Source organism: Cinclus cinclus, chromosome 2 (assembly GCF_963662255.1).
Source record: "Cinclus cinclus chromosome 2, bCinCin1.1, whole genome shotgun sequence".
In the NCBI taxonomy this organism is placed as follows: Eukaryota; Metazoa; Chordata; class Aves; order Passeriformes; family Cinclidae; genus Cinclus; species Cinclus cinclus.
Window position 1 is genome coordinate 99,988,423 of NC_085047.1, and position 72,089 is coordinate 100,060,511.

General features: G+C 40.7%; 1 protein-coding gene across 1 annotated transcript; it reads right to left on the minus strand.

The window, feature by feature from the left end:
• Nucleotides 1–11,234: 11,234 nt before the first annotated feature.
• On the minus strand, nt 11,235–45,092 carry GEMIN8 (gem nuclear organelle associated protein 8). Its single transcript, XM_062515120.1, has 5 exons — nt 45,048–45,092; nt 41,407–41,444; nt 38,151–38,616; nt 19,570–19,816; nt 11,235–11,265 (listed from the first exon to the last, which is right to left on the minus strand). The coding sequence occupies exons 2-5, from the start codon at nt 41,407–41,409 to the stop codon at nt 11,235–11,237; spliced, it is 747 nt and encodes a 248-aa protein (XP_062371104.1). The 5' UTR covers nt 41,410–41,444; nt 45,048–45,092.
• Between the last annotated feature and the right edge of the window lie 26,997 nt (nt 45,093–72,089).

The window sequence follows — 72,089 nt, forward strand, 5'->3', positions numbered from 1 at the left end:
ACAGTGAAAGAAGAAGGCTCTCAGCCTCCAGAAAGGAAAAAAAAAAAACCAGCCTGGGTAAGCCAGTCCTACAGAAATTTTTGTGTGAGCAAGGACAACTCAAACTACCTTAATGAGAAGCAGTCCAACACATCCCTGCCATCAGATCAGGAAGCTCCATAACAGAACTGGGGCTCCACACAAGGCCTCGCGAGACAATCACATCAGCCTCAGTCTACCTAATGCCAAGGCAACAGTTATGCAATGACAGAAACAAAACATCGTATTCATGGGGGACTGAATCGCCAGCTTGCAAAGACTTCTTTTTGAAGCATTTCATACGAAATTTCTGCTCCAAGTCCCCTCTTCTGACTGACCAAACTGCCATTAACTCAGGCACAGCTTGGTCATCCACTTCTAAGCAAGGAACTTGGTAGACCTTGGAATTTTATGTTGTTACTATCACCATTATGATCAAAATGTTCAAGAAAAGTTTTCTTGTCTTCACTCCTCTTTTCCCAACCGCTACATTCAGGACAACACATTCCATATGGACATAAATTATATACTTCACACACTGTTGCAGACCCACATTGTGCAAGACTAACTTTAGTGTTTTTCTAAGATTTTAGGACTGAAATAAAGATGGGCTTCTCCTTAAGGTGAATCACTCACAAAGATTTAAAACAGCGTTTCGATTTCAAACTGCTAGCAACTTAATTCACTGAAGAAAAATCAAACTTCGCAGCAGTGACATTTAAGAACAGTTTTACATGGAAATCAATATTCTTCTCTTAATAAGACAGTAAAAACATTCCTTTGTTTCTATCCCTCTTCCTTCCCCATTCCAAGATTTATTGGACATCAACCCATGCCAGTAAAAGTGTAAGTTAAGAGGAATATAGTAAGATATATACAAGAGGAGAGGCTGCCCACTTTGTAGTTTCATTTAATATCAAAACTTCATACAGGAAAATAATAGTCTAAAAAATGAGTATCAGAATATGGAAACAAAAAATAAGCTTTCTGATGCTGCTAAGACAGCTGGTTGGTTTGTTTCAACCATCAGAGCTGCTGAGGCTACAGGAATCAGTACTTTACTGTGCACTAAAAGGGGTGTAGAAAACTTATAAAAAGCTTAGTAAAAAGACATTAATACTAGAGGAGTCTGATCTTCACTAAGCTGGGGAACAAACCACTTAATAAGCATTTAGAAATTAGGGAATTAGGTGATGCGAATTAATTTAACAAAGTAGTAACCATAGGAATTCTGTCAGCTTCCTTTAGCTTTGGCTGAGTAATTAATTTTTTTCCTCCTTAATTAAAACCAGAGACAGTGCCAGCATCAGCATGTGCATATTAACACTCGGGCACGCACTGATAGCTCTGCTTTAGCACTTGCAACCTCTAAGGAATAATACGCCAGTATTGTAATTTGTATTTTTCTATCTTTTCTTTTTCCAAATCTCCTAACCTTCATTACTGCTTAATTAATTTTGATGTACTGTTGGTTGAAAGAGAGCTCGAGGGAAACAGCCCATATACCAAAAGTCCCATGCTGAAAGAAGGGGAATGCTGAAGGTGAGTGCCGACTGCCGACGGATCCATGTGCACTACGAATCTTTCCCTCCCCAGGGCCCCATTTCTGCTCCTGTTAACACACTCACGCAAGCGCTAACCTCCCCGTAAGTTTGGGAACAGAAGTCGCCACTCTCCACCCACACCCAGCTCCCCCCGCCGCTGCAGAGGGAACAGCGCACCCCGTTATCCCAACTACCCGCAGGATTCCCTAATGCTCTCACCGGAACGCACCGCGCCTGGCACACGGGAGCGCTCAGCACAGCCCAGCTCCACTCTCCTCCCTGTGTCCCGAGGCTATCCCCCCTCTCCCGACAAACCTCACACCCCGGCAAAAACTGTCCCGCACCTCTGGGGACGCGGGTCTGGCGGAGCGGGGCTGCGCACCCCCTCCTCTGCCGTATCCCGAGGGGAAGCCGGGCCAGACCGAGCCAGTCCGAGCGCCGGGCGGCGGCACCGAGACCGCGGAGAGACCCGGGGCCGCTCCGACCGCCCCTGCCCCGCCGTGTGCGCCTCTTCCTCGGCTTCGGAGGGACGGACCGCGGGATGGAGGAGCTCCGGGCCGGCTGCGTACAGCCGCCTCCGAAACTACAGATCCCGCATTCTGCATTATTATCATCGTCATCATCATCATCATCCACATCAACGATTCATTTTCAGATGAAGAGAGCGCTCTGTAGCTGGCGAGCAAGGCAGGTCCCGTTGTCCCGCCGGACAGGGTGTCCCTCCCCGCGCCCGTCCCGCTCCCGCTCCCTGCGCGGAGTTTCTGTGGCAGCGGCGCCGAGCAAGGCGGGCGGAGGGGCGGCCGCTCCCCTCCCCTCCCCTGCTGCCGGGGCGCCCAACAGGCGGCTGCCCTGCTCCCCTGCCGCCCTGCTCCCCTGCCGCCCTGCTCCCCTGCCGCCCTGCTCCCCTGCCGCCCTGCTCCCCTGCCGCCCTGCTCCCCTGCTCCCCTGCTCCCCTGCTCCCCTGCCGCCCGCCGGGGCTGCCCCGCACCTGCCCCTCTCCCACCCTGCCCGCGGCCGGGCTGCCCTGCGGCCCCAAGGCGCGGGCTCTGCCGCAGCCGCGCTCGCTTACCCATGGCTGGCTCGCGTGGTCCGGGCGGTACGGGGGGCGCAGGGCAGGGGTTCGCTGTGCCGTGCCGTGCCGGGCTCTGCTGTGCCGTGCCGTGCCGTGCCGGGTGAGCGGGCTGGCGGAGAGCAGCGGTCGCAGCTCTCGCACTGGCGGGCTCGGCGGCGGCGGGAGCGGCGGGAGGGGCGGGACGGGAGGGGCGGCCCCGCCTGCACCGCCCCTGGGGCCCGGCCCGGCCCGGCCGTGCGGGGCAGGCGGCACAGCGACCCCCCGCGGCCGCCCGCCGCCCTCGGGACATCCATCGCTCACCGCAAGGACATCCATCCATCGCTCACCCTCAGGACATCCACCGCTCACCGCAAGGACATCCATCGCTCGCCCTCGGGGACATCCTTTGCTCGCCCTCAGGGGCTCCAGGGACAAGCGGCCGTGCACCCCTGACCCTTCTGCCTGGGAAACCTGAGCTGCGGGCACCTCTGACCTTCAGAGACACCTGTCCCTGAATGTTCCTCTGTGGCAATGGCAAGGGCACTGTGTGCTCAAACACAGCATCGTTTCATTACTGCCGATCCCCGTGCTCAGCAGTGTGGTTCTTGTCTCCACAGCCCCTTCTGAAGCGCCTCACGCCGTTTTCCAGCATCACGCAGCGCTGCGGGAACTGCCACTTGAGCTGTGCATCACCGTGCTCGCAGGGACTTTGTCATTCTTTAAGCACTGTGAGGAATGTCTCTTGGCTTGGGAAAATTCGGTGAATGGGACCCTGGAAGTAACAAACTGGGTAGTTCGGGAGCACACGGGTAGCTTCTCCCTTAGGAGATTACCAGTAGCCCCTTCCCCATACCTAGATGCGTTGGAGGTAAAAATGATGGTGTCACACAGGAGTGATCCTTCACAGACACTGAAGATAGGTATGGAAGAGAGTGGCAAAGTCAGCTTTTTCAGTTTAGTTATTTCCGGAATTGGACTTTTACCATTAGAACAATTTGACTGCTTCAGTTGCAAAGGCCAGTGCTTTAGACAGAATAAGTGCATCTACAGTGACTAATATCAATCAGATTGTGCTGATTTACATTAACTGGGTACTTGGCAAGCATTTCCCTTTTCTTTGCCACAATAATAATACACTAATTTTCTGTTATTTATGTGCAGTCTAAGGATATGTCATTTCCTCCTATGATCATTAACAATTGAATAGATCATTCATCTATTCAATTATGTAACTATATTTTTCACCTCAAATTGAGATCGATTACTTAAGAATATATTAATAAAATTCAAAGGCAAAAGAGTGACAGAACTATGAACACTAATCTTCAGGGAAATTATTTTGTACTTTGGAAATTCAGGCCCCTGCTCCCAAAATATTGTGTGCACTCATTATAAAGTTGCAATGTTAATGGTTGGTTTCTTTTCCATTAACATAAAAAATCACAGTCTCCTGGGCCAAAATGGTCTAAGGCTTTTGCATTAATTAATGAACATATATGTTTTTCCAGTAAGGTCTGTGGGCTTAACACCATACAAGCACTGTGGGATCAGGGAGTTAGTGCCTCTCCTCTAACAGGCAATAGTGGGTTGATGGAGTAAGCCATTTTGTAAAGATAGAAAAAAAAATCATAGCTAAGCTGGTCACTAGCAAGCTGCTTCCAGACCCCACTGGGATTTAAAGTAGATTAGCTATGCACCTTTGAAAAAATAGATTAATTATGGAAATAGCACATGACCCTTAACTAGAGTGGCACTAAATAACACTGAAATATGGCAGGAACAAGAGACAAATGGTAAGACCATCCCACTGTGTGTGGCACTATGTGCTGGTGAAGGTATAAGTTAATTTTCCTTTTTTAAAGAAAATTTAGTTTTAATTTATATTATTTGAAGTTCCTACAGTATACTGCTTGATTTATAATGGAATCAGAAAAATGTCCCTTAATTCTGACTGTACTTGCACCTATGGGGAACTTAGCATCACTGAAATCCATAGGATGAGTTCCTCAAGGGAAGTTGATCAGTGCTGTCCAGACTAGGTTTACGCACTTACACTGAAGTATGAGGCAGATATTTGTAAGGGATTGCAGAAGAAGTTTTCCATATCAATACATTTACAGTGAGAGGAGGGACTCACTTTCTGCCATTCTCAGAAATGTTGGTCATTTTTCTCTCTAAAGGGTAAAGTGAAGAACAGCTGTCCAAATATTGGTTATGGCTCAGCAGTCAGTGGGCATTTCCACTCACAGAGGTACCAAGTGTCTGATAAGTGAAGAGGGAAGTTGACAGAAGTTTTGATTCCTTAAGCAAAACTACATTGTAATATTCAATTCAGGTCAAGGAGACAGGAATACATGAAGTTTCTGCAAGGAATAGAAACTAATGGATTTAATTTCAGAACCAAGATGTCTGGAGAAACAGATATTTCTCTGTTTGGGAAAGGTTTATGACTGGATTCTGGTCCATGCTCTTGCTCTTGCATCTAGTGCATAATGTAGAGGAGAAAGGTTGAAGTGTGCAGCATTTCAGCAAGTGGCTCCTTGGGTGCTATAGCTGGTAGCTGTAAGGAAGGGCTAAAGGCCTGCTGTAAATGATGCTGGAAGCCAGACTGATCCAAACAATCTCTTCATCAAGGGATTATAAAATGTCTGTTGCAGGTTTGATCCACAAAAGAGAAAGAGAAGGTTAGAATTCCATATTGATTAATGCCATTGTCTACATTGGGTGCTTAAAACCTTTTCCAGAGTTTAGGTGACAACCTGCAAACATTCTTCTATATGCGGAGTTTCCCTAATACAAACATCATGATAACCAGGTGATTCAAGAGTCACCTTTACTCCCTGTAGCAATATGCTTGGATTACCTTCTAAGCTATTCTGGAGCAGTGTGCTCCTCTCTGGAGATGTTTTAAAGAGGCCATTTGATGTTCAGAAGAAAATTTAACTTCAGAAGAGGCAAGATGGAATGTGGGGGTTTCACTACTTGTAACCAAGGGCATGGCATCAGTATGAAACTTGTATTTGACCATTTCCAGCAATTGGTGGTGAAACTGATTTCTAGATTAATGCTCATTGCATATAATTAATTTTTTGTTGTTTTAGTTTACCAGACTCCATCTGTTTCTCCACTTCTCCTCTGCAGAACTAGCTGTAAAACAAATCTTTTTTTTTTTTTCTTTGTGGATGGAATGGTGTGATTGCTGCTGCTATCTGTTTGTTTGTCTCTGTTTTCCACTCTCACTCTTTCCTCAGGCTGTCTAACTAGACAGATTGCCCTAGGCAGGAAACTTTCCCAATTAAAAACAGAATCAAAGGCAGTGTGTTTCCACTTAATGTTTTAGCTTTGACTAAACATTCTGGTGTATTAAAGACAGTGGTTTAATAAAAATATATGCTGATGGTTGTGTGTTTCAGTGGGTTCTCAGCTCCCACATCAGCTGTATGTGAGGCCCTATCCCATGGCTCCCTCTGCTAACAGTGAAGCTAATGGTTAATGATGATATTCCTTCATGAATGTATTTTAGCTTTAAGGAAATCAGAAGTGATAAAAACCGGCTTTAGTTGCAGTGAGTGCTCTCTGAGGCCTTTCTCAAGGGGGGTTCAGCCATCCTCTCTGTACTGAGCTTCTGTGGTTCCATGTACAGTTGAGGCATACTCTGGTTTTTCTCTCCCATGTGATCTGCTGTTCACAGAGGCCGTGGATGTTAAAGAGAACTAAGGTGACAATTGGATCCCTTTGTACACTTTGTGCACTTTTTATCTGTGTGTAAAGAAGAGGTGACCTGTGTGGTCACCTCTCAGCATCTCAAGGTGGATCAAGTAGAATGACTCATGCTCTCCTATGTCTTTTGTACTTTTTATGTGAAGCTGATCCACTTTAGACTCCAACTGCTGCTACCAAAACCACTTTTTAATGCTCACTGCAGAGAGCTGTTTGCAAAGCTTGTCCAACAAAAAGCTGAACAAAATGGTTCAGATCTTCAGCACTGTTTAGTCTGGGGGAAGGGAGAGAAAGGGAAAGATAAAAAACGAGAAGCAATTTGATACAGTTTAGCCAACGTGTAGATACTCCTCCCAGAATTTAACATTCAGGTATGATAAGTATAAGAAAGAAATAGTCTTCAAAATGAAAACTGCTTCTTATTACCAAGTAGGTCACATTTCCAACAACTGTTTCTCAATATGTAAATATAAGCAGTGACAGCTTTGAAAAAATATATAATTATATATTCAACAAAATTAATATTTTTTCCCAATGCAGCACAGTTAATTTTATCTGAAAATTAGTGATTACCATTTTGGTGTTAATTATGGAGTACTAAATACATCTTCAGTGTTAAAAGATAGACTCATCTCTATTTCATATAGCCGTTGTGGAATTAACAATGTTGCTGTGTGATTTTAGAGGCACAAAAAATGTAGGAGATACATTGGAAACAAAGGATTAATATACTGATTAGGACCTCTGATTTACTTAGGCCTACATAAAGGACCTTACCCTAAGCACAGAATTTTTCACTTATGTGCATGGATATTCTGTGAGTGTCCCTAGGAGATCCAGGACTGGGTGGCACCAGAGGGAAGATCACGGTATAATCTGTTCTTACTCCAGACACACGCACTTGCTTCTGTTCCTTTCTCTGTGTGCAAGCCACAGATATAGCTCACACCTGGTAGGGAACCATGTAGAAAATAATATGTGGTCTGAGAGAGCATGAGTGGTTTCAGTAAAGCACTATATAAAGCAGAAAGCTTGCAAGTCAAAGAATGCACCAACAATCTGAAAACAGAGGAGTGTTATACAGAAAAAACCACAAGTGGATACAACCTTTCCTTTCATGTGCAGCCCATCTCATTTCATCCTCCTGAATGGATCTGTGAAATGTAGAAATGCTGACAACCCTTTCTCCAAGTGAGAGAAAAGTCTTACCTCCTGCTATGTGAATCATGATACAATAATCCTATGAAGGCATTCTTCCACATACCTCATTCTAAAACACTTGGGCTCAAAAATTCGTTTGAGATTGATCAGAGATGATGAGCTCAGTCTAGAAGGCTTGGATATAAACACTTACTGAAGTGATTTGCTAAGTTCCTATTGTGAGGTATGATCACGTTAGCTGGAGAGGCCAGCCTAGGGTTTTGAGGAGGAGCTGACTCAAATGTATGGATTATCCAACATTTTCATTAGTGCCACTGGGGAGATTTGAATGTGGAATAATTTGCGAACGAAGAAACCAGAGAGGGGCAAAATACATACCCAAGGAACATTAATATTCAACTTCAGAGCAACCTCTGTGTGAGCATATTTGCACTCATTGCAATATTCTGAAAATAATTGCATACATATGTATGTTAGCCCCACCCTCCAGTGGTATCAATAGGTTTAACCTCAGTTTTCTGTTGCACTGCAAATTAAGGGGAAAGACTTTATTTTGAGAGTGTTGAACACATGGCTGTCATCCAACAACTTCAGAATGGCAACCTCCCAAGAAAACGCTCCAAGGCAGCCTAATCAGGACAGAATTCCTGGCAAAGTACATTTTGAGACGAGGCTCTCTCTCTTTTTCCAGAGTAGAAAACTCCTTTGATGGCAGGCACAGAGAGCATTTAAGAACATTCTCAGGTGCCTTTTTTGCAAACTGAAAAATCAAACTAAAAAAACTGGGGAGGAAAATTGCAGGAGTCATTTTAACACTTTTCCTGATCTAGCTGGGCAGTGGAGACTGAGAAACAGCCAGCTGATTTCACTTTAGTTCTCATTTTTTTCACTTCTGTCATTAGGTACAAGCTCATAACTGATTACAGAAGGTTTTAATGCTCCTCTGTAAACATGAATGGTGCCTTAAACTGTATCACAAAGCTGAGTTGAATTCTCTCCTAAATGGCCACTCAGCTTTAGTTTTCTACTCGCACACATTCCAAAATGCTGGTTTGGGTTTTGAGTAGAGATTTTCCCTCCCCACACACAGTATGTTTTATTGTTTCTTCACTGCTCTTCCTGCTTTGCAAAGTCCAGTTCTGTGCAAGTGGCTATACGCAGAGCTGTGGTTTGTGGCAAAATTGTGATGTGTTGGAGGAAAGATGGGAAAGACTCCATTAGCCAGCAATAATGTAACATCCTTGGTGCACCCACAGTGCCAAGAGGCTGCAGAGGATGGGTGTCCTGGGCTGTGGGAGCTACAGGAGCTGGCACAGCCCTAAAGGTTTTTCACTGGGAGGTAACAGAAATGGCTCTAAGACACAACATCCTCCATCAGCTCTGTGAGATGTGGTTTTGTGAGGAAGGTGTGGCTTCAGATCTGCTGACATCATTGAAATGCTTCACCTCCTTCTGACTTCACAGGAAGCCAAATACACTAAACCTGCCAGGAGTGTGACACTCAGGAGTAAAAAAGCTCAAGCCACTCCGGCCAGATGAGTGAGAGCCCTCCCAAAAAGCCCAACCTGATAAATGCAAGTCAGGAACTTGAAAAATAACAAGATAAAATTTTGATATTAAATGTTGAGTTTGGAAGATTAATGTAACTTCACATTAAAAAAAAAAATCCAAACAGCTGTTCTAAACAAGAGCATTTCCCTCCTACTTTCTATACAGACAGCTAATTTTATTGCAAATTCACAAGTCCATGATTAAAATATAAAAGCAGAACACACTAGTCACCTACACATATCCATTCTTCAATTACGAGAGATAAAAAAGTAAATGAAAATGTCAAGTATCTTACACTGGTAATAATTTTATCCTTTATTTATAGCATACATAAGATAGATAGGAGTGCCTGTGGTTTTTAAATAAAGAACACTTTTTCAAGACTCTTCTTATTTGATTCTTGTTGTCCTGGATATTATGTTCAGCAAATAGAAAAAAAAATATATTCCAAGTAAGGAATGTAATAAAACTTTTTATTAAAACTATATTAAGCACGTTATACTGTCATAGGTGAATCAGGATTCTTACTTTTTGTACTTCTTTTTTTTTTTTCTTTTTTAAAATAAAGTCCAGGCTGAACATGAGTGTTTTTAACTGCCAGATAGCCTAGAACATTAATTCTGCCATCCAATATTCCAAGGAAATAGCTTCTTTGTGTTTAAAGGATGAAAGGGCCACAGGCAAAGCAAACATCACAAGAACCTGGCGAACAAAATGACTCAAGGCCGTTAAAGAAGCTACAGAAACTGCAGCTTGTAAAATTATTCCCAGAAGACAACATTACTTCTAATACCCATTGGGCTGTTAGAAGTGACCCTGTTTGAAGTCCACCTTGGAAAGGAAGCAGAAGTGCATGCCCAGGCCTTGAAACAGTGGGTAAGAGCTCATGCATATGAATTTTCAACAATGATGCTGTGATGAGCTCGGAGGTGACTGCCCAGAGCCCTGGTGGTAGATGATGTGCAGGAGGAATTGGAGATAACACCTACCAGGGGTTATCAGAGCATTTCCTTCAGTTCTGTAGGAGAACAGAGGTTGAGGCAGAGGTAAATGAGCCTGGCAGGTTGGCAGTTAAGGGAACAAGCCAAAGAGGAGCCAGGGAAAGGTACAGAGTGAGGCAAAGCTCTGCAGGCAAGCCCACTGAAGGAAATAGGAAGTGATGAGCAAAACAGGAGACAATGTATTTCAAAAAGGGGAAAAAAAGTCCCACTACAGCTATTTTCTATGGCACCAGGTGTTGCTCTATCTGCAGTTAAATCTAGACACATCTCTGAGGCAACTGGGTAGTTTGGCTCATGTCCTTCCTTTCCTATGACTCCCACAGGTTTTGAACCCTACTGTTACAGACTTTCAGGCTTAAAAATTCCAGTGATTAAGTTAGAAATCTGTAGTCATTAGAATAATGAGAGATCTCTAGAGAGAGCCAACGCTGCTATGCAGAAAATTTATTAGCAGCAGGAACAGAGGCCTGTATCAGCACTTTACTGGTGGATAAATCAGTGGGTTTGCTAATGATGTTTCGGTTCTCCTGATTGAATTGGATTTGTAAGAGAAATGCAGCTGCAGACTGAATTGCTTTATATGACGAGAGAATAATGAATAGCCAATCCTGAACACCCAGGGTTTCTGTATGTATGGGATAATTTAGCTTCCGTTCTTGTTGTTATTATTTTATATGCAAATGAAATTATCAATGCCTTTATATAATAACTTCCTGGATCACATTTATTATAGAGCTTTTGCCTGTTTGTGTGCAAGATAAATTTCTTTCCCTCATTTTAGCCAGGGTTTAATACTAAAATCCAGCTCCTGCTGGAGCCTGTGAGAGTTTTATTGTGTTATAGGTATCACCCACCCAGAGGACATTGAAAGTGAACAGAAAATATTGAAACTGCCTGCAGTTATGAGGGCACTATTATTTATTTGGAGACAGGGCCCATTACCTTATGCTATTATCTGCAAGTTACGTGTACTGGGTTTTGCATATTTGATGTTTACTTAACATGCATATCAGGTTCTTTCAACAATAGTGTTTCAGAGATGGTCTGGCTAAGTGCCCTTGTCAGCCTCTTGCTAGGTTGTTCTCTGGGGTTCCAGCCAGTCAGTCTTTATGTGTTTGAAGCTCTAAATAGGCTACTGCTCCCACTCTGAAGGACCACGCCAAACTGAACCAATGCCCGCTGGAAAAGTTAAAAACGGAATGCCAGCTGGCCAAGAGGGCTGAAAAGAGATAAAAAAGAGATAGAAGCATTCTTACATCGAGAAACTGCCTTAGCAACATCCTCATCTGCTGGGTGGTAATAGATCACAGTTGCCTGGTTGGTCTTCCAAATGGCTGAGCTCCCAAGTTACAGTTACTCTTTGCCCTTGGAGGTGCAGTTGACTAAGATGTACTGTTGAGACACATAAATTTAACAGATGGATTGTGCAGGCCAGGCACTGTATCCAGCAATTGTTTCTCCCACTAGGGGAAAGTCTTAGAAAAGCTTTCCCTGGTTTTCAACAGGATCATGTTGGTTCATTGCACCGCAGCTTTAGAAAGGTTTTGGGTGATTGGCTGCAGTGGGGAGAAACAAACTGGCAGTGACACAATTCCCACCATTTGCACAGCAGGGAGGAAATTTTCTTTTAGGTAGGAAAAGAGGAGAGAAAAATCTTCCCTTACCCACTGACAGGTAAAGGGCAATGCTGTGGGAAGGGTCTTGGTACTTTCTACATTCGGCGTTTATGGTGCCAAAGGCACTGACCAGAAAATCTGGTCATCTCCATTAGTCCTTCTCATGTGCTCTGCTGGCAACTGAGTGTCCAGACAACAGTTTTTGCCCTCCCTGTGTGAGGCAGACAGGAGTGTAGGAGCTGAGAGAGCATCATCAGGCTGCAGAGCATCATGTGCTGGGGTGGAGGGACACAATCAGGAAGGAGTCTGTGAAAAAGAACATGAGGGAGCAAGAAGAGAGGTGTGCTGAAAAGAACTGTGGTAACAAGAAGCCCAAGAAACTGCTCAGCTGGATTCTTGGAGATATAAAGTGTCATGGATGTGGCCAGAAAAATGCATCACAGTGCACAGTCATTTAATTACAGGTAGCTTCAGGGGGTGGCAGTGGTGGGAGAGGCAGTGTAGGCATTTTTCCTACATTTAGTGTACATGCAGATGGTATTTCAGGCCTTGAAAGTGTGGCTGCTAAGCCACTCAACGTTTTAAAGGTTGCTCGGCTAAGAAATATATATTAAAAAAGCCTCAAATTTTAATCCTGTAAACCAGGAAATAAACATAACGTTGGAAAATGAAGAAACACAACACAATTTTGGGACACATTTTCTTTACAATTATAATACTAATTTTGGGCACCCTACTAGAATGAAAAAAATCTGTCTTGTACTTGAGAATCTGCCAAATTTTTTTAGCATTTTAATGGTTTTACATAAATTCAGACTTCAAACGCCTGTCATAAAGGAAGTTAAACTAGCAAAACAAAATTGTTTAACTACTGTTTTTTAGTAAGGTATTAAAAAAACATTTTCAACAATATAAGGAGTTGGTATGCTTTATTCCAGTAGGACGTGTTATCTTCTTGGATTGAGGTGAACAATTTTGTCATGCTGATGGGGACTATCATACTGCAAGCTGTGCCTAGAATGAGAGTTTCCAAAAGTAACACAAATCACTAGTGCTGCTAATTATTATCAATGCATTTACCATGAAAAAGCTCTAGCTCTAACCATGCCAGAGAAACAGATTTTATTTTGTTAGACTTGAAAATGCAAGTAACACAGCTAGACTAAAAGAGCTATTGAAGGGAAGAGAGAGTAAGGCAGCTCTTTTTCTGCTTTTAAACAAGATTTAACTGCTGTTGACAGAGAAAGTACAGGACATCTTTCCAAAGCAGGTCTGCATAGTAAAACACACTCAGGAAGGGCAAATAACTAATCTTGTTAAACGTTCTCTATAAAGCACTTTTGCACTCTGGAGATACATGTTTATGCTCTCACACTGGAGCTGTAGGTGACCTGAAGATGGATCTGCTAAACAGAAAAAGCAAAGGAGGGAAAATTTTATCTGTAGTTTTCTCTATTTTCTGTGGTGATAGAGAAGAGCAGTTCTGGAGTAAGGATTTTCTACAGCACAACACAGCTGTTCTTTCTGATGTGTCTCTGAAAGAATTCACCATCTGGCATTGATGATATCACAGCCTGTTGCCATGGGACCATCATGTCATCACACATACCCCACATTCAGCATCCTTTCAGAACAAGACAGTACAGTTGGCACATCCAAGTCCAGCAGCCAGCAGAAAAAGGTGGCAAGGACCACAGGGCTAGGATATAATGACAAAAACAGCTGCCATGAGCATGCTCAGCTACAGGGCTTCTCTAAGGAGTGCCACGGCAGGACTTCCTATGTGCCCCCAACACCCAGGGCAGTGACACAAAAACAGGACCACAAAGCAGCTGTAGCACTGCTGACACAATTCTGCAGAGCAGTATCAATGAAAATGCCATGTTTTGCTCAACAAATATTTTCTTGTCTCTAGTGCAGTGTGGTCTGGCATTACTGGAAATCCTAAATTCATCAACACATGTAGAAAAAATTGATAAAAAGTAGCGAATACTACTACCTTCCCATTACACAGTCTATTATTTGACTACTCTTGGTTTACAGTCCATTTCAGATTTATATTCTGCAGTCATGTAAGAATTATTCTGTTTGGAGAAGCTGACAAAACTCATGTGTTTCAACTGCATTGCAGCATAACTGGCAGAAGTTTTAGCTCAACCTCACCACTTTTTCATGAAAGGACAGCGGAAGGGGAGCCTTCAGCTATTACTCAGCCACTTCACGGAATATGCTACAGACCAGAAACATGGCTTTTGATGAGTTATTGCTTAAGTAAAAATGTACTTCAAGCATTTATTTCTGTTACAACAGTAAGTCCCTGCCTTCTGTCCACAGGGAAGATATTACAGGATCTTAATTTTTAAAAAGCCCAAGATACATGATCTGCAAACACATTTACATTTTTTGCAACCCTGACAAAGGACAACTTAAATTTGTGATGTTCCCGGTATTTTATTACACTTTGCAAGTGATAAGCTGGCCCTGCAGTCTTAACAAGTAGTCACAGAGGTGACAGGAAATGGAATTTCCTAAGTAGCTTCCGAAATGTATGAGATTAGGTTGGTTGCCAGAGGTAGCAGAAACCAGACATGATGACCGAGATCTTTTCCTGTCCAATGCAAAGGATGGGAGTAACACAGCTATGTGAGTATCAAAACTGCTGAAATACAATGCAGATACTTTTTCCTGATGGCAGCTTGTACAAGCCTAGACCAAAAGGGTTTACTGAATCTCAGCCAAATAACAAGGAAACAGGATTACATTTAACAATTTAGTACTAGGTGTCTTCCAACTTGACTCCTTTTGACCTCAATGCCAGTAAACTTCAGTGGAGCAGAATCACAGAGGGGTTGCTGTAACTAGAAAAGAAGAATGCATGAGACAGCTGAAAGCTGAACCTCAGGACAGGTATATCAATCTTCATCTTCACTAGAAGCATATGTAAAGATTCTAAACATCCCTATAAACAGATCAGAAATCTGGTTATCTTCCTACCAACACCTGATGGCAGCTGTCTAGTGGACATGAATATAATAATATCTTTTTACCCCTTCCCAGCTATCAGTAAGGTCCAGATTACGGATATCTGAAGACAATGGTGTAATTTATTTTTAATAGCTCCTCATAGACTTTTGTCTCACTTCCTACTGAGTCAAGAAATTGTTGCTTTTATTTAAAACAAACTCTAAAAGTTAAGGAGGACCACTTGTAACTCTTTTAGAAAAGATTCCACCAATCCTTCCTCCCCAAAAATGTATGTCTTTGGGATGGCTGAAAACAACAGTCATGGGTATAGCAGTATGTGTATTTTGGTTTTTCAAAAGGCTTTGTAGGCAAAAGATCCCAGTGTAGTTTAGGGAACCAGCAGTGGTATTGGCATCATTAGGCTGAAAAGTATTTTCTTTTCAAAAACTATGTATGTTCACATTTACTCTGCTTGCCTTCTTCAAAAAGGATTCATGATTAAAGACGAAAACATTTCTTCTGTGACTGTGTAATGAAATCCATACACAGAGAATCTCAATTACTCCATGCAAGCTCAAGAGAAGCAAGTCTTTCTCCACTTTTGGCCAAGCAAGACCGTGCTGTTCCTGGCTGTCGATATTAATAGTTGAGGGTGTACAACCGATTCCAAAGAATGGACTGAGTCCAAGCAATTCCTCTGCTATGACAGCCAGGTCTTCAAGACAACACCCAAATGGCACTGTCATGGTCTGTCACCTACCCACCCTGAGTTCCTCTGCACATGTCACTGTGTGCCAGCTCAGCAACTCCAGCTACGTGAGAATATAGGAAGAGGTGCGAAGCCTTGAACACACTCTGGCTATAACCACCCTTCAGAAGCAGCTGAGACTCCCTTACAGGCTGCTATTCTACCTAGAAAAGAGCCCATAAGAATTTGCATCCTTTGGACTATCCATGCAGGAGCATAGGAGACAACAGGTTAGACAGGGTAGGCAGCTTATTGATTAGCACACAAAAATGAAAAAAGATTTTTGTCGCAGCATGAATGCATTATTTATCAAATAATACATTTTCCAGGAGCTTACACTTTCAAGAAACCAGAAGGAAAACAGAGTTGAGATGTTTCCTTTTGACAGACTGTATTTCATATTTTGGGCAATAATCTTGGCCTCTCTCTTAACTCTTTCAGCCAAAATGTTCAGCCCAGCATGCCAAAAATCACACTTAAAACTCAAAATTCAAGCAGCTGAATCTGTGTCTTGCTTTTCTCAATTCCTACACCAAAAGCTAGACTGCTATTAGTGCAACAAGAGATGAAGACACCAATATTTCCAGCATATTTCATGTAATGAAAGAGAAGCTTTTACTAAGAGAAAGACACAAGTGACCAAATCCATATGTGTTATGTATGTGATGTTTATCCTTCATAAAGGCTGTTACAGGAATTTAAATTGCTTTTTATTAACACTTTTTCCAAGTGTGAGATGCTTGCAGCTGGCCATTAATAAGACTCCTGTCAGAAAGAATGGATACTTGCATACCCAAAATGTTGTTTGAGAAAATGATGTTCATCACAAGGGTTGAATCTCTTCTCAGGTCGTCTGTACACACAGGCACACTGCGCTGTCAGCTGCTATATGGGGAAATAATGCTAAAAGAACAAGAGCCCTTGACAACGTCACCAATGCATAAATGTTAGCAATTTTTCTTTAGGTAGGAAACAGACATTGCTTCATTTCTGTGTTACATTTATATCACACCAATTCTGAGAGGGTTTTTTCTTTCTCATTTCTTTTAACAATGCTTTTAGTAGAAAAGACCTATTACATTTTCTTCCTATCTTCAAAGCATCTTCAACCAATTGCAAACTCTTCTGAAAACAAGGCTGTTTTGCATGTAACAAATGAGGAAACCAGTTTTTGAAATCAAGACTGATTGGATGACAACTTGTGACTTCAGGGTATAATTCCTTCTACTGGAGCTGAGAAAAGCTCATGAGAAACTGTACCACCAGCAAGTGAAGAATTCCTTTTGGGCAGGACTATACCAACAGTTGGCATAACTGAAAGCAAAGGTTTAACCTTCTGGAGAAGGAAGAATCAATTCTGCAGCACCACAGCTTCATTCTGGTCAAGGAACATTTTATCTTTGGGGGAAGAAGTGTACATGGGCCCACCACTGAGGAATGTAGCATAATAGTGAATCTGACAGATAACTGAAATGGCATTTTTGAGTTGCTGCTGCATTTCTCCATGGCCACATGCTTTTATGTGAGATATAGATCAGAAATGTAAAATGACATGGGAGACAGAGTAAAAGAAGTGCAACACAGAATTTTCAAGTTCTGCTGAGTTTCCAGCAAAATGGAAACATCTGGCAATAGTTGGCCAGATGTCTCATTTTACTGGCCCATCCCCTGAAATGAGATTATTTGGCAGCAAAGTCTTAAATCTTCAGTAGAGTATTCCATCCTTTCAGGACTTAGTACACAGTTCCTAGGGAACAGTTCATCCAGTTCTCTCTCCTAACCTCATAGCATATTAAGCATATTAAATACTCTTAAAATACTTAAAAGAACCAAAGGCAAGATAATTTCCTTTATATACATTTCTTCTTATAAATTTACTTCACATTTTATGTGAAGTAGGAAAGGAATGAAATGTTTGTCTTATAAGAGGTCTCTACAAATACTTTTTGAGACCAGAATTTCTGCTTCTGCTAGCAGAACCAGTTGGATGAAGAATCAACCACAGCAAGAACTGGAACTTGTGTTGAAAAGTAAGCACAGTCCTATCCTACCCATTCTTCCTTTTTTTTTCTGAACAGAACTGCACAGGGAAGACACCATCACCGCAGTGGAAACATTTCAAATAGGAACAGAAAAATTTCTACACGTTAATCTGTGACAGGGTTTCTCCCCAGTGGATACAGCAAACCTCCCATTCATTTTGCACCACACCATACATTCAGAGCAATTGTCTGACATTGCTGTGAAAGTCCTGTCAACACTCCTCATGCTTCTCCATATGTTAAAACCACTTCTACTCTAAGTTCAATCCTCCTTAAACAATACAGCAGCTAAAAGAAAGCTTTACCATCTAAGAAGAACTGAAGTGTTCTAAGTGTTTATATTAAAAAAAAGAGTAAATTACAAGGTGTTAAGAAGAAAATTTATTTGGTCAATGGACAGAAACCCAAACAAAACACTGAACTCTTGACAAAAGCCGCCAAATACAAGAGTGAAAACAAATGCAGGACTGTTAATAATCCTTTTCTCTCTCCTGTCTCACTGAAGTTTTTCAGATTAATCACACCAGAAATAAGTTTTGGAAACTGAAGGCTTTTTAATTCCAGTGTTCAATTTAACTTCATCTGGTCACATCTAAAGTGAAAGAGGTGGAACTGACATGGAAATGCTGCTTTCAAAAAACAGTAACTACTACTGAATGCAAAGATATTCCAAGCTGCAGTGCAGACTTGCTTTGTTGCAGCTAGCTGCTGCAGAGGGCACAGCAACTGCTGGGTGTATTACAAACTACACATATTACAGAGAAACTCTGGACACTCAGCATGAACCGAAGCTAAAATTTAATTGTAAGCTTCCTCTGTTGCCAGGAAGCCAGATGAGTATGTCACTTATAAACCAGCAGATCTCCCGTTGCCCTGACATGGAAATGTTGCAACACAAACTACTGCCCTTCAGTACACAATGGTATTTATCAGCAGAGATTCAGAGTCCTTTTAAATGTTCAGGGTACTATTTTCTATGGAGCCACTGGTTTTGAGGGACCACTTTGGCCTCTCTTACACAAACCACCAGTGTGCCTCACTCCACCTGGTGTGGGGCAAGCACAACTGGCCCAAAGCAAAGCGACAGAAGCAGAACCAAACAGCTAGTGCAGATGGATGAGCACACACAGAGGCACATCTCTGTGCAGATGGATGAGTGAGTACACATCTACTTGCTTATGTTTAAGTTTTGTGCATGTCTTATGCACTTGGCCATTGGAAAACTGCACCTAAAACAGACATAGCCCACAGGGCTACCTGGCTTCCACAGCACATTATACAGTATACATTGGTCAGATATAGTCTGTCACTCTATACAGACTTCTTTAAAGCTTCAAGCTTTCAAACCCATTGCTGCTTTTTACTAGAATGGCAAAAATTACTGTAGGCACTGGCTCCAATAGTGCTGTGTCCTCTTAAGTTTCTCTTCTGCTAAACAGATCTCTAACAGACAGGACCATATCAGGCTTCTGCTTAATCCTCCACCTCTTCATTAAAACATTTTCCTATATAATGTTGCTTTAGAGTCAAACTCCTGCCAGACAAGCATCAGTCTGGAAGAAAAACTTCCTGATTTATTATAAACCTTTGAAAGAGAATTCCAGTGTCTGGGCTATGGTAATTTGATAAGTTGTATCTTGGCCAGTGGGCTCCTAGTTCTCAAAAAAACCCAAGATTAGCAGACATAACACTTCAAGTTATGCTGTGTGAAACAAGATCCTAATACTACTACATTAAATAAGACTAGAAAATGGGACCACTCAAATTCCTAAACAGGAAGAGCAGACAATTCCTAAAGTGTTTTTCTTCTTTGCATTGCTTTAAGTTTTCCCAGTTCACTAGGTATGGACGTTGTTATGTTTCTTGCAAGCATGGTCATGGCAATTGGGCACCAAATGAGTGAATTTTAGACAGGTTTGATATTCCTGTCAGTCCTATTACTACTTGACAACTGTATATGGGTTAAATGAATTGTGAGCATCACTGACAGACACTGTAAAAGAAAAAAAAGGCCGAAGAAATAGATGCTGTCCTTGCCAGACTCTCCCCCAAAGCCCAAAACCAAAATTTGCAGTTTGTTCTTTCAGCAGCCCAACCTGAGGCACCGGACCCTATAGCACTGTGCCATGTCAGAGCACAGTCCAGGTACTCACAGCTTAAGGGGAATAATGGGCCAGAATTTGGGCTGCTTTCTGTCACAGTTCCTATCAAAGATTAGCTGCATGGCAGCTTCCATTGCCTGGATTTTGGCAGCTTCAGCACCATACAGTTTCTTCATTTCTGCCATGCGCCTCTCCCCAGGTCTTTCTGTTGGCGGCTCCACAGAACGCTCCACCCTCCTGTGCAGGTCTTGATCAGCCTCCACGTATGGGTCCTCAGCTTCCAGCTGCTGCTGCCTCCCTAGACAAATAAACCATAAGAGATGTAAATGACTGGGCTATCAACCAATCACATTTTATTTTAACATTAAAAAACATTATATATTCATATTTTTGCTGGGTCTAACAGGAAAAAACCCATATGTTCTAGCGTGCAGCTGCACTCATTTTGTATAGAGAAATTCCTACTAAATATCCTGATCCTGGAACTGAATCCTAAAACTGCAGGAAACCTCTGTATTAGTACTACTAAGCAAAAATCAACATTGCTTCATTTCTCCCCAAAATGCAAATGCCCTGAAAAAACTCAAACAACAAAACAACAAAAAAATAAAACACAAACTCCCCTGCCCCTTCCAAGTAAACACAAACAACCCAACCAAATCATCCCAACCCACCTCCCCATAGCAAAAAGTCCAAATGAAAAGGAGAGTTGCTTCCAAAACAATGACTTAACATCTGAGAAAGGAAACAATGCATAGGACAATGCAACTTCAGCTGGACGATAGCCAAGAGAAAATGTAATCAGTTACTACTCTGTGAAAATGAACAAATAGGTCTGTCATGTCTGCCATTAAGTGCATTCAATGAAACACAGCTGTAAGCATCGTGTTTAGATAAACTGTCCAAGCTCAGCCATTTCTCAAGATTTGTGAAGTTCAAAGCTGGCAGACTTACTTTATTGCTTTGAAAACAAACAAAACAGCATCAACATAAATGCACGCATCAGGTCTTTTAAAGAGGATTTAAAACAATTCAAGAGGTGAAACATTTGAACCAATCTGTCAACAAAAATGCTCTGTGGTAAGCCTGACTGGAAGCAAGAACTCCATTGTGCATGTCCAAATTTACTTCTGCTTCCTGGGTACTGCTCTGATGAAACAAACAATTCTGCATTAAAACATCAAAGTGCTACACAGAACTCCCCTCTTACGGGGACATTTCTACACAAGGGAGAAAATCACCTGGAAGCTGAGCTCCAAAATAAAAAACGACCATCCTCAAAACCATGTAACAGGCACAGTTTACTACTAATGACAACAGTCAGGGTTTTTTAAACATCAAAAAGGACAGCGTCCACAGGTCAGGATGCATTGGTCACACACAGGACATGCTTCTCAGTGGTTGATGCCATGTCTCTCTTCCCCCTTTCACCCTAAGGCAGAGGTTTAGCTTCCACAACACATACGACATCTGCAAACCCTAACCCAAAGTTAAATATCCTGACATTTCTGTGTCAAATAACTGCAGTTTACTTTTGTACTGGAAAGTACTGTACCGAGCAGCCAACTGACTGTCAGCCTTCCTAAAGGAATTATCCCCTGTACAGCATTCACAGAAAACAAGTATTTTAAATTATATGATCATGTTCATATGATTATATGATATGAAACTTCAATTTGGGGATCTGTTTGTCTGATAGACACAGAAAGCTTTTGTCTATCATTTGAAACACCATTCACAGTTTTGTGTTGGTTGTGAAGGGCTTGAGGAGTTATTAGTGATCTTTTCCAGAAAGCCATTTCTGTGATTCTGCTTTAAGGGCACACCCCTGAATTAGGCTGCACTGCCAGAATTCACAAGGAAATATACATTAGAGTTCATATGTGCTTTTGGAAGAGTCAGATGTATTTGGTATTGGGCCATTTTAACCAGAAGGTCTGAATTAAAGAAACTAACATTGCCTACTGAGGGCTCAGCACTTCGAGGACAAGGTACAGCACCCAGGCTATACCTTGCACCTCACTGAAACCAACTTCCTGGAACACCAGGCTGCCCACAGCTACATAACACGCTTTTAAGCACAAACTTGATACCAATTACACTGAATAGTTTTAGACAGAAAAAGCCAAACAAGACTGTGCTGGCAAACCAATGTCTCCCACTGCAGACAACACAGCAATACTGGCAAGGCAATGAATTGGACCCATATTTGTTAACTCTCTTAGGATGATAGATAATTCCTTGTACTTCTGTATTGCCCACAGAATTTTTTTTATTCTTTAGTTCCATCTTTTGGTCTTTAGTTCCACGCATGCTAGAGACAGCTGCTTCCTTGCCTGTTTGCTGTAGAATCCTGTCTGATAGCTCACTGTACACGCTGATCCGTAAGAAAAAAATATTTCTCTGGAGACAGGTAATTAATTCTTTTGTTTGGAAAGTAAATGGATCTCTAGCAGAAGCTTCATGATGGGTGAGTGGATTATGGTTTAGTGTGCATGAATCTCCATTTCTCAACACAGAGTAGTTAATAAATCTATAGATCCTAATTGTAACAATCAAAATTGTAATACCAATTTAAATTCCATTCTCAGAATTACCTGATGTATATCTGGAGTGTTTTACTTTACACTAATCAGATATACTGCCCTTAACTCTTTAACTTGACTTCTGCTATTCCATAGCTACTGATAAAAAAAAAATAAAAATTCCAGAGTGACTGTATTACAGAGTTTTAGACACATAAATCAAGTTTAGAATCCAGGCAGAGTCTCAGGACAGAAATGTGCTATTGGGAACCCACAGTTTTTTGCACCAAAGGCTGAATCTGAGCACAGAACATGACAGCTGCTGCTGGTAATAGCACTGCAGCTGTGTGGAATACCTTGCAGTTTCAAATCATTTATCTGTGCATAGATAATACTGCGACAAACTCAACAGTCACAGATAGAATCACAGAATGGCTTGGGCTAGAAGGGACCTTTTAAAGATCATCTTATTCCAACCCCCATGCCACAGGAAGGGACAGTGTCCACTAGACCAAGTTGCTCAGAGCACCATCCAGCCTGGCCTTGAACACTACCAGGGATGTGACACTCACAGCTTCTCTGGGCAACTTGTTCCAGTGTTTCCACCACCTTCATAGTAGGCAGCATTATCTGCTTTTACAGACTATCAAGGAAAGAAGTTGTGAAACTAAATGGGCATGTAAACTACTGCTTTTCAAAAAACAGCATTTCCAGCCAAAAACAGACATAAGGAATAGATAACAGTGGAAGTATTGTCCTGTTGAGAGGCACACTAAACTTTGGTGGGGCAAGGGCTGGGGAGCAGAAGTGCTGTGATTTCCAGCAGTCTGGGTTCTATCCATTACCTCAGAGTTTACTTTAAAAACAATACAAAGCAGTACAACTTGAGCTAAATATGCAACTACCTCTCCATCAAGAAGCTGACAACTAGAATCTGACAACAGAAATACAAACAAAATTATAAACTGTCTATAACCCCAAGCCTATGTAGACAACCAGAATGTCTCTGAAGCAAGCAATACATGAAGCAGATAGCATTGTTTATCAAAACACTAATTCTCAGCCTGCAGCAATGGAAGTCCCCTGCTCACTCTCAGACCAGTTCCACATTCCAAATTCACAAGTCATTGGGCTGCCAAGTTATAAATGTAAAACAAGTAATTTTTACACAATCCTAAGTAGAGTTCCTCCTTCCACTTCACACAGACTAAAATAAACATGCTTTCTTTTACAGCATTCAGCTTCAACTACCAGCAAGCTTTCCCCTGTAAAGGAACAGTATTTTGCAAATGTTCACAAGGCAGGCAGGCAGGCGGGCAGCTGCAGTAGTGGTTGGTTCCTGCACAAAGGAAAAGCATTGCTGATGTTTCCCCAGTTTGTCAGTTCCATTTCTTTTCAAAGATGCTCCTTCTCTCTCTTGAAGCTCTTCTCTAAATTAACTTATTCCTACCAAGTCCAGCTCTGCTGGGAAGTCATCGTTACCTGGCCAAAACCAGTTGGGGAGTCTTTTTCCAAAACAGTATAAATAGAATTCTTTAACCATGAAGAAAAAAAAGTCCAGCTCTGTCATGCACCCAGTGTCCTGGGTAACCCAAAAGGTTACTGTATTCCATATCTATCTGTGCCCAAAATGGGAAGTGTCAATTTGAGATGCTGGATCCAAAAATGGAACTGTGGGCCAGCAGGTGCCAGGCTTTTTAGAGTCAGGGTTGCACAGGCAGAGCTCTCTCTTGCCCATGGCTCTTGCTCTTTGCCTTTCATTCTTGCAGGCAGAGAGCTGCGGCAGCACCGCTGGAAGCTTCCCTCTGGTTTTCTTTTGGGGTTTTTTTTATGAGGTAGGCAGGTGTTCAGCTATGTCCAGGAGAGCAGGGCTCCATCACACAAAACAATGACTTGGGAAGACAAACGTCTTCATTCCAAATGTCCTCCCTTTCCTCTTCTTTCCCCCACTTTATGTACTGATCATGGAGTCACCTGTCCCAGCTGTGTCTCTTCCCAATCTCCCATACATCACCAAGGTTCTCACCAGTGTGGCAGTAGGAAAAGCAGAAAAGGCCTTGGATCTGTGTAAACCCTGCTCAGCAATAACAAAAACATTTCTACATATTCAACTCTGTGTTGAGTCCAGATTCAAAACACTGCCCCATACCAGTCACTGAAGGAAATAAACTCTACCCTAGCCAAAACCAGCACATCGACCTAACTCATGCTACATTCCTAGGCCATCATTAGCAATTCTAGGCCTCATGAAGAAAGTTTTGGATTCCTGTTTCTCCTTTCACCACTTTTCCCACTTTTTATGGATGATTTTTTATCTGGTATGTAGTAGCTGAAAAGAAAAGTGAACAGATAAAATACAGACTGCCAAAAGTAGGAGACAGTAACTAGTGTCTTAGCCATTCACTGCATTTGGGCCTTCATACGCACACAAATGACTTCCTTCTTACTTTCAGCAAGACTGTGACCTGAGACATAAGCTATTTTCTCCATAGGTCCTTAGAAACTCAGATGCCTTGTTTCTCTTATTTTATAAAAGGGAAAATGTCACACACTTTTTGTAAGTTTGATCCACTTTAAATTTCTTTCTTTCTTTGTAATATCCTTCGAGAAGCTTAAGTAGTAGTAAGAAAAAAATTCCTGTCCAGAATTTATCCTCTTATTAAAAGGAAAAAAACCAAAATAACCCAACAAAACAAACCAAGGAAAAGAAACAACTTCAAAAGTAAAACCCAAATATATTCCCTTATTTAGGAAGAAGTCTCCATGGAGAGACTTTGCAATATTAAAAAGACATAGAAGTACGGGGGGGGGGGGGGGGGTGGTTATTATCTATGTCAGATTTTTAATGGAAGATTCATACCCAGGATTGTGTGGCTCCTTGTACCATTTTTAGCTCTCGGTATTTATACATCCAATCCTCAGCTCACTGCAGCCAGTGATCATATGCCATCTGACAACATTTCTTATACAGACATTCTTCCCCACAGGTCTGTAGGTGCCCACACTCAGCAGCCTGCCATGTGCTCCCCCACACAAAGGCAGGCATGGTAAGAGACCAAGGCTTGCTGCTCCCAAGTGTTAAATGGCATTACCAACTTCCAGCTGCTTGCTTACTTAGCACATTATTTTTCAAGGAAATATTGCACTTTCTCCAGTCTTGATGTGTTTTAATTTTCCGTGACTTCAGATTGACTTATGTGTTCACATATTTGTCTGCTTATTTCAAACGATGAATTATTTTCTGTTACTGCTGCATGTGCACTTTGTGAGCCTTTTCATCTTAAATGCTACCTGAGCTAATCCTGAGCAGCCCACACTAACAGTTAAAACCACTACTCATTTCTACTGATTAAAAACTCCTAGTTCTCTCTTTGAATGCCACTTCCCACGAGCCTATCTGCTGTGTTAAGTGTTCTGCCCACACAGGCTTCTCCATGCAAAATGCCAGCTTCTTCATCTTCCTAGAAAAGCTAAATAACTTCACCATAAACCTACATAAGAGTTGTTTGTTTGTTTGTTGGTTTTTTGTTTTTTGGTTTTTTTTTGAGGTGATAGAATCAGACCATTTTATTGTGCCCATACTTGAATGAACTGGGCATTAACATGGGGAAAATCAAAATCTTTGCCTCAGGGAATTCCACCAAAACAGGGATTTAAATCAGGATTTGTACACAGGATATTCAAGGAGTTTAATTTCTGCAGAGCTCTGGATTTCCACAGGGCTGGAATCTCAAGTACACTATTCTTTATCAAGTGCAAAGCTTTGCAGAACAAGTTTCTATCAGTGGGAGTCTTCAAGATACAAACAATTGTGACTTACCCCCACATATGTAAAGATAGAATATTCTCGGTTGCTAAAAACAGTGTCCTCTTGCTTGCTAGAAGGTTACTATGGAACTCTTAACTTCATGAAATTGTGGAAGAATACTGTAAGAGGATGATGATTGTATAGTAGAATGATGATTTTATACAGCCTCATTCTAGCTATAAAATGGCTTGGGGAAAATAAGACTTCTTTAAAAACCTATTCTTAAATATAAAGTTTTGTGCTTCAGAAAGTGTGACAAAGGGGTTCCCCATGACATCATGTAACTTTCCCCTTCCCATTTTTAACAGAAGTCTGATCTCCAAGGACAGCTAGGCACTATCTTACTATGCAAGTAGTCTCATCTATACAGAAAAAAATCAAAATGCTCTAGCTGACTGGAAAACGCTAATTTGGAATAAAAATTACTTTTGGTGGGAGTAATTGCCTGCAATGTTAAGCTTTCAGTCACCGGTCATGACGATCATGAAAGAGAACTACCAAAAATCCTGAGGTTATTAAAACCCTAAATATCTACACTGAAAAAGTTTCCATCTGCTAGTTGAGGAGAGAATGAGTTAAAAGAAATGGACTATTTCACCATATATATCAATAAGCAATGCAATACTCCCAAGAAAAAGGAAAATGTTCCCTTACAGGCTTTGAAGTAAGAGCAGATGTGATTCCTTGGCAAGCTTGTGGCAGTCTGAAACCATGATTCCATGGACATTTTTCTTTCCTCAGCTACAAAACCAGCTTATGCAATTTCTGCTCTCCTTCTCCCTTAGCTGCCTGCTCCAGCTCCTAAGCCCCTCATGGATGATGCTACAATTATCTAAGAGGCAACACTAAGAATCCTACAAAAAACAAACAACCCCCCTAAACAAACAAAACCTCAATACATTATATTTAGTTCTAGTATAGCTCAGTGCCCTGGAAAACACCAGAGCAGGAGTAAACGTCTGGGAAGAAGAATTGCTTGGCCTGTCTTTGGCACCAAGATGTGTTTACTGAAGCACAGCCCAACTAAAACCTATTGCTAAGAGCAGAAAATAAATCTCAGGTAAGAGAGTGCACTCCCTCAGACACAGTTGCAACAGGCTGTCTAAACAGACAGCAAACAGATTTTGCACATCTGATGTACTCCAATACCCTCTTTCACTGTAATCCAATTTTTCTGCACAGTTTGAAGAGGACAGCTCTATAGAAACAGGGCAAAAAACTACTTACCAAGACAGCAGGTGGAGAAAAACTACCTTTGAAATAAAAATGAATAGAAACCAAGAAGTAAGATTAGAACTAAGGTGTTCCACTTCCATTTTTGGTATGTGTCACTCTCAAGTTAATTAACCACACATCTCACTGTAAAATGCATCTAACACTTTAAAGAACTAATTATCTGACAATATTCTGTTAATTGGGTTAACCAACTAGCAGGAAGTTGTACAGCTAACTGGAGAATAAAGAAGCCGATTTCTGTTTTAGAAATAACAAGGATTGTTGTGCGGTCTCCAAAACAAATTGCCAGGGATCCTACACAGAAACAATATAAGCCTGCTTGTCCATGTTTACATTAGCACTAGGCTACATTGGTTACTGCCCAGCTAAACACCAAATCACCTTTCTTTTATTTTTTTCTATTACCTTCCACAATGAAATCTCTAAAAAGGAGTATTTTTTTACCCAACCAGAAAATACACTGAAACAATTAAACCCCATGAACATGAAACAATCAGCTAGTTGGTGGAACTTCAACTTGCTCTAGAAATTTGATTGCTTTAAATGCAATTCATAATCAGGGATTTGTTGATGAAGGCTAGAAAACACAGAGGTGAGCCCTGAGCAATCAGGGGTCTGTAGCACACCAGAGGCACTAAGGTGTCTGTACACTGGTGCCATATGACAGAATTAAACTGATAGGAAGTTGCTAACCAACCACTGCTAAGAAATTAGAACAGGATCAGGTACTGGCAGCTGCCTCTTGTAAGGATCAAGTCTACTTCAGTAAGATTAAATACAGACCAGCTGACTCTGCATTCCCATCCCCCAAAACAACTCCAATCTGTCACTGATGGCAACAATGCTGACACCAGACAAAGACAACACTGCCAGAGTAAACAGAAGGATTACTTAAATCTATATATAACTATGCCTTCACATATGTTTATGGCACAGTCTGAGGAGACTGAACAACGAAGTTAAAATTCAAAAGTGCCACTTTAAAAGCAAACCAGAACACTGAAGAAACATGAGTTTCACAATAATTTTATACATGCGCCCTGAATAGAAATTTAACACTTGCACTTGAAAGAACACATTTCATGATGCACTGAGCCATTAGACAGCATTGGTGCATTAAGGAAAAAAACAGAAATGAAGTAGTCGGTGTCCTGATCAGTCTTCTAGATCAAACTCACACATTTGAACTTCACACTGACATTTCTTTCTTGACTCCAGACACAATATAGTGCTGATTTCAATTCTGGTTTATTGCTTGATATGAGAAAGTTACTTTATCAAAAACACTTGAAAAACATTTTTTTTTGGAGAGCAACCTGCCACCATGTTGCTGATTTTCTGGGAGGAAGTATAGTCAGGCTATGAACTGACCTTTCAGTTAACTGGCAGGTCCAAAATTCAGTATTACCGCAGACATGCAGAATTAAATAACAAGGCCTAATCCAGAGAAAATGAATTTCAAAAAGTAAATACTCATTTTCTCCACGCTGCTAGTAAACTACATGTACTGCCTGACCATGCATTTGGAAAGAGACATCTGGCAAAAGGGTCAAACTAAAGGAATTGGTGAAACGTATCAAAATTGTTGGAAGGAAGAGCTGAGGGGTAACTTTGGAAATTTAAGTTTACCTCTGACCTTCTAAATTTCTCATTGCTCGTTTCATCCCTCTAGTAAATTAAATTAAATATACTTGAACCCATGAGGGTAACTGCTATGCCCAGTATTAAAAACACACAAAAAAATCTGGGGACATATGCCAGAAGAAACCTGTAGATGTGCATCTATTATACTTTCCACAAAAAGTGAATGTTTGACTTCAGAAGTAGTTCCAGGATTTGGTGCTGGAGCACAAATCTGAGCACTCTCTTTTAAGAGAGACAGCTGGCATCCCACTTGTCAGAAAGTTAAATTGTACTTCTTAGCACTTGGGAGCTCCCTGCCTCCACTCTGTCACTTCAATGGGATAATTCATACATGAAGTATTTCAGTGACTTGAAGACTTTACACTGGAGAGACTGGAGAGCCACCAGACTCAAAACCCATCTAGTCTCACAGCCTGCTTATGACAGAGGTCAGTACCTAATGCCAAGGAAAAGATGTAAAAACAGAGAATACAAATCCCTACACATCACCAGCATCACCTAGTGAGAAATGCAGAGATCAGAAAAATGCAGATGCTTCATGCTGCTCTCCTCCAAAGACAGCCAACTGCTCTGCAATCTACCACCTCAACACCTCCTCCACCAGCATGTTGCACATGATGTAATCTTCACAGTCTGGACACTTCTACATTTACCAGTGGCCAAAAATCCCAAGGCAATGACAACTGATGAATTTTAGAGTGATTCTGCCATTGCTCTGTTCAGCAATCATATCAGAAATTGCAGACCTAGAAATCAAGGTATTCTGCAAGGCTTGTACAAAGTGAGAACAGCAGCATTAGTTTCAGCATTTGACCCACAGAAAAGTTGAGGCCCAGCACACACTTTGGAGACCTACATTCCTTGGCAAAGTTTCTACAATTTCTGTGAATGCAGAGCTGACTTTAAGACCAACAATCACTTCAGCAACTACAAATGAAATTAAACCCAGGAGATTCTGATCCAGCTAAATGTGAACAATAACACTCAGCGGTGCAACACCCTTGTTATTTATTTCAGTAAAAATATCCATATAATATTTAGCCTTCATTTTTACTTTACCTCCACGATTCTGGCGTACCAGAACAGTGATCTGACAAATTCAGACATGTGTCCTTGAAAATATTGTGGGAAACTCTGAGAGTCACATAAACATCTTTGGGTACTTTGGAGGCCAGCAACAATTGTAATAACTGTAACACTGATGAACTGCTGGATTGCTATGTACTGGGTACTTTAGAGGGTTACAGCACAAGTGTTTCTCAGTATGTTGCCATATCAACCTTCTCTATTTCTCTGAGCAAAAGGGAAGTGCTATCACCCCTGTACTAAAGGTCTAAACAAACAGAAAATGGACGTAAATTCCTAGAGCAGGAGGTATTCGAGATTCCTTGGAATGAGCTTCCCAGCAGATGACATCACACGGGGGCATAGGTACTCAACCCTGTCACTGGAAAAGACAAGAAGGAACAACGTTCCCTTGTATCATTAGGGTCTAAGATGCATCCTCCTTTGGGAATAAATGACTAGCTTTTTTCTTCCTGGAAAGCATATGTGGAAGACAAAGATAATTATTTGGAATATTTGTTTCTGAATTCCACCTACTTTGAAAGCTTTTATAGATCTAGTCCTAAGCAGCACACCCAAGGCTGTGACTGAAGTCTGTACAGGCCACCCAAGTCTGAGATGGGTGGCCTAACAACCTCTGCCTGCCTTTCTCACTTGATTTTTAGCATCCAAGGAAATGAGTTTTGAAAAGACCCAGGCAGCTGGAAGTCTCTGAACTGTCAGTTTCTGCCACGCCAGCACCCACACTTCCCTAATGACAAAAGGATGTGAATTCCATCTGGATGCTTCTGATAAAACTGAAGCAGAGTGAGAGATGCTGAATAGCAAATGGTGCCTCTTGAAGTCTTGGCATTAACAATACCCCATTAAAATTAGCCAGGGTAAATTATGTATCTCCAAGCAAATCTGTCTGTAGAGGGGATTTGCTTTATGACAGAGAGACCTAAAATATGTAACACTCGAGGTATTTTGCTGCCATACTCTGTTGCAGCTTCTGTGCAGATATTGAATGCTATAAGTGTAGAAAGAAGACATCATCATTACATCCATTTCTACCTTGCTCCCTGGCTTTTGCTTTTCACCATTACTCACTCCGCTGCTGAATAACCTGGAACTTTAAACGTTCTTTCTATAACATAGATACCAAAATAGGTGTGTTAGAAAATGCTTACTTCATAGCCCACAATGTCACTGTCTACTTTCAAGACTGAAAGTATCACACTAAGGGCAGAAGAATTCAGATTTATCAGGAGAGAACTGACACACAGCTCTCCTTAAAGTACGATCAATTTGAGATCCAGAAATGCTGCATGTGGTACCCAGATGGAACCAGTAATTGAGGAATTTTAGGAAAAAATGCATAAACTGTGAAGACAGACTGCCCAAGCTGAGTGATTAGCACAGAGATGCTTTTATGCCACTTTTCCCTAGAGCTGTGCCCGTCAGCAGGGTCTCACCTGCTCTTTTCCACAGCAGCTGCAGCTGCTTTCACAGCCTTCCCTGCAAGGACAAAGAATGAAGAGGAAACTAGAGGAGCCACTCAGAGCAGCTGCAGATGCTAATGGAATAACCAAGCAGGAAAACTTGCCTTCAAAAAATTGCCAGCACCAGTTCTGAGTGTAAGTAGTGTTTGCATCTTCCCCCACCAAACTGTTCCCATATGAAGCAATCTTCCATAACAGCATTTTGAAAGGAATTTTTGCTTCTACAACAAGACTGGGGAAGGAATCCTTGTTCCACACATGGCCTCAGCCCTGGGGTCCACCAGCTAGTTCTTTGCCAAAACTCTGCAGAGCCCAAGCATGTCAATACCTTGAATCCTTGGAAGCCTCATGGACACAAAACAGACACCAACACTCTGTGTGATCTAACACTGAACTACCACATATATTTTCTTTGTAAAGACGAAGTTCCAGTGGCTGATCCACTACAGTTCCAAGGTTTCCAGGGGATCCTTCTGCCAACTTTCAACTACCAAGAAACAGGTATCAAATGGATCTCAGATGGTGAGGGACAGAACACCTGAGAGGAGCAATGACCTGTCTCTCCTGTTTTTATTCCTGTATCCTGAAGACAAGTCCAGTCAGAAGGAATTTTACTGCATTACTGATTAACCAGGGCAGCATCAATACAAGATGACCACGTTTCTCTTACAGAGTCATGAATAACTTAGGAATAGTAGTTTCCAGGGAGAAAAAGTAGCTCAAATTCTGTATTTGTTCAGCAAGGATGTTGTCAACAAAATGCATTTTGGTCACAGGGATGACATCTAAGTTAACTGTTAAGCAAAGGTCTATAAAGAACACTTAGATCATATCGTTCATTATTCTAGCACTTGAGGCTTTTGCTTTCTTCCTGCTGAGGTCCTCAAAATCCCTTAGAAAGATGAATAAACTGAACCTCTCAACAAGCCCCCTAGTGTATGTACTGTCTCACTACAGTAAGAAGAACACACCAGGAAGACAAAAAAAGGATGAAAACTTCAAACACAGGTTTCTGAAGTTTAATACTTAAGTTCGTATTAAAACATCATTCTTCATTTCCATCAAATATATGAGGAAGTAGAGGTGCTCAACATCTTGGCATTCCTCTTAAAGCAACACCTACACTACAGTCACAATGAACCACATGAGCTTCTTTCCCAACACTCCCAGATACAAACCTGCTGTAACTCCAATACCAGTACTCCACAGCATGCTTAGGAAAAACCAAGACCAGTACAGCCACTGGCAGATAGGGAACTGGCATTCCAGGTCCCAGCTCTATCCATCTGTCCAGGCTGCACACATGGGAGCCTGGTCTACACAATGCCCAGATGCCACCTAGGAGCTGAAGCCTGCGGCATTGCTTACCAGAAAACAAGAAGCCTGGCCTTGCTCTTGTGTACTTTCAGGGGTTGCCAACACTGTCAAGCAGGCTCAGCCTGAGGCACATACAAGTAAGAAAGACTTTATATATCATTTCCAGGTACATGTACTAACTCCTTCACAACACTCCAGAGCACTCAGCTCAGTTTCCTCAGCAGTACCTCGATTTTTCCAATGACTCTCTTCCTCTACTTCAAGCAACAGCAACCCATAGGCTCACAGAGCAAGTATATACATTCTCCTAAGCTCAAATTCTGTCTCTTGCATAGGATCCAAGGACATTTTCTTGACAATATTTTACAAGCTGATAGACTTTGTATAAAGAGAACCCTGTCTGTCATGAAACAGACATCAAACTGTGCCCATCTCTTGCTCTTCAGACTCCCTAATTTTGCAAGTAGAATTAGTTTTCAATATTAAAGCAGTGAAAATTGTGGCACTTTTCCTTGTTTCTCTAGTAAGGAATAATCTTCTCAATTGTTGGTTTCCCCTACCAAATAATACAGCCTCTATGCTGGACACAGTGTGTGCATTTGAGAAGATTCTGCTGCTACACAACAAAAGGTTCAATCATCTGGATCAGAGATGTGGTACAAAAGGAGGAACTTTCAGATTTCTTCAATTCACGAAAGAACTTGTTTCAAAAGCATCTCTCAAGCACCCACACATATTGCAGAGAGTGCTTTTATTTCACAGGCATTTCTCAGAAACTTCAGCAACTCAGCTTCTACAGACTGGCTAAAGTTCATGGCAAACAAGGCCTTTTGGTTTGTCAAAAAGTTTGTCAATCAAAGCTATTAAAGGCAAGGAAGTTGAGCAGATATAATTTGTAAGTTCACCATCCACACTACTTGGACAGTTTAGAGTAGAGAACAAGAAAGAAAAAGAAATTATGGGGACCAGTAGTTCCAAGAATTTGAGCTACAGTATTATAAAGAAAAAGGCAGAATAAAAACCAGGGAAAAGCATTTACCAAAAATGAAGGAAATAAGGAAAACATAGTGGCAAAAACCCTGAATCAAACTATTTTCCAAGAGGCATGCAGGTCTTAAACAAACCCAAAGCTTCATGGATCTGGTATGATTTAAACAAGTTACAAAACATGGAAAATTCCATTACTTCCTCTTCACAGAAGAGGCAGTGGCAACTATTATCTTCCAGAGAAAAAGAAACCTGAGGGGAAAAGCCTACAGATTGCAGTTTTGAAACAAACATCTTCATTCACCATTTCCGTTCATTTCTAAAAAAATATTTTCCATCTAGCAAATAAAAATTTGAGACATTATTTATGGGAAAAGCTGGAGGCTATGTGTGGGCAATACAAACAGAGGCTTTGAATGGAAAAAACTAGTCAGAGCATTAACAAATGACAGACTATTATCCTTCAGTAATGAACTGACACGATGATACTTTCTCTTTCTTTTCCTTGTTTTTAAATAAAGGATTCTGTCTGTGTCCTGTTAACTTCTACAGAATGGTTCTCAATGTACTTGCAATGGTACACTCAATTATAGCAGTGATTTTCTCTTATAAGCAAAAGGAAACAAAGAAAAATGTGTAAGGAAAAACTACGTCTTTCAAAGGCTAAATTTAAAAGTGTAATAATTATGTGCAATTAGACAATTTACAGAACTGTTAGGGTCTGTTAAGGTCAAAAACCTTCTTGGTTTTTGCTCTTTTAATTTCTGCAAATGTTAAAAGGTAGCTTACTGCATTCTGTCCTTTACATCTTGGATGCCTGGAGAATCTGCTACCATACCAAGGTCTGACAGGTATGGAAACCCAGGAAAACAACTTCATGCTTTTCAGCTGCCAAAGGGAAAAGTTAAATGCAACCATAAACATTCCCAAGATGCATAGTATACTTGGATCACCACCTACATGAAGAACCAGAATGATAGACTAGCCTGACAAGAAAACCCTCTAAAAGAGAGAATCACTATATAATTACGATTGCATATGAAGAAACAAATGAAGAGGAATTAAAACTGTCTCTAAGGGTTTTAACCAAATGCATAATTTATCTAAAATATGAGATAAGTTTGTTGTGTATTAGTATGTCTGAGTTCATACAGCCTCAGCAAAACTTTGCTCATAATTACTTCTGGGCTCATAATTCCAGAAACATGCAATTGACTACAACACATGATACAAATATAAAAACCAGTAAGAGACAGATGTGACTTCAAATACAAAAAAGAAGATTGTTTTAAAGGAGGTTGGTTGTGAACTGTATCACTACAGAGGTGTTAAATCATGTAGCAAGTTTCAAAGCCCTTACTATGCTATCACCGCAAATGCCCACTGAGAAAACAAAACAAAAAATCCTACAGAAGTTAGAAATCTGCTTGTTTTTCAAGTTTGTGGCGGCTACCAAGAAATGAAATAAATTCTAAGTTTTCTTCTTTGGCTAGTCTGATACATCTTGCTAGTATCTTTGAAGCTTTACTCTTTGCAATTAGCCTTAAGGCTCCTATGTCACCATCTAGGCTCAAACGCCTTTCACAGAGCCACAGAATCCTAGAATCATTAAGGTTGGAAAAGACCTCCAAGACTGAGTCATCTCATTCCCACCTACATCTCAAGCCTATCTAAGTCTTTCACAGCTAAAGTCTGCAAGATCTTATCCTCTAAAGTCTGTGATCATTTACCTCCAGCAAGCTCTGGGATCAGGCATTATAAGTAAAGAGTCTGACATCTGCTAGGACTCCTTTTAAGCCATTTGATTATCCTTCTACATGCTGATGAGACATCTGTGGATCAGGTGTGGGAACCAGCTATATCTCACATGAATAATCAAGACTCACTACACGTGTCCAAAATAGATGCATTAATGCTATGTAGTATTTCCTCATTTTGAATAGGTAGAAAAACACCAAACGAATGGAGGTCATACTTCACAAAGATTGGTATGCCCTTCCTGATGTGCCAAATTCCCCGTCCTACCTGCCTCATTGCTGCTCTGTTCCCTTGTGACTCACACTTCACTAAGCTGCCCATAAGCCTTGTATCTAACTCTAGCAAACTCTGCTTTTAAAAGAAGAGCAAGCTGTGTCTCTTCTTCCAAGTGAATATCAAGGTGCAGGGGTCAGAGGCTGTGAATTCCACCTGGAGCCCCTCATTGATGCCAGAGGAAGAAAACACTAGACACAGTCTTCCCCTTAATGTTCCCTAATGAATGGCTTTACTTTAACTGATGGTCAAGGTCCCTATTGGTATTCCACTGGGGCACACCCAAACAATCTCATTTGCATTAAAGGCTATGTAAAATTCTCACCTCACCTTTAAAAATGTCCCTTTCAGAAGTGCAATGTAGATTTCAGGCATTACTGAGGTTTATGCTGCCCAAGTTTCTCTATAAATCTGCTCCTAAGGTACGCATGCTCAGGACATGCAGTTTGGGAATAAAATGAAAAGGCATTAAAGAGAAAATACACGAGTAATTGAGGGTTTCTTTTGCAGATGCATTATCTCAATCTTCTCAAGCATCAATACGGAATGCCAATTGTTAAGCAAAGTACGAAAGATTTAACATGTTATAGCGTCATTATGGATCACAGCTTAATGAACCTCTAAATTTCATTTTGTTCATAAACAGCAATCAGGAAAATTAATAAAACTACCCCTTAAAGTAGAGTAGTACTGCCTTCATCTCAGTCCCCATACCAACTCACTTCCATACCATCAGGAACAATGATTTCTCCTTTCCCCCTACTGCTTATGTTTCTTCTTTTGAGAAACTGTAACACAATAAAAAATTATTTTATTTTCCCTTTCCCTCACCATGCAAGAAAAAATATTTCCAAACAAGATCACACTGTGTTTTTAATTACTCACAAAATTAGCATTTAGAAAACACCATTCACCCTAGATTTCTATGACACTTTAAAATTTCATTTAAGTCAAGTACTTGTTTACTTTTTCTTGCTTTGAGGAATTATAGATGCTTACTTAGTACTATCCTCACTTTATCAGGGAAGCTACTCAAGAAACTGAGGCATGCACAGTAGAGAGCCTGCTTGAATTTGCATGAAGATCTGCAATAGTGCCACTGAAGCACATGGAGTTACACTCATCAGAACTAGGTTACTACAAAGCACAGTAGAGACCAAATCATTCCAAAAGGCTCCAAGTACTGCTGTGGTGGAAGGAACAAAAGTAAAATCTGTATTCTGAGTCACAAACCTCTTCCAAATTCACCCACTCACTATAAAGAATCAAATAATATTTTTAGCAAGAGCAGTCAGTGAGGGGTCAGGAAGGGATGAAATAGCTATACCAAGGTCATATAGGATACTTGCAAGTGAGAACATCTCTAAACTCTGATTTCCCAATTTCCAGAATACCACCTTTAATCGCTCACATACCTTTAAGCACCACTAATCACAATAGTAAAAATAAATCCAAAGAAAATGTTCTGCATTCCAAGAAACAGCATAGTGTCTTAAAGCACTTTGTACCTCATCAAAGGAACATTCCAACAGAGAACACCAAGCTGATTCTTCAAAAGCACAATGAGAAAGGGATTCATGTCAGCCATTACCACAGAACTCTTAACTCACCTTCCTCTGCTAACTAGATCAGCTGCTCATCACACTGATGAGAAGTGTGAAGTTGAGCTGTTTCAGCTCATCCTCTGACACCTGATCAAAGGATTTAAACCACTTTTTCTTTTCCTTCCAATCGTTGCCTTTATTATACGTTTTTAGAACATTTTCTCTTTCAGAGAAGCAGAGAAAGCTCTCTTAAAACATTCATTATGGGTATTTTCTACTGGATTAATGTGAGAAAAGTTATTTTATCATACTACTTTCTTAAAACAGATACATTTATCTACAACACCTGTATATGAGTTAAGTGTCAATAAAGTACAGCACAATCCTTTACTTCATTAAGGATTTCACAGACACAAAAATGACCAATACCTCTTAGAATCAAGACCTGAAAAAAATCTTGACTTTTGCTTACATTCCCTACCGAAGTACTTTGGTAGGGACGAAGGACAAACAGAAACTTGTGGTAGAGTACAGAATGAAGAGAAAAGGGTAATGAAATTTTACTGTCAGGTTAGCCAAAGAATAACAAACAAAATGGCTGCTCTGTTTTATCAAGTATATTGAGGCTTACTCCATGCTTCAGTTGATGGAGTCAAGCATTTCCTGTGGGTTCCCCTCTCAGATATACAGCACATTAACTAGATTTAACCACACAAATTCTAGAGTTTTTTTCCTCAGCACTGAAGATTAATACTGTCCTCTGGACAAAAGTGTTATTCTTCACTTTGCAGTCATAATTTTCTCTCTCTCACAATAACTTTTAAACATATTAAGCACACCCATCAGTTCTGCCTATTTCAGTCAGTTGGTTTGCTCACTTGCAGCGCCTATTTCTGTGAATTCTTACAAAATGTGCAAATGTTGAAGCCATCCAGAACTCAAGTGTTATGGCCACCAAATACCACAAAACATAGAATAAGAACAGACTTACGCAGCTCTTCCCGGTGCCTCTCTGTCTCTGCAAAAAACTGGCGAAGCTCCTCTGTGATCTCCATGTTACTCAAGTCATATTCTATCTCCCCTTCAGACTCTGAGTCTTCCTCCATTTCAGAGTCCCTTTCAGCATCCTCTTCCATTTCGGAGTCCTCATCAGCATCCTCCCTCTCCTGGTAAGCGCCTGCATACTGCTGAGCTCCCCCATCATATGGAACTCTGATATCTGGTCTATAGCTGAAAGGATAGTTTTGGGTATGTGGGAGATCATTCCCATCCCAATCTGAGTAGTGGCTGCTTGGAGAGGCTACAGCAGGATGCCATGGATGCCATGGCAGGTGATAAAAGCACTCCATAGCTTTCCTGTATGCTTTCTGGTGCCTGTGCATCCAGCACATGGCTAAGTCATAGTGCCTCCAGTACCTCGCATACACTTTCTCAGAGTACCACGGCTTGGTGTTTTCCTGCAGACAAAACACATGGGGAGAGGGAAAGAACACAAAAAAATCAACCTCACACCACAGCAATAATGTTCCTCCCCCTAAAAGGAAGGTATAAAGAGAGAGAGAAACAAAGAATAATTGAAGGGAGCAACTAAATGCAAGCACAATGCTGCCTTTTAATATTTAGTCATCCTTCAGCTGTGTTAGAGACTTGAAAAACACCATGTATGAGCACAGTGCACTTGCACCACACCTGATTATTCCTACAAGAGACTGTTTTGGCATCAACACAACTACCACTGAGGAACTAGAAACAGAGAAGTTGTAGTGTCCAGAAGGCATTTTCCAAGTGTTCATGCTACTACAGTGGGAATCAGTTATTTTTAGGAAACATGCTATGTGTATATAGTCCACAATTACTTAGACACTCAAATGAGTTGTAAGAACTAAATCATTCCAAGGCGTAGATATTGTAACCTATACCTGATTTCCAAATCCAAAGACAGAAAACACAAGAGATTAAAATTCCTCTGCATTAAAAAGAGCATTCATTTTATCCAGTAACATATTTCCTCCAGTAATGTATTTCCTCCATCTGCCTGCCAAAGTTTCTCAGAAAAGGTCAAACAGCAATTCAGACAAGTTCATATACCCACCATGGCCACAGTCAAAAACAAGACTGCATTTAGCCAAATGCAAGCTGCCAGTAAATCTCAGTTTTGTATCCATCACCAATCAAAACATGAAAAGAGGCAATAAAGTGTCACTGATAAAGCACAGAGAAAAACAGTTCTATAGAAAGAAACATAGTGTAACACACCTTCTCCTGTCTTCCAGCTAATCTTAACTTTCCTTAAAGAAGTTTCATGCTGTTCAGATTTCACCAGCAACTACAAAGCCCCACAGGCCCTGTAGCCTTAAGCTCCCTTCATACAAGCCACTTCATTTCCACCCTCATCCTACTCTCAAAAAACAGGATAATAGAGGATCTTAAAAAGAAAGCCATAAAGTAGACTAGAGTCTAAAAAGAAGTAAATTAAATAGAAACTATTTTCTCCCTTTCCCTCATGTTTTAATTTCCATAGAAGATCTTTTATCTGGAGTAAAACAGAATACCTCCATTTTAAATAGGAATATTTTAATTAAGCCATGTTCTGGCAAACACTCAAAACATGGCAAAATTAGCTGACGTTTTCAGAGATGAATGTGACATTTACAGTCCTTTAATAAGGTGGTTTCTTTTATTTTCCTTTTTTTAAGGACATTCAGGACAAAAATCTTTAAATCTGTTTTCTTGATCTGCACCAGCACCATTTGGAACCCTTAAAAGCATGATTCTCTGGGGAGAAAAAAATCCCAAGGCAAAACAGAAAACTCAAACCTAAAAAATACTTTCCATTTAACACTATTCAGAGAGGTTTATTTAGTTTACTTACATTTGTTTTCACTTTCTGGTTCTCAGACATTAAAACAAATGTTAGTGAGTTTGGAATAATAATTGCAACTCTCATGCTGCCCTTCTTTCTGGAAAATTGAGCCCATTATTGCCTAAGAGATCAATGCTATATCTTTTTAAGGTCATTGCTAAGTGCTCTAAGAAACAAAATATCTTCAGCTAATAGAGTACATAATGAAAACTCTCCACAACAAACTTGCATTCCTCAAGGATCAAAAACTGCAGCCTATTTGTGAAGGGCTGTGTAGCTCAGCTATGTGATTTAGAATTGCAGACAACTAATCTTTCCTGAAAAGAAAGAATTAATGGACATGAAACTTGGCTGTTATTCTCCTCTTGGTCTAACACTGCACTGCCACAAGACCATGCACTTGGAGTTCCCAAAATGAATGGGTAGAAGGAAAGCATCTGCCTTCCACATGGAATTTCTTCATCCTTAATCATCAAACTACCTAACAGCTAGGATGAGCAATATCTTATTTACTGTTTCCCTTTGCTTAAGAATGTCATACTGACTCTTCATCCTTCAGCAGATGGATGAGAATGTCCTATTATCAAATCTGATACATTAAGAAATTACTTTAAAAATATTTGCCTATTTTTTTTTTTCTTAAATATTAAAATACTTTAAAATCCAGTTTTGGAAGACCATGAAGCTTGACAAAAGCACGTATCTCCTACATTCTGTATATCTGCAAAAAAGGCAATATATTCTTTTAAAGCTCAAAAATTATCTCCAGTTCTTATAAAATGTTTCTAAAAAGGAACTTGATGACTTTACAGAAAGCTCTGGAATCAAGCTGGTTGATTTGTCTGGCTCACTAGTTACAGTTGTTAATTTAGGGGAAAAGAAGACAAAAAGCCAGTTCATGCAGACAGAACTGTGATGCTGGTGCTGGTCCAAGTACTTTTTGTGAGAGTTTTTTTTTTGTTGAAAGCGACCCTTGAAAACCACTCTTACATTTGAATTTTAAAAATACATCTGTTAGAAAAGAAATTACAGAAATGTTGAGTGGAAAAGGGAAAGGAACACTTTTAGTCTCAGGTAATTCTGTGTCTGTGCTTTTTCAGCTGTGGAATAAATGGAAATAAGAGATTTCCTCAAGGAAACAAAAGCTATAAATCTAAGGCAAACGATCAGTACTCTGTTATTCTCCTGTTATTCCTCTGGAGTCTTCCCAGGAGTAGACAAATCACTCATTGTTGTAATCTGAATTCTATTTTCAAAGCAATTTAGTGACTTTTGCATCTAATTTTTACATGTCTGCACTCACAGTTCAATAGTAGTGTTTACATGCATTTTATATATAAAATCTGACTAAGCTATCACATAGAAACCCATGAAGACCTCTTACCATCTTGTGGAGTTTGTTCTGGTGATGATCAAGGTGAACTAGAAAAGAAAAGAGCAGCTTTTTAATTCATAAAAATATATGCATTAAGGTGGTCACAGGCACTGAAAATATTTTTTCTTATATTTGAGCACGATAACCAACAGCTGTTAAGCAGCCCTTCTCTGTTGGGTCAAGTTGAAGTCTCTTACTTTTAGATTTTGATAAGCAGCAGTAAAAACCCCATTCCTTAAAATTCCCCACTACAGTAAGAAAGTTAAAAGCCAGCCTTCTACAAAATGTAGCCTGAAATGCTGGAACTGAACATTTCTCCCATTGCTCTTCTCTTTCTTCATGCTTCCACAACTTTTATTCTCCAAATTAATGCCAAACAAATTGTTCTCACTTATTAGCTGTGTCTGCACAGGGACTTGTATAAAATAAGCAATTGCCATAAAATGATTAAACCCATCTTGATTCCACTCATGCAGTGAGGTTTCTGTGCTGCACTTTTGACCACATATAGTCCCCTCTTTCTCTTTGCTTCTCTTTTTTTTTCCTCCAGTATCTGATACTGCCTTCCATGAAGAAAACACAGATCAGTTCAAGCTGCAAACACATTTTTTAAATGTGAGGAAAAGGAATAAGGAAGAGGGGCAAATGGGCAGGAAAAAAATAAAAAAGGAAAAAATGGTTGCGGGGGTAGAAAGGGAGAACAAGAGCTCCATAATCACCAGGCAGGATTTATAATTACTAATATTTCCAGGGTAGTTTACTGGTACATATCATTGAGAAATATTCTTAGTCTCCTCTTATCTGACAATTATTTTTTTCATTTATTACATTTTATTTTATTTATTTATTACACTAATAGGTTAGCTGCTTCATTCACTTACTTCTCCTGACATTCTCACCCTCAGCTTGAACTTTATTTTAGGTGCCAGTGAAAGGTAACAGAAATAGAGTACACTAAACTACCTTTTGCTACTCTTAAGGTATGGTCAAATGCTATTCCCAGAAACACTGGAATATAGCCAAGACAGCACTTAAAACTGTTGTAGATTTATACCACGATAAAGCCAGAGTTTTCAAAATGCATATGAACACAGTACATAGACCAGTTGTGTTCTGCCTGATATTTAACAATATTCACTAAAGAACAATTTTTTGTCTCTTACAACAAACCATACTGCATGAAAGGAGAATGGAATGGTCAAACAAAATGCAGATCTAGCAGCAACCACAAAAGCAAATGACTGTCCTTTCCAAAGCCCACACTAAGCTCAAAGCCATAAACCCCTGGTAACACCCATCTGTCTGCAAGAAGCTCTACATACAGCAGCACTCCCACTGCAGTTGATGGAACAACTCACGCCAGCAAAGGCTGCACATGCAGGCATTAGGCAACTAAAGTATGTGAGTCACTGGATTCTCTCCTGCCTGCTTGGAGGAAAAGAAACCCAGCACAGAGATCACTGCAAAACACTGCAGTGACTTGTAACACTCAAAACCCATGCATACATAAAAGATTGCTGTGCCATCCCTCTTTGTGCATCTCAAACATCTCATATCCAAACACTGCCTTCTTCAAAACTTTCACCTCCACTCTCATGATGTGCACATATACTTTTTATCTCTTTCCCATTATATCTTTCCCCGATACAGCTGCATAATGTCAAGGTTGCCATAACATCTTTTTCTCATACTTAAAAAAATCCTAAGCCCATGATAGCCAATTCTTTCATTTTCCACTTCAGAAAAGTAGGTGTGTTTAATTTTCATGTTCACTGCAATTCGTACATGACAAAAATTTCTTTGAAGCAGCTTCAGAATAAACAGAAATCAGGAGTGATTTCAATGTAAATAATTTTTAAAGCAGTAACTGGTAAAGTCTGATACTTTATTATTAATACACAACATGTACATATGCTTTCTGAAAGGGAAGGAGGGGAAAAACCCTGGCAAAACCATCCAACTATACTAGTTTACCAAATATGAAAACCCTGTTTTGCCAAACACAGAAACTTTAATTATTTTCATAAATTATTTATGAAACATTAGACTACAAATATAAAAGTTTGTTTTATGCTGCAAAATGCTGCAAGCAAGGATACTAAATTAAAAAATACTTATTTTCAGTTGAATTACTCTTCCAAAACAAACTACATAAAATATGAAACATGACAAGCAGCAGATAAAAACAAATGTAATAGCTCTATGTCCATAATTCATACTTGAAAATGAAATATGGACCAACTGAACATATGAAACTCACCAGCAAATGCACAATTTAAAATGGGAAAGACATCTGTTTGCTTAAACTGATCACCAATGATGGAAATTGTTTTCTATTTCCTTTTCCCAGTTTTAAAATATTTATCCACTGATAATGAAGCAGAGATGTACTCTCCATCATCAAAACATGTCTGTCCCCCTTACCAGCTTGAGGCAGGTGAGCATTAGTGAAAATAAGTAAATCTGATCAAAGCAGTGACAGCATTTAATTCCCTTGGAGTCAACAGAAATTAAGATGATGTCTGTCATACCATAGATACAAGCTCAATGCACTGGGGTTTATAACTTGGCAAGTAAATCCCACTCTGAGATCACTCTGAGACTAGTGGCGTGTTGGATACAGCGTGGCCACACAGAGGAAACAGGGACAACTCCAAGAGGCAGGATCAGTGAGGGTTCCACTTTTCACAATATCCATCGACACAAGAGTAACTAACCTCTTGCATGATATCATGGTAAAAGCATCGTATGTTGTTAAAGGAAGGTGGAATTTCAATAAATTCAGCAAGTTTCAACAAAACACATTTATACAAAGCTTTCATGAAAAAGCCAACTACATTTGAATTGGAAATGCCCCTAACAACAACAGACAGCTGACCAGCCCCTGTGCTCACTGCTGCTTTTGTCCTTGCTGTGAGAAGCGTCTTCAGTCAGTTCAGAGCTGCTATAACTCAGTATCCAGTTTCTGGCAATGGTTAGTAAGAGATACTCAGTAAAATGTGACACTAACATATTCATAACTATAGGAATTACTTTTCATTCATGAAGGAATTACTTTTTCAGGTATATTTCTCCTGATTTCAGGACGTGGTAGTTCAGACACTGTTCTTTTTTTTCATCTCCAAACTGGTTTTGGCCTTTAAAGCCAAAACTCCCATGAGTAATAGGTCTTTCCAATAAAACCCTTGGCACTAAATTTCACAGTTTAAGGGATTAAACATAATTTTGTGCTGTGTATTTTGAACTCACCTTAGTATATACTAGCTAAAAAAATGTAACCGTAACAACATAATACAGTGCATCCTCCCATTTTATACTTCTAATGCTTACTCTGATGCAGAATTGCCACCAGAAGAGGGAAATGTCTGAAAAGTGGCCTGACATTCTGTGCTTCAGATTACCACTGTGCACTGCTGTGACGTTTACTTTAATACCGAAGTGCCCTAGTTACAGTCACGCAGAAACACAAGCCTGTAATTGCTGGGACAGTTGGCACGAGAAGTCATTTCTCTTCAAAAAAAGGGGTAAAAATTCCCAACACTATACACTGCATTCTGGTTTGTGAATGGCTGCAAATACAAGACCTGTCCAGCACTTAGGATACAGTTACAGCTGGTGCTCATCCCAACAGGAGTGCTATGAAGACCCACCTATCACAATGATGTTCACATCAGTGTCCTTAAAACAACAGCAGCAACTTCTGTGAACAGAAGGGAAACAAATTAGCATAATGCAAAATAATGTTCTCAAACTTTAGCATATATATTGGAGATCTTTTGGCCCTATCAGAAGCCGAGGCAGTGTAATCCACTGTGGCCCCTCAATAGAGGGTCTTTATTCTCCGAGCTCCAGGACATAAACCCAAAAGTTATTTTGGCAAAATATCAGAGGGAAGAAATAAAGTGCTAAAAGCTGTACAGTTATCAGTAGCCCAGTTAGCTTATGTTTCATGTATATGTGGTCAATTTAGTCATAAACAAGGAACAGGATAGAACTTCTCCAGCACAGCTTTTGAAGGCATAAGTAATTTCCTGGTCTCACAGACGTCGTGCCCAGACTATGGCAAGTGACTGAAAGGCTCGCAGAAGCGATGAGCAGCTCCCGTCTCAGCAGAGGGCACACAATTACATCCAAGGGCTGGCAGGAGCACGGGCCTTGTGTCTCGGCTGCCCCCGGCCCCGGAGCACAGGGCGCCGAGCTCGCTCACCGCCGCCTCAGGCCGCGGGCCCGAGAACTCAAGAGAAAGGGCAAAGCCCCGCGCCCGTACCACTGCCACAGCCACCGCCCGGTGCCACGATCACCGCCCTCGGCCCCGCCAGGCGCCCGGGCTCCCACATCTCCCTCCTGAGCCCTTCGTTTTCCCGCTCCCGCCGCCGTTTCGCCCCGGCTGCCGCCGCCCTCAGTCCGGTCCCCTCCCCGGGCGGGAGGCCCGGGTCGCAGCCTGCGCAGCGGCACCGCCGACCCCGCACCCACCCGGGCAGCGTGGGGCTCCGACGGGCGAGGAGGGCCGTGCAAAGCCGCCTCCAGCGCTCGCTCGCTCCGTTCCGGCGGGGCCGAGCGCGCCTTCCCCCGCCGCTTCCGCCCGGCGCTCCCCGGGCCCGCGGCGCCATCTCGCGGTGCTGTGGGGAGGCGCCGCCGGGCCCCGCTCCCCGCCGCCCCTCACAGCTGCGACCGCACAGAATCACCGGAGCACTTAGCTGGGGAAAGAGCTAAGACATCGTCGAGTTCAACCTGTGACCGAGCGCCACCTTTGTCAACCAAACCGTGGCACTGAGTGCCACGTCCCGTCTTTCCTTAACCACCTCCCTGGGCAGTTTATTGTCTAATCACCCTTTCTGTGAAAAACTTCTTCCTAATGTCCAACTTAAACCTTCCCTGACAAAGCTTAACATTATCTCGTCGTCTCTTGCTACCCGGGAAAAGGGACCAAGCAGAGACGGCACAAAGCCTCCTTTCAGGGAGTTGTAGGGAATGGTAAGGTCCCCCCGAGCCTCCCTCCCTTCCTCCAGGCTCAACACCCCCAGCTCCCTCAGCCACTCCTCACAGCCTTGTGCTCCAGACCCTTCACCAGCTCCATTGCTCTTCTCTGGCAAGCTCTAGCCTCCTGCTGTCCCACCTCATCCCTGGTCACCATCTCCAGTCCCAGAGCACACATAGTGCTCACCAACCTGACGTGTTACTCAAACCATGCGTGTGTTGCGGTGGCGGTGGTGTGGCACTGCTATATTTTACCCTCTGGTTATTATTTTTCCATAGTTAATATATTAATTTTCTGTTCAGATTCTGTACTGAGCCAGTATTTTCACGGGACTGCGAATGAGCAGCCCCTTGGGGACCTGTCATAGCTGGCAGAGCAGGGGTTGCATTTTCCCTTGTGTAGCATTTTACACTCTCTATATTAAATTTGCCAGCTATTACTTGGTGCCGTAATGTTGTTGTGTGTTTCTTCATGGTCAATAAACCCCTCAGCTGTACCATACTGAATAGCCCAGCATCCTCAATGGACCGTGCTACCCCACTCTCTGTGCCTTTCTCTGGACAACTCATGGATGGGCTGTAACACACAAGTATGTGTGTTATATACTCTACTAAGGCTCTCCCTCTCCCTCTCCCTCTCCCTCTCCTCTCCTCTCCTCTCCTCTCCTCTCCTCTCCTCTCCTCTCCTCTCCTCTCCTCTCCTCTCCTCTCCTCTCCTCTCCTCTCCCTCTTCTCTCCCTCTTCTCTCCTCTCCTCTAATTAATACTTCTGCTACAAGAAATCCACCCATTATTCCTGTTTTTCATCTCTCCTGGTGTGCTTATTGCTCTAGCTGCTTGTCTGCTGAAAATTTCAACAGATCATTGAGACAAATTTCTTTGGTTATCTGCTTTAATTTTAAAAACCATTCTGAAACAAAATTTCATATTGAGACTCATTAATGTAGCAGATTTCTACATTTATTTCCCATATATCTATTAAAGTTATTTTTAAGAATAGTTTCTACTATTTTGCCTGGTATGGGCATCACATTTAATAGTTCATAAGATCTTCTTTAAAAGCGGTAAAAATGGTAGGATGTAAATATATTTTCAGCATATTAAGAACACTAAGTCATCACTTCTAAAATTCTAGTGGCTTTTCCATCATCTATGTATTCTTTTCTTCCAGCTGCTGTGTCACTGTATAGTTTCCTATGGGAGCCAGTCATCTGTGCAGAGCTGAGAAGTCTAGATACTGCAGTGGATTTTAGTTGTGCTCCCATTCAGCCCCTGCATCTCAAGTGTTTTGTGATTTCCCCGTGTATGGCAAAAAAACTCATCGAGAGCCTCTGTCTCCAAGAAAGAAATGTTTTATACAATTACCAGCCTGCTTTGTCTGATGGGCACCCAATGCACTCAGAGAGTCTTCCATCTTTTCTTGCTCTGATCTGTGTATTCCTAGAGGCATATTTGGGTTGCTTTATGCTCACACATTGGTATCTGCTTTTACATGTGGCACACTGACAGCTGAAGGCTGTGGGCAGCAGCACATCGAGGTTATCTTGCAGAATCAGTAGGTTAAAAAAGGAATCAGGCAAATCATAAGTGTAGTGTCTGTTAGTCAAGACACAGTTCTGGCTTAAGAAGTCCTGGTGCACTAAGAAAGAGCTGCTCTATGATTGCCCTGTTCATTCCTGAGGACACTGACATGGGCCACTCAGAAAAAGTGGTGATGGATTGCACAGATCTTTAGTTGGAGTAAATTATGTTACATATATATTAAAATCAAAGCATGCTTCATTGCTGAACTGCTGAACTTTGTTGGAAGAAAGGCGTCAGGGCAGCCTGCACAAAGATATGGCGTAAGTGTTGGTTTTGTTAAACTTACCAGTCTCAGGCAAAGACTTCAACTAGTATTTTACCGTTGGTGTTATGTAGATTTTGAAAATAAAATCAGTATTGTAATGTTTTGTAGTTTTGTAATATTTCAGTTGAAGTACTACTTTTTTGGGTAGTCTTATTATAAAATGTACATTCTCCTAGTTCACTGCTTCTTGCTTCTTTCCTTCCACCTGCCTTATTTACACGTATTTGCATTTGCACAGTTATTGTCTGGAAACACAAAAAAGTTATGTTATGGGACCTACTGAAATATCACATTAAATAAACCTCTGATCATGCACATTTTTTAAACAGTGAAATCGGTACTTCTTGTCTCCTGAAAACCAGTTTCTTCCTCTGTATATCACCTGATCACTTTCCCTGAATCATTTTTGAATCTTTCACTTCACAAGATATCTACTGTTGTATGATCTGTGTTTTCCTTGGAAGACCATGTAGATATTAATGAGTTTAAAATCTATCTCAAGGAGAAGGAGCACCCTGGCAAGGTTTGCTTTTAAAGGAACCCACAACCCAACAGTAGAGAAGATTTCACATTAATTTTTGATTGGTAAACACATTTTTTTTCTACGCCCACGAAGCATAAAAAAATATAAACTGAGTCTGGAATTAAGTGAATACCCCTGCAATTTCTTTCTCAAAACTAATGATTTGATGATGAAAGCATAACTCCTATCGATTCCAGCATGAGATCTCTCACAGGCTGAGGGCCAGAAGCATCACAGGGGAGCCTTGGTTTTATTGATCAGTTTTGTCAATGGTGTCCCATAATGCAGCACGTCCCTCTTGAACTACTTTCTTCCATGATGGTGTTCTTTGCAGCTTTCAGTGTTGCTCCAATAGGCTAAAAATAAGGGCACTCTTTGTTGGGAAATGTTTCCTGGCAAGAAAATAAAATGTTGGACAAGACTAGCTATTAGAGCACGGCAATTTCTTCAGAAGAAACAGCATTTGTACTTGTCAAGTCTTAGAGAATATTTGTCGGTACTCAGATTAATTAATTAGCTAATTCATTTCCTTAACTTATTCTTTAAGGACCTATGAGTTTAATGGCTGAAGGTTTGTAAAAAAAAAAAAAAAGTGTAGAAACTTTAAATCTGCAGCACACTTACATAAGCTGAAAAAGTGTTCTGGGCATCAGATCTGAAGGGGAGGTAGTTTCCAGTGCACAGTGGCAATGACTAGAAGTTGGAAAGTGGGCAGTGACCTCTTTTTCTTGTTCCACTGTTCAAGAATCGTACATCTGTTTCACCCAAATGTTGCATAACTTGTGCAAATTTGTATGTAGACCATTATTTTGCAAAGATTGTGTTAATGAAGTGAGTTAAATATAATTCAAAATAAGTGATCTTAAGAACTGAAGATTGTCCTAGGTGTTGAAATTATTGACTTCACTTGTTCTTTACTAAGATAATATCATATTTTACATTATTTGTAGCAGATTTTCAATCATTATATAAATTCTTTGCTTGGATTAAAACAAATTATTCTTAGGTCTAGCTCCTGTATAATGTGAATCTACAATTAATAACATTTACAGGAAAAGATATACCTTTTGTGGGGAGGGAGGGGGAAGGTGCATGGCTGTGTTTGTGTGTGGGAAACTATACATGAATCTTCTCTTATCTCTGGCTTTCTGAGGGACAGGCTACCAGAGGCAGAGTTGGGAAGAAGTAAAATATCTTTAAGACAATTTCACTGCCAAAGAAAATGTGAAGTGGAGCTAGACTTCTAAACCAAATGCCAATACTTTTATCCAACGTTAGATGTAGCTCATATCTCTTCTGTAGTTCCTGTGGCCTCATTGTACATGTATACACGTTAATGAATTAAACATCAGTAGCATAAAACTCCTCTAAAAACTTCCCCACTTGGACAGGGAGTAATATTCCTTTTGCTGTCTTTCTGTGCTCTCTTACAGTCTGACAGTGTTCTGTACACCTGAGCTAGTCACTCTTCAGATACCATTATAGCCATGGGCAAAGTAAAGTAATGCATTTTGGGTGCTGTTCATCTGGTATATGTTGGTTATCTACTTTGGGTAAAAGCATATCACACCCCAGGAATGCTTTTTTCTTCCAGTGATTTTCAAGGAAGCCTGAGGCAATTCTCACATGGTGCTGTTATTACAGGTATGTATGTTTAGTCAGATAAATCCCATCGAGAAAAATACAAGTGCAAATACAAGTGCAAAAAGTTGCTAAAGGAAAATACTATCATGGATCACGAGATAAGAGCCCACCGACGTCAATAGATGGCAGCATTGTAAATGGTAAAGGAGAGCCTTCTGTCTGAAACAGCGGCGCAAGGGAGTCTGAGCTGGTTACTCTGGAGTTGTAAAAGCTCTGCCAAATAGCCCTGACTGGTGGACCTCTGGCTTGCTAAAATATACTCTCTCCTCTCACCTTTCAGATCGCACAGTCTATCTTTTTTTCTTGAAAGCTAACGAAAGAATCTTGAGCCATGCAGATATCCAGAGTCTGAAAAGCAAAAGAAAACTGAATATTCAGCTAACTCCCAAATTTCCACTCCTGGACAGTGTCACCCCAAGACAGACACTTAAGACTGGAACATATGGCATAGCACCTTACAGTGATTTAGATGATAATTTTATGTGGTAATTGTATTCAGTATGTACACACAATAAAATGTTATAATCTTACATTTTCATCTTTGATTTTTTTTATTTTGGTCTTTAGTAATTGGATTTATTTCATATGTCACTGTTGTTTTATTATACAACAAAAGCATCTAGCAATTTTTATTAGGAAATACAGATGGCATGCTACTATTTCTTTTATATGAAAAATATTGCATTTTTTTCACATTTGTCATTATTATTTTTAACTGAAAAAAACCATTAATAATGCCAGAAGTGCTTTGCAGTAACATATGAAAAGGTCATGGTAAGACTGAAGACTGCAAAGATATCAGAAGATGTGGCCAGGTTTTGATACCTTTGCCCCTGGAGAGGCTCTGCCTTGGATCAGGTGTGCCCAAATGGCTGTGACCACGGCAGTGAGGGGTGGGACTGGATCTCCTGGTAAATCCTGTTTTTCTGTCTAGGCTGAATAGCTTCCACCCCTTCAGCAATTCTCCTGGCTTAAGTGCTACTGCATACAAAGTGTTTAATATCAGCTTCTCCTGCCTGAATGTAGCCCCAAGAAAGAGTTCTGAATCAAATTGCACTGTACCTATCTTCATTATTCCCCTTCTCCTTCAGGTTTTGTAACATCAGTAACTCTAAAAAGATTTCCAAATGCATGTATTCCAAATTGCTAGAATCTAGTCCACAAAACTCATACGGGTTAATTCCCTGGACTAATATTAATCCACTGAGTTGTCTGTTATTGTTGTAAGAATTTTCAAATTACTTATGACCAATAACTACTATATAGCATTGAGCATTTTAATACAGCAGTGCTCAGGGTTTGTTTATTTGTTTGTTTGTTTGGGTGTTTTTTTTTTGTTTGTTTGTTTTCTCCCTCTGCTTTGATAAACATGGCATATTAGGGATACAACTGGCTTCTTAAATAATTTATAGGTTTTTATTTGTGTTATTTGTGCACCGAATGTCTTTATTGGCTTTTGAAATACCACGAACTGCCTGAGAGGTAAGCAGATTCCAACAAAATGAATAGGCATCTATGTGTGGAAAGTGCTTGAACATGTCCTGTGGCTTGGGATCAGTTTTCTCCATTACTGTGCAAGAATTAACTTCTGCATAACCTTAAAAATCAGCCTTTGAGTGACCAGAGGTTAGTCACAGAAGAGCTGAACAACAGCTTGAATCCAATTGAAATCACTCAGTTACGTATTTTGTCAGGTCTTGTAGCTGCTTGATTTCTTAGCATTGCCCTCCATCTTTCCTCTTTTCTTCCTTTCTTCTGTTATTTCTTGTACCTACCTGTTGTGTCGATGGCTGTTTACATGGACTGCTTGCTTGCGAGCCCAAGCCCTTGGTTGTTTGAATAGCTCACTCTCACCATGAGCTGTTATTGCAGACTGCCTCACTGGTGGTGTTTCCATGACCCTTTGAATTTTCACAATTGTAAATGGCTGTGCTCAGTACAGTGGGTTGTTTCATCTGTTTGTTGTTTGGGGTGATTGCAAGTAAGGAAGCAGGAAGGGCATTTGCAAGGGTTTCACAGAGATGTTTATTTCAGCCACACACATGCACTCTCCATGTTTCAGAGAACAAAACGCCAAGAGGGGCTGAGGGGGTCCAGGTTAAGAAACCTCAGAGATCAATTACCAGGGGACATGGGGGTGTCACAAGAGTGGGGTTAGGGCAAGGGCCAACAGGGAAACAGGGCGGGAGTGACCGAAAGGCTGACGGACAGGGAGAGGGCACAGGGCCGGAGGCCTCTCATTTTCTTTAATTGGGAATGCCTTTCTGGGTCTCCACAGTGGGTGATAGTAAATCTACACATAGCTGCACCGAGATCCTGAAGCAGACCAGAGCCTGCTGACCGATCTCCCTGCTACAGGAGCTCTTTCACAAGGTGCTATTTATATCCTCAGCTATCAATGGCTTTAGTCACAGAAGCTTTGAGCTGACACTAGAACTGCACTGGGAAGGAGTGCAGAATGTAGATTGGGTGCACTCATGTTCACCTGCTGCAAATGAGGGGAGGCTGCCTGACCCTGCAGATGCATTGCTCTCAGACTGAGAAGGACAAGATGCCTGTCACACTGCTCCAAAACTACAGAATGTTCTGGGCACAAGGACAGGAGATGGCAATGACTCTTGAGTTAGGTACAAAGGTGGACTGTAACCCAGCAAAGTCAGTCTCATCAGCTTCTTCTAGCAGCCAAGGATTTAGATAACCCATTGTCTGTGAGGCCAGCACAGCCCTGGGAGGCACAGCTTTGATGTAAAAGTGACTTCTGAACTGCTTATAAGCATCCTGTAGCCTAGGAGGCTCGTTAGTATCAGGGATCTTGAGGTTTTCCAGGGTAGTTCTCTAGGGATCAACATTAGGTCTGTGAAACGTGAAGTTGACTGAGGAGCTAACTAACAGGGAGGAGAAGAGAAAAAAGACAGATGTAGTAGAAGACGTGACTTTTAAGGCCTTAATTCACAAGGTGGGATCCAAAGCCAAAAGCCACGTCTGTGGTTTCAAACCAGGAAGGCAGTTCAAAACCATATCCTGGTTCAAACCAGGAAGGCAGTTGGGTGTCCAAGGGAATTACCTGAAAAACCTTTGTACTGCTACCTGTGTTTATTCTATCAACTTCAACCTTCCAGCTGTAGTGCCTGTACTTCCTTTGTAGTCATTGAAGTCTTGCATCTCCGGGGGACAGAGATCTATCTAGTCTCTGAGCTAAGCTCTCTGGCTGCCTCCAATGACCTTTGACCAAACAGATACAAACTTAGGTACTTCTGCTGTGTATTTAAAGGTAGGTGAGAGCAAGTGAAGAAACTGCTGCATGGAGGGGTCTTTATCTGCAGCTGTTCTCTCAAAAAACAACACATCTTTCTTTCTTCTAGGTGGCCATGAAATGAATGTGCCCCCTCTGATTACTGAATAGCTTGCTTGAGTGCATCACTTCCTTAGAAAATGAAACATCTGGGCTTAATTCCCCTCTAAGCCTCAGAGGCTTAATACTTAGCCCCATGAGAACAAACAAATCACTTACCTCTTGCTGACCTTGAAAGCCTGACTCCTGTTTATAGGCCGGCATCAACATTTTGTTTTTCATTCCAGCTTTTGTATGTGTCCACAGACATTATTTGGCAAGCCATTCTACTGGCTTAGCCAGAGATACCGCAGTGCTCCAGACACAAATATTTTGGCCAACATAGAGAAAAAGCCCCACAGTTTAGGGGAACAAATAGCATGTTTGTTGCAGTAAGAATAACTAATGGAAAAAAAAAAAAGTATTTTGAGTATCATCAGTTTATTTTACTTCATTTTTCTAGTCATGAATTGCACCCAGCTCCTCTATAATTACCTCCATTACATTATTTCAGTGAGAATGCTCTCCTGGGTTGTTATTTGCACTGAAACATTGGCTATTGCTCTCTCAGTGTAGTTTGTCCTTGTGCAGAAGTACCTGAGGACCTACCACAGTGCAGGTTTCCCTAGGAATGAGGACATATGAAGGGAAAGAACTTTTCTCAAAAAATCTTATGTGAGGCCTGAGGGAGGTAAGTCATGTCGGCCTTCCCTTCAGTATATTCTCAGCTCTTAGCCATGGGATATGACTATTGGTGATCTATGAGAATCTGATTTCTGATTCTGGGCAGGAGAGGTGAAATCTGAGTATTGGAAACGTCAGAAGTAGTTGTTTATGCATTGCATGGTAAGTGCCCAGGAAGACCTCTGCAACCGAGGTCTACTCATGTTGCATCTACTGTTTATGGGGATACTGCTGATTTATCTGTGTATAGGAACACCAAGGCAGCTTGGACATATGGGATTTGCTCTACAGCAAATCTCCAGCAGCCTAAGTAGTTCTAGGGTTGGCCAAGCCAGTGCTCTGGAATTGGGTTATGCATAGACAACAAAACTTCAGGAACCTTTGCATTTACAGCAGTACAGACACTCCAGACAAATGGATCTATCCCTCAGATTTCCTCCACCAAAAATTCCCAAATCAGAAAAAAGAGCTTTTCCAGGAGGTCCTAGATACATGCAAGCCCAGAGGAGTGACCTACTTGTAACATGTAGATCCTATTGATTTGTGAGGCAAAACTTCCTACAAATCCTGAAGGCTTCACCTAATCTTTCTCTTCTTGATCTGAATAAAAGTTGCACAAGAACCTTGGGTATGGCAAATACTGGTACAGAATAGTGTTGGAAACTCTCAAAATATTTTGGCATATCTAAATTAAATGTCTTTATACAGAAGCTGGTTTTATAACTCTAGAAGCAAATGTATTTTCCTTTGAGAATCCATTAATTGCTGCTCCTGGGTCTCATTATCTGAGCTGCATTTCAGTGAGACATTCTGAAGATCCTTGAAGGATGGAAAAATGTGAACTTTTAAAGAAGCTGGATATATGTCACACTGCCAGGATGGCTGCTGTTGATCCTCTGTCCTTCTAAGCTTTCTGCCACTTGAGTAATTCTGGTATTGATAAATGTTGTCTGTGAAACCTCAACATCTTTCTCAGAAAAAGGTCTTAAATGTCCAGAAGCCTGGACCAGCCAGGACCTATGATGATCCCTTGGTGTCCCTCACACACTGTTGCTCACTCTTTCTCAAGGTTCTGGCTGTGTGGAGATGTGAGTGGCAAGTGATGTAAAAAATGGTAACACTTTGTTACCTTGCAGAAGCAATCAGAACCAGAATGTCTCCATATATACACATACTCCAGTTTTCTCCTTTGGAGCTGTCCTTGGGCTTGGAGTGCCCAGAATCCTCTTTCTGCAGCAGTGATATCTCTTTTCCTTCAGGATCTCTGTTCTGGCATGTAACTATCTTTCTGCCTCCTCTCCTGGACTCATCTCTGTCTCTATACTTAGACCAAAATTTTCTGTCAATTAAAACTTTTATTGGCCATCGCAGGTTAGCTAGATGCCCACTCAGTAATTGCCTGCTTAGTTACTTGTCTCTTGAAATTCAGGTTTAGGAAAGCATCTGACTAGTGTGTTAATGAACATTTTGGACCATTAAACATCCATGAGAACAGAGGATGAAAAAAATGTAATGACTAGAAGAGTTCAAGCATTCTGTGATTTTCATATTGACTCCTTTTATGGGGTTAGCCTGGAAATGGGGAGAGCCTGAAATGGACTGGATTAATTGCTCTGGGAGCACATAGCCTCTTGGTTAACATTCTCCCTTCTGAAGATTCAGTGGACTCTTCCATCACGAGACTGTGAATGAAATGTATTTATTGCAGCTGACATGCTCAGGATCTCCTTGCTGTGGTCTGAGATGGGTGTGAGAAGTTGCTTAGGAGACCTGATGTACAGTCCCATCATGTGGCCAGAAATTATGTCTGTGGTGGTGCACATAGTGACCCTGGTAGAGGAAGGACCTTGGTAATGCTCCTAAGATGCTGCATGTATGGTTTTATGAGCGACAAAGTTAGCAGTGAATAGCTGCCCAATGTCTCCGTAACAGGTTATGTGACACATGCTGGCAGAAAGATGGCATCCCTGCTCAGCTATTAGCCCTGAATCACCATCTTTGAGAATTTCAGTACAAAATAAAATGAAGAGATAAAACAACCTATGGTGAGCAAAGGAAAACTCTGTATGTGAAATGAAATTGCCGTCTTCATGAATTAAACACAGGGAATTCATAATATCAAACTATTTTCAAGTTGTACCTACAGAGATTACACAAATCATTGCATAACAATTTACAGCCAGTCACACTGAAATAATAAATAGGCACAAAGTTTTAATTTCCTGGTCCTTTTATCTACAAAGAACTGAGCATTTAAATGATTACTGACATCATCCTTCACACAATTTCTGCAGAGCAGTCACCAAAGAACTAATGTAGACCTGACTGCATCTGTCATACTGCATTCGATTGGGCCAGCATTCAGTTCTGACCCTAAAGACTGTAAAGACTGTAAAAGGCATACAAGTGCATGTATTGCCTTTGCAAATGTTTGATGATAAATTAAGGTGGCATTAATTCCCAAATAATTAATTATGAATTGTTCAGCCATTCTCTTAATTAAAAAGTTCTTCATAAGCTTTATCTACCCTGTTTGGTATCCTATGATTTACTGCTGAAGCATCTCCATGTTAAAAGAGAGCTTGCTATTTCCAGAAAGTCATATAGAATGAATAATGAAGTACTTTTTATTAAATGGCTGTGAAAATCAAAATCTCACTACCAGTATTTCATGGAGGGTTCATCTTAGAAGAAAGGAGATGCATATGGGATTGAACCAGTGTGACAAGAAATCTTCAGCAGTAGAGATCATAATCTGCCTCTACAAAATGAGAGACATGCTGGTGTGATAAATAATACTTGCTTTGAAAAGCAAATGCAATACTTGCCCATTCAATTTCCTAGTCTTGAATGTACACAAAGTCTCACCAAACAAACAGCTTGCTTCACTCCTGTTATTTCTTGTTATACTTGTTCTAGGTTGTACCCAGAAACAGCATTAAGCTGCCATACATAGTATACAGACATCAGGTACACAAACCAACCACAAATATGAGCACTGCCCTATTGTGGTAAAGGAGACAGACTTTATTACTTGTACTGTAAATAGTTGGAAGGTGTTCAAATGCTGCTGTAATGGATGAAGTATGACATAAGTAGATAGATCCAGAGGTAGTTCCAGAGATTTATTCCTGAGAATATAATTCCAGTCTACACATCTGCATTCTGTGATACACTTCAAAAAAGAAAAAAAGCTTCTGCACCTGCATTGTTATTTTACAGGTTTATGGGGACATTATAAAACTCCTTCCTGAAGACTTTTTTTTTTTTTTCCCCTGTATTTAGAATACTGTTCCTAGGAAGTAACAATTTATGAGAGTACAAACAGTGAAAATCCTCTCAGAATCTTTCTGGATGTCTTAGCTTGTACAGAATTACCAAGGCTTATTTTATTACTATTGATTTACTGGTGTTAGGTTTTCAGAGGATATTTTCACGAATGAATGCAACCATATTTCTAGGTTTTATCCTTTTTCAGAACAGCTAGGGCCTGTTCTTACTTTCAGCAATATGGAGGCCATGCCGTCAACACCTAAAATGATGACAGCTCCCATAGAATCTTTGCAGTACTGCATTAATCCTCAGATAAGGCAACACCTTTCCTTCCAGCTGCAGTTTCTCTGAGCTGATGTAATTTATTCTCCCTGTTTCAGAAGTTGTATGGGTGAGCCAGCCCCGAGGACGGGTCAGGAGAAAGCAAAGAGGAGCAGCATGTGTACTTGCAAGTGTGAGTGTGAAAGGAGGAAAAGGCAGCAGTATAACAGCATATTTATAGGGCAGCAGTAGAAGATGGCAACTCTTGGTGCTGTGTGCCAAGGTCTGAGCCGTGATAATGCACAAGGCTGCTGCCTCTCCCTGGCCAGCGATCCAGCCTGGAGGTGGACAGTCCTACTGCTTCCAAAGCACTTCTTACAGCTCTGAGCAGGACCCTGACCATTGTTTCTGGAAATAGTGGGGTGTGAGACTGGCCAAGGGAAACTTACATCTTGTTGTGTGAGGTTGTTCCACGTGCTTCTGCTAGACCATCTACTGTGGTCACCAAGGAGGCCCCAAAGTTGAGTTTCAAAAGCAGAATTCTAGGGTGCTGCTCTGACTTCCCTGCAGGCATGTTCTTCCTAAAGTCTGTATTGCAGCAAGACTTTCTAAGTGAAAAAGTGCTGTACAGGTTCTGTAACATCTTCGCAGAATTCTTTAAACTTTTCCAACAAAAGTGCTGTTAAAACCAGAAAAACTAAATGCAAATCATTGTATCATAAAGTTTGAAGAGATTAATTTCTTCTCGTTCCACTCCTTTCCTTTCATTTATCTCATTACTATTCTCTAGAATTTACAGAAATCTGTAATTTGATATTTTTCATTTTGCAATAGAATGGTCTGTCTTTTCTTGGCATCTAAATACCATTCAAAATTCATTGTGTTATATTGTCTGGGCATTGCTTGTAAGACATTACATTTTTCAAACTCTCAAGACACATAGCTTTCAAATTTTTTAGTTTAGATGAATTTTGGCTCATTATATCTTCCTAAAATAGATTTAACTGAGATCACAATGTCTTCATTATCTTGTAATGAATGTAGAAGTCTTTCCTTAGCACATTAATACAAGTAACAGTCTTTTACACATTTATAAGAGTTATCAACTAATGAGATACAGTTTTCACATATATACAACCAGGCCACCTTTTATCAACCTTCATTAAACAGAAAAATAGGAGCATTCAGCAAATCTAGTTGGGTTATGCTAATGCACAGACAGATTTTCTTCTCTTAACATTTCCTCCCTTTGCTACTTCAGGAATTTTGATGACAGAACTTAGAAGATAATAATATAAAGTATGTTAAATGATAAATCCTTAAAAAATAATTGTGAATACCAGTTCTATTTAAAATGTCCAAGGTGTGAGTGAGGCTGGGAGGGGCAGCACAGGATTAGGGTGCTGGTGGCAGGGGAACATTTCTGCTGGGGGATGTTGGTGCAGCTGGTAGAGCACACCAGGAATGGAAGCAAAAAGGGATAAGCCCCGAAGATATGTGGAAGTGTGGGGTTTTTTGAGTGATCTGAATAAATGTAGAGGAAGCTGGCTAAAAAGTGAGAAGGTGTTAAGACTTGAGTGAGGCAAAGTGCCAGGAATTCTTCCAGGAAGCTGCAGCCCTGACAAGGATGCAGAGAGCTGGGATGGACAGGGTTGGCACTGGTTAAACTGTAAGGATTTGTTTGGAAAAAAAAGAGATAAGAGTTGCTACATTTGAGAGGTCAGGGAGAGACCAGCAGTTTGGAGGGGCAGAAGCATAAGGCTGAATAAATGTAAGTATATTTATAAAGGAGGTGGAAGCAAGAAGGTAGACAATCTAACACAAGGAAAGAGAAAGGGGACCCCGATGTAAATACTTCAAAACTTTGGAAATCCAGTTGTCACCTGTTTAAAGTTTTTGCTATAGGTGCAAAAGTAATAGCATGCTAGCTTTCATCACATCTTTTTTTGAGATGCAATTTGAAAACAACTGAATTTCAGAAGTTTAATTCTGTAAACTAGTAATCTCACTACTATCTTTTTGTACTTTTCTAAAGTGTCCAGTCCTTACGTAGGCTACTGTAAGTCAAAGTATCTTTCAACTCACATTGACAAGAGAAATTTTTCATCTCTGATGGTCATTCAAACAAATTATTGTATGACCCTGCAACAAGAAAGAGCATAAAATATTCTATCTGTGCACAGCTGTTTCTTTGACCTTGAACAACTGAACTTTCTTGATCATGCTCCAAAACATAACAAATAATCTGCACAGGAAACTACAAAAAACAATTACATCAAAGAAGGAAAGCTGTAAAAAAAAAAAAATCTTTATTTTTAAAAGACTTATTATATTTAACCTGCTGCTCAAGTGCTTGAAAACTGTGTGATATATAGTTAAATAGTTAAATAGTTAAATATAGTTTAAATACCCTCAAACTAAGCTGTCTCTGAGAAGTGCATCAAAGTCTGCTCCTACATCAGATTCAAGGACCCTCACAAATAGACAAAAAACTCAAGATGATTTTGTACCTAACTAGATGGGGAGGAAAGTTTTAAAAATATCCGTGGGAACAGCTTCCAGTCTGCGTAAAAAGGAAGACGTTGATGCAATTATAACTTCATTTTCTCTGTGTTCTGCTTTCTGGTTTCTAAAGAGTTTCTTTACAACTGAGATATTACTGGGGCAAAATTGATAAAATGTGACTGTTTCAAAGAAAACAAATGTGGGGAATTTCTGTCACAGAAGTTTTTGTGGGAGTTTTTTGTTTCTTATGTTTTTTCTAGTAAAAGCATTTCAGACTAAAATGACATGATTCCTTTTTGTGTACTAAAAAAACCCATAGCAATTTGATTAAATGATTACAGTTCCCAGCAAGAATATGCTGGTGGGTTTTTTGTGTTTCAATCAGGCATAATCAGGCATTGCAGCAAACACTTGCAAGATAATCTGCTGCAGAGCAGTAGAACAAAGCAGAAATCATCCCCATCAGAATATTGAGCAACACAACTTATTTTATTGGCATTAGCCATAGCAGTGGTGCAGCTTATTTAGAAGAGCAAGCGGGAAGCTGCGCTATGTTAGATATCAAATGCTGGAATACCTGGGTTATTTCCAAATGTTGCAGTGCAGAGGAATTGCTCTGAGTATGCTCTGTCAAGGTCTGGATTTTGCTTTTGCTTATAGCGTGGGATTATAAAAAAAATAAAAATCTCCATTTACTCCAGGTAAATACATAATTGGTTCTGAAGAGCTCCAATTTTCCACCCAAGTAGGTGATTTCCTTAATAAATATTTGATTTACTTTGGTAAACGTCAACATTTAAATGGCAAACCCTCTATATCTATAAAAAGTGCAGCAACTCAGGGCTTGTTTTTCTCCTGTGTCCCCTCCTGGACCTATCCTACTTTTTTCCTCTGTTCTTGCCTTGCTTCTCTTAGCAATAGCTTCTGTAACTTCTAGCTCCTCAGAAAATCAGGCTTATTCCAAGGATGTTTCTCTGCTCTATAAAAGAGGGAGTAGGGGCCATGGTCAGCACAATATACAGCATCCTCCTGAGCAAACTGCCTTGACTGCAAACTGTCCCCTGGAGCATAGAGGCATTTGAGAACAAAGATGCTGATGAAAACAGCACAGCTGAGTGCTTCCTTGCAAGTGGGAACACTGAGGACTGGCTGGATCAGTCTGGTAGGAAATAAGGTTAACACCCCCAAGGGCATCAGTCTCCAATCTTCTCTGGTGTCATTTACACAGGGTGTAGAAAAGAGTCTCCTTACTAAATACTGATGAATATCAGAAAATCAGAATCAGACCTTTATTACTTTATCAGATTAGATAAACCATTGTGCTCTGAACCATTTTTGGCTATGCATTCTGGTGATAATTACAGTAAGAAGAAGGTGATGGAAAACTTTGCCTGAAGCATTTTTCTCCCTTTCTTTTTTTCTTCCTTCTCTTTATTTAGCACCTTTCTACAAACACTGACTATTGCATGGTGAATTTTAAACAGCCAAAGAAAGGTTTATTTATCTAGAAAATGTCAATAGAACAGTATTTATGAGGCAGCATAACATACTTCTGTTCAATAAACACTCAACCAAAGGTCCTGCATGTGGAAGAGCAGTAGGTGGAGACACTCAGAGTTCAAAAACCAAAAAAGATCCTCTGAATGCTGCAGAGCACAGCCTCTTGAAAACCAAAGAGTGTTTTCTCCCCAGCTCTTCACAACAACTGTAAGAGTGGTGGTAACCCTAATAAAATATTTCTAAAATGCTATTTGAGAGAGAGTGTGAGGAGCTGTGTTTATCCACTGTGCATTTTTTTTAATAGCATTTCACTTCTCCCATGGGCATGGAAGTATGTAATTCTCTTTCTTTCTTGGTGTTGGATTTCATTTTGTGTACTCCCTAAAGAGAGAGTTCAATTTTATCTTAATAAAATTTTGACTTGAGGACTCCATATGGATTCCAAAGTACTTAGTGTTCTCAAGAGCTGATATGAAATAAACCAAATGAAATAAAGATGACCACGCAAATAGTCTCATGACACATTCAGCTGACATTTTTTTCTGGTTTTGATTTAATTCCTTGTAAAAACTTTGACCACACACCTAGAACTTAGCACTGCAATAAATGCCAGTATCTTGCACTCTCAAACAGTGTCTTGGGGCAGAAATTCATCAGCTCTTGCTGTCTTTCTTCAGGAGCAGAAATGAGGCCAGGTACAACTCTTAGGACTGGAGCAATAGAGATGGAGCTTCCAGCTATATCTAAATCAGTAATGGGAACTGGCTGTGAGTGCTGCCTGGTGTTGTTGTTGTATGTTTGGGGCACTGCATCCAACCTCCTCTCTAATCCAAGCTGCTGTGTGCCCCCTGATTATCCCTGCTGACTTTTGTACCAGAACTGGAAACTTCTGGATGGCATTAGCTGGAATGCCCTTGACAGAGATCACTTACAATTTAATGGGGCAAAGAATTGAACCGAGCAGTGTAAAACCTGAAATGTGCCTTGTGCTGTTTGATTTACAAGAATAGACATGGACTTTCTTTCATGGCCTTTCCACCATTAAATGCCTCATCTGTTAAATGTTTGATTTATTTGGTTGTGCTTTACTTCTAAACTCAGGAACTTCCTGCTCTGTTTCTTTTCCTATAGACATGGCTCTTTTTACTGTGCATCCTAACCCCAGTTCACCTGTTCTCTTTCTCCCTTGACAACTTACTTAGTAATTGTTGAAGTAAGAAAATAATTTTTCCCACATCCCTTAAAATATTGCCATGACCCATGGAGAGAGCTGAACTCTGCTCTTCATTCACCAGTTGACTGGTTCTCAGTATATGAGAATGCTGCAAAACTCATATGTTCCCTTTCTTTGGTGCTAGTGAAGGGGAGGCTGAAAAAGGCAGGGAAATATCTTTTATTTAGGCTAACATTTTTTTAATGCTGATTAAACTCATCCAGAGTGAAAGACAAGCTCCCTTTTAGGACTCTAAATAAATAATGACATGCAGTGGCCCAGCCCGTCATCATTAAACACACTTTCATAGAGGGTCGTGGACTCCATACTGGCCTCATTAAAGCTGTGAAAACTCCATCAGTGCTTATGTTTCTGTGTAATGATTTAATTTAATTTTCTTATTGCTGGAGCTTGTCATTATGCCAGTGATTTTCATGCTGACTTCCTAAACTCACAGAGATTTTGCTCAAGTCTAAATAGTCCAAAATTGGTTTTATCAGTGTGTAGTCTACTGGCAACATACGAGGCCTGAATAAGCAAGCAATTATTTGGAGGGCTGGGGGAATTTTCTTAGTTTTGTCTTTTTACTCAACGATTTAATTTTCCACTCTGTTTCTTTTATTCTTTATTTTGAACAGAATACACAGTAGACTTTCCAACCTGTAACGGTAGCCTTAGGAAACTCCTGACATGTAAACAGGAGAAGCTTGGACTCATTAGTATGTACTAAATAAAGCTGGACTTAATTTTGCAAACAAAAGCGAATGTGACAAGGAGCTGAGCAACACTGAAATGTTAAGCTCTAATCTAACATTGTTCTGGGAAGGCACAAACCTATTCAAGACACAATAACTTCTACATTAACATGGGATTGTGGCTGAGAATTTAAATACCGCAAAGCCAGAGGAATTTCCACAACAATCCAGTTTTAGACCTCTGAAGATTAATATTAGTCTGGGCAATGTTTTTCTGTGATGAGCCCTTTAAAAGCTTGGATGAGGAACGACAGCTGTGAGGTGGAAAGACTTGATGGTTACTTGTGAGCAAGCAGAGATCAGAGACACAGGACACTGACACTGAGGTGTACATGTTGAACAAAGTATGCACCATTAGGGTGTGATCCCCAGCAATAGGGTGATTCATGCCTCATCTGGGCATGGCTGAAGAGGCAAATCAGTGAGCCTACAGACAGAATAGAATTCTCAATATTTTGTATCTTGGAGTATGAGCCGTGAGTTTCAACTGACTGCAATGACCAGATCTTCACCTAACCTCAGCTCAGCTGCTGCATACAACTTTGAACACCAGTGATGCCTTATAGATGGTGGAGAAATAAATAGGAACTACCAATCATCTTACTTTTATGACTTAATGTTCAAATGTAATTTTCTCTATTTACCACCTCTCTAACTTGAATGACATGATTTTAGAAGTTATAGCCTTCTCTCTGCAGTAGATGTGCTATTTCTTGAGGGCAAAGCAACTTGTGCCACTAAGCAGGTGCACAGCTAAATTTTAAAACACCTTAATTTTTCTTCCTGACTTCTGGTTCTTGTCCTTGATACAGTGAATTTTATTTATGGTTCTTAGAAGACATTGAGTCCACAAATGATTATCGCCAGATCTGTGGGATGTCTGTACTTGATAAGCACACATTTATGACATCTTGGCATTTGGGAATTTTTTTATTTGCTGGTGAGGCTGAAGCCAAGCAAGTAGGTTCCTAGGAGAGAACATGACCCGTGTCAAAAAACCATAAAATCCTACAAAACAACTTAGATACGCAGATGTTCTGATATATTTTTTCTGATATATTTTCCCAACTTTGCAAGAGAAGGAAATTATATTCCATGGGAAGATAGAAATATATGAAGACAAGTTTTAGAAAAGATGCAGTGAGTGACTATAAGAGGGCTAACACAGGCCAGAAAATGTAAGGTCGCATTTTGCATACTTTATTCTTGAAGAAAAGGACTGTAAATTCCATAGACTTCTCTTTGCTGTCTGGTGATAGTAACCTGAAAAATGTTTGCAACTTCATCAAATGAGCAGAATACTACTAAAGCTTAATAACATTAGGTGTTGATCCACATTCTGTACTTGCTAGTGATGATATAAGCTTGGAGTACCCACTGATTCCAGTAAAATTTTTCTATATATGCCTATACTATCAGAGTGAAATTCACTTTGATATTTACAGGCTATTATTTGGCAGAGCAGCTTAGCTTTAGCGTGACTTGTAACTATGAATGAAATTTATTTGTACATTTTACAAATTTTTAATTTACAATGCCAGAACATTGCACTGAATAGGATTAGCAATGCTAGGAAAAGCAAATGAAAGTCACAAAATGAAACAAATTAAATCAACAAGTAGAAAGATGGGATTGCAGATGCCGCAAGACTTATGGTTGTTCTACATTTATGTTACATTTATTCATGCTTAAAAATGCAAGTAGAGGAAGTAGAAGTTCAGTTGAACTGATTGCTTTACATCATTCCAATTCTTGATGATATTTTCACTGCAAAGCTATATTTTATTGACGCCCATTATTAAATGTATTGATCCCACCTCCCGTTTTGGGGGGTGGGATCAAGGTTTTCTTGAAGTGTCAGGTGCTTTAAAGAATGCAGCCCAGAAAGTCTGAAAGCAACTTCAAATTATTATTTTTTTGAATGAGTAAGAATTCAGTTTATATATACTAATTGTATATTAATTGTATAGTATATATGTTACTAATATAGAGTACATAATTATTTACGATGAATGCAATAGTTTGTAACATGTATGGCATAATGTTTAACCTACATTTTATATATTGCATAAATATATAGAGCATATGTTTGTATTTTATAGTGTGTATATTTAGCTATAGACACATATATGTTAAAAGATGTATCAAAACAAGGTTTCATTGTGCTGCTAAAAGCAGTGCATCAGCTCCTGGTTTGCAGCAGGGGCACTAATATTGTCTACTTCACTTACCTAGCTAATTGCTTAAAGAAATGTATCTGCTCTGCTGCTGTGGTGTGTGGGATGGTGTGAAAACAGGCTCTGCTGGACGAGCTCTGAGGAGGTAACAGATAGCACACCGCTGGGAAAAGAGAGCAATGGGCTCAGGTCCCCAGTGACTCCGTGTTTGGGGCTGCAGGGCACCAGGTCTGGCTCACCCCGAGCCAGGCACACAGGAAGCAGAAACTTCAGTGATGTGGCACCTGCAGGAGAGGGCTCCTCTTTCTGACCACGTGCAGACAACAAACAGTGCAGAACTTCCAGAGAAACACCTGCTGGGAGTGCACCTTCTCCTCTCCTTCGGACAATTGTCTATTCAGCTACACACTAGTAGTCCCAAGGAAACTTTCAGGATTGTTTCTTCATTGCTTTGGGCCTTCGTGGCCCCAGGGGGAGGTTGGCAGCCTCTTAGTGCTTTGAATCATTCTTCAGGAGCCTTCTTTCAGGCCTGGCTCTTTCCACTGGCTAAGCAGCCCTAATCTGGGTACTCTGAGTTATCTTTTTAATGATGCCTGCTGTGGACAGGCATCCAGTTTTGAGATGTTCAGCACTCGTATTAGGCAAGTAAAGTAGGCAGTCTGAATAGATGACATTGTGCCAGAGGACTGCACGGACAGCAAGTGCCAAGTTTAAGATTATATTCTACAAACAGGAAGCTTATTGCTGCCCTCTAACTCAGCAAGCCAATCGAAAACCAATTCCTTGAGCCAAAAGTGAACCAGTTCTACTTATTTCTAATTCCAAGTCCAAGCACAGAAGGGAAGTAATTTGTTTTGGACTTGGATTTTGAGATGGGAAAACTGACATACTGCATCTGGATGTGTACTTTACATATTTGTCATTTTATTTATGAAAAGTCATGGAATCTGAACAACCAGTTAGTGAATTGCTTGCAAAACTTGCTTTCAAATTTGTATGTATTTTATCAAAGTACTGAAGTATGGTTTTCAGCATGTTCCTTTTACCCTTTTCATTGCTTTGATTTATTCTGTAAAGAATTCTCTGCCTGTCCTGTAAAACCATGCACTTGAAAATGGTTTATAGGCATACTTTCAGTGTTAACCTTTTGTTTTCTGTTTTGTATGCTTATGACTGTCAATGCACATGGTGAAAATAAATGGTCTTCTTCAAAAGGGTCTCTCCTATTTCCATCCACAGTGCAAGCTTGACACTTCTGGGAAAGAGGAAGGGACAAGGAGGGAAATTAAACTGGAGCACACAATAATAAAGCTACTTTAACTCCTTTTCCCTTCTTCAGCAGGCTGAATCAATTTTCGCTGAACATTAGAGAGTCATTTAGAGGGGTCACCACGTACTTTTGAATAAAACTGGTGTTAGCTGGCCTTCTTCAGCTCTTCCTCTCAGTGCTGCAAGGGATCTACTATGGCATGTGGGGAGTGTTGCAATCTGAGCTCAGCACTGATTCCAGTTCTGCACAGTAGCATCTGGTATGGAGGTGCAGCTCCAGACTTTCCTACGCATTCCTCCCCTGCCTTTAAGTACAAAAACTGCTGTCCTTTCCTATTTAGAACCGTTCCAAAAGCTTTGTTTTCTTTTCCATGGGCAACCGTGTCTTTATTCTCGTGAAAATGATGTAGCTGAATTTGTAAACTCACAACCGAATTTTTATGACTGAACGGAGAGCTGGTTAATGCAGAAAAACTCTAAAGGGCGAATCAGGCCCTCTGATATAATCAAGAAATAATTTCCAAATGGAAAAAGAGTCTAATATTTAAAATTGTTTGCTGTAAAATTAAACATTTATAGCTTTCTTTCTTAACTTTCTAAACCTTTGCAATCCCTTCAAAAGGAATGTAGATGTGAACTGTTGCAAGCGAGTTTGAGGTGAAATAAGTTCCACCGTGGAATCCATAGCTGGACATTATATTGTTTGCTTTCTATGCAACAATTAAAAGGTTTGTCCTGTGGTTACTTTACTGTTCTGCTGCCTTTCTAATTTGCTGTTGTGGGAACACAAAACTATTTGTCCAGTTTGTCACTCAATGTGTAACAAAAAGCTTGAAATGACTTCTACTGAAAAAGCAATTACATCTCCAGCAGAAAAAACCCAAAACAACATGTATATGTCATGGCCTTTTTTCAGAAAAAGCTGCTTAATGACACAGGACATGTACATAAAAAAAAGTAATGAGTCTATTTTGCAGCCTTGTTGTACATTGAACTTCTCTCATTTCAGAATTCTTACTCCCTAGGAGCTTTTGTGTATGTGTGGGCGTGTGTGTGTGGGTGTGTGTGAGAATCAAAGGAACATGGTGTCCTTTGCTTTAATAGTTTATTTTATGTTATTGCTTTGTGTTTTGCAGTCCCTCTAGCCAGTCTGCATTTATGAACTGAAGAGAATAGGAGCCAGGAGCCTAATACTACAGTAAATTAGGTCTTGAATTTCTACTCAAATGATTTACTTTTGAATTTAGCCTTTATTATAATTGCTTAATGTACAAAGATATCACATTGGGAGTTAGAAGGTTTGCCTCTATCCTCAGCAACAAGAAAATGGTAGTCACGGAGTGAAGAAGAATATTTCCCTTTTAAACTGTTTGATCTGGGCTTTTGAGATGTCTCTCAGATCTTTATATGGTCTGCCTAAGACTTTCAGTAGTCCAGTTACTAGGGCTACTGGGATCTTTAATTCTTCATAGAAAGGAGCAGAATTATTTCTACCTGTAGAGAGTTAAAAACAGTGGCTGTGCTTTTCATATTCATTTGGAGCAAGAGACTGTTTATTTTACCAATATAAAAAAAAGCTATTCTTTCATAATTTTGTTTTCTACAGTTACTAAAAGAAAACTGGGTTACCAGAGAGGAAATTCATAGAGTTTACTTCTGCTGTTTCACAGTTTAGAAGACACTTACTCTGTGTTGGCAATATGATCAGATTAGACTTCTTCTTCTGTTCGTTTTCAGCAAATATAATAATATGTTTATGGGTCTGTGTTTATCCAGATTCCTAGGAATACAGCCTATTTTAAGGAAAACTGTGCTCTTGTGCAACTGAGAGGAATAGGACTACTCTAAATAATTGTGTCCTGTTTTTGTACTATAAATATTGTAAAATTAACTCTATCAAAAATTCACTGCTTTTGATCTTTCAGTGACATTGTGCATCCAGATTCAAATTTTGACAATAAATTGTCATGGATACTTCATATAAAAATGAAGTATCTTGTTCTTACTGCTAGAGGTCGTGTCAGCGAGATTTTTAGTTGTATGAGATTTTCAGGAATTGCAGTAACAAGTTTCTGCTGAGATGATAAATGATCTTGGTTAAAAAGATAGTATGGTCTCATGTAATAACAGAAACTTCCAGGTGCACTCTCAGGAGCACAGTCCCGGGCTCAAAACTAACTGTTTATGTGAGAATAGCACTTTTGCCTGAAGTGAACGCAGGTGTGCCTGCTAACAAATCCCCAGGATGTGTCCCAGGAAATCATCCTGGAACTCCAGAGAATGGCTTGAGTACTTGGATGCTTGGACTTTTGCTTTTTTGTAATTGACTTACCTTGGTGTTGGTCTGTTCTGATGGTCAGGACATCAGGGAGGTGAAATCACCCCTGCTGTGGAGGCTCCACACAAAGTTCTCAGGACACAGACACCTACATCCACAATGCCTTTATAACTTCCACTGGCTTAAATGCAGCCTAGATCCAACACACTGGGGCTAATAGCTGCTCATTCACTAAGCATCACTGGATTATTCCATTTTCTAGTTATTTCAGCCAAGACAAGCCAATCTGTCCACAGATGTCAGCGGCCTGAGATCAGCCCCACATTTTGCAGAAAGATTATCTAAGGTCATGGCTGTATTACTGATTTCAGGAACACTTCCTATGTCCTGGAACCAGGTGAATCTTCAGGCCCCATCCCACATGCCATAGTGGCAAGTTTGCATCAATCCCTCTACACTCAAAGCTTTTAATCGTTCTGTGGAGGTATGGCAAACTCTGGAGGGGAAGCTGTAACCTAAACAGCTGTTACTTGTGAATGCAGATGAACAAGAATGAGAAAAATGTCCAAACAAAGGTTTTCTTTACCATTCATTGGAGCAAGGTAAAGACTATCTCTGAGACAAGCTGCTGAGGAAATGTACTTAGCATGGCATCCATGCTGCCTGTCTCAGGTGATGCTTGGCAGTGGAGACTGCTGGAGTAAAGACCTTTCTAACGGGAGGTTTGAGTCGAACTGTCCAGGGTGTGATGGATGTGAGGCTGGGGTCAGTGATGAGAGATGAGGATCAGCCCTCAGGTGTGACCAGAAGCTTGGAATCCCAGGTCTGAAGTGGATGGTTGACAAAGAGTTGAGGCCTATGGCATGTGCCTCATCTGTGGAGGCTTAAGAGCAAGAGTGTTGTGAGACAAATGAGGAATGGCTGGTGAATTCCTCAGGGCTGCCTATTTCCTTCCAGACAAAAACAGGGGAAAGACAAAAACAGAGGGACAGACACAAAAGAGTTGCATTTGAATCTCACATTAGGAACTTGTGTATGCATGGCTGCCTTGCATGTATTTTAAAATTTTTTATGTAATTTAAATGTTTGTGGTTTAATTCACTACAATTCTTAAAAAAAGACTCTTAAAGAAAAAGTTGGGTTTTATCCAGTGACCTACAAAAATTAATTACTGTCTTTCCAGACATTCATTAAAAATTAATGATCAGAGTAGTCCAGTAACAAAACTCTTCTATTAAGAAGTAGATAATTTTTGAAAAGATACTTACCACAGATACTTACACTGCTTCTGAGGAGGGAAACAAGCAACCTGTTTTGAGAACTGCACTAAGAAATGTAAATTGCAGCAAACAATGCAGTCCCTCCTGTAAGCCTGATTCTGTGGTTTTTTTTTGTTTTGTTTTGTTTTGTTTTGTTTTTTAATGTGCAGTACACAAAGATCCAGCAGCTCCCTCCCTGCTCCTTGACAAGCCTCTGCCACCTGGAAGAGTGGTCCCCTGGTGTCCAAGCTCCCTTGGATCCCACTGCCTGCCTGGGGGCAGCTGCTCCCCAGTGGTGGCTGCACCCTGCACCCTGCAAAGGGCACACATCCAGGCTTGAGCTGAACTGTGCTCTTCAGCACAAAAGGAGAAAAGGATTTATACCTTTTTATAAATCAAAAGCCAGATACCAAAGCTCTTGTTTATGCTGGGGTAAGCCCCAGCGGCTCAGCAGGGCATGGATCTCCAGGACAGGTTTGCCTCTGACCCCTGGGCACAAGCCCTGGCTGCTGCTTGTAGGGGACCACAAGCCATCCCTGGTCCCTCCTGCAGTGCTCCAGCAGGCACCTTCCAGCCCTCCATCAACCTGGGACCAAGCAAGGTGGTTTGTTGTCCTGCAGGGCCCTCAGGGGAGGCGAGCAGGTGCTGAAGGCTGCAGCTTTGCCACCAGCACGAGCCTGGCTGGCGCCGCGGCCAGCGTGTTCCCTCTGGCCACAGTGAAGCCCTGCCAGGCTGCAGCACTGCTGCATCCCTGCATCCCCCGCTTCAGGAGCTGCAGTCCAAGGCCAGCTGTGCTTTCTCTGGCCTATTAAAGCATCAGCAGCCGGCCGTGTCAGCTCTGTCTGCTCTAATAAATTAAGCAGTGCCAGGGCGCATCACTGGACTTGGTTGTTTATATTGTTAAATTATTGAAAAGCCCCTTAGCTTGCTTTTGGCCAAGTAGTGCTCTCCCAAATGACTCTCAGGCACAGTCCAAGAAGATGGCTTAGGCCAGGGACTGCTCCCAAGTGTGATGCAGCTCTAGCCACGCTCTTTTACAGAGTAAGAGTCTTTACAGTGTGGACACTGGTTGTTCCATACCATTTGGTGTCAGTGTCATAGAGCAGCTTCAGGCAAGCTTCATTCAGAAATCTAGGCATGGCTTTTGGGTGCAGATATTCTTTTTGCCAATAGTGGAGCATGAGCTTAAAATTCC

What these genes read in the sequence shown, in the direction of transcription:
- GEMIN8 (XM_062515120.1), bottom strand. An exon ending in GAGGCACCGGGAAGAGCTGC is followed by an intron (nt 19,817 to 38,150) that starts GTAAGTCTGTTC and finishes TTATTTGTCTAG; the next exon opens with GGAGGCAGCAGCAGCTGGAA. An exon ending in CCCATTATTCCCCTTAAGCT is followed by an intron (nt 11,266 to 19,569) that starts GTGAGTACCTGG and finishes ATCTCTTTTCAG; the next exon opens with CCCTCTTGGCCAGCTGGCAT.